Source organism: Beta vulgaris, chromosome 1 (assembly GCF_026745355.1).
Source record: "Beta vulgaris subsp. vulgaris cultivar EL10 chromosome 1, EL10.2, whole genome shotgun sequence".
NCBI classification, from domain to species: Eukaryota; Viridiplantae; Streptophyta; class Magnoliopsida; order Caryophyllales; family Amaranthaceae; genus Beta; species Beta vulgaris.
The window spans coordinates 39,670,871-39,742,959 of record NC_079202.1 but is presented as its reverse complement, the minus strand read 5'-3'; the positions used below and the strand labels follow the sequence as shown (position 1 = coordinate 39,742,959).

The 72,089-nt window shown below is 35.2% G+C and overlaps 3 protein-coding genes and 1 long non-coding RNA gene across 4 annotated transcripts; 2 read left to right on the top strand and 2 right to left on the bottom strand.

The window, feature by feature from the left end:
• Positions 1-4,579: 4,579 nt before the first annotated feature.
• On the bottom strand, positions 4,580-12,291 carry LOC130590066 (uncharacterized). Its single transcript, XM_057391958.1, has 16 exons — positions 12,194-12,291; positions 11,902-11,991; positions 11,561-11,632; positions 11,415-11,474; positions 11,269-11,328; positions 11,039-11,095; positions 10,384-10,428; positions 7,504-7,548; positions 6,973-7,035; positions 6,103-6,147; positions 5,950-5,994; positions 5,788-5,865; positions 5,621-5,668; positions 5,337-5,542; positions 5,056-5,132; positions 4,580-4,588 (listed from the first exon to the last, which is right to left on the bottom strand). The coding sequence occupies exons 1-16, from the start codon at positions 12,289-12,291 to the stop codon at positions 4,580-4,582; spliced, it is 1,098 nt and encodes a 365-aa protein (XP_057247941.1).
• A 6,075-nt stretch (positions 12,292-18,366) lies between these two features.
• Positions 18,367-44,441, bottom strand: LOC104895279 (glycolipid transfer protein 3). Its single transcript, XM_010681746.4, has 6 exons — positions 44,162-44,441; positions 41,124-41,179; positions 29,449-29,579; positions 24,626-24,761; positions 19,037-19,180; positions 18,367-18,911 (listed from the first exon to the last, which is right to left on the bottom strand). Exons 1-6 carry the CDS (start codon positions 44,409-44,411, stop codon positions 18,876-18,878), a joined length of 753 nt encoding a protein of 250 aa, XP_010680048.2. The 5' UTR covers positions 44,412-44,441; the 3' UTR covers positions 18,367-18,875.
• LOC125497094 (uncharacterized) lies at positions 25,406-26,644 on the top strand. The gene is made up of 2 exons (XR_007273741.1): positions 25,406-25,646; positions 26,355-26,644. It is a non-coding gene; the product is annotated as an uncharacterized LOC125497094 (long non-coding RNA).
• An 11,310-nt stretch (positions 44,442-55,751) lies between the features above and the next one.
• Positions 55,752-56,309, top strand: LOC104896514 (uncharacterized). The gene is made up of 2 exons (XM_048635318.1): positions 55,752-55,922; positions 56,019-56,309. The coding sequence occupies exons 1-2, from the start codon at positions 55,752-55,754 to the stop codon at positions 56,307-56,309; spliced, it is 462 nt and encodes a 153-aa protein (XP_048491275.1).
• The last annotated feature ends 15,780 nt before the right edge of the window (positions 56,310-72,089 follow it).

Here is a 72,089-nt window from a genome sequence, read left to right as displayed (position 1 = left end):
TTGAGCCAGCCATTCGATCCGAATTCCGTTGGTTTAGGATACGTGCCCATGCATCAAGGAAGCCGTTCCAAATTTCCACGTCATCCCCGAAAGAAAGGAAATGGGATCTGTTGAGGAATGTGTTACCATCATCGTAGAGCAAGTCCCTGAGGTTGAGCAAGAGGTAATTAATAATTTAGTACAAGTAAATTATACCAATTTGAATAGTAGTGGTTCACACTTGATCAGGATTAGTTTTATAGTAGTCAATGTATATCATAGACAAACTGAGTGACAATTGGATTATATTAGCTAATGTACATCATCGACAAACACAAAGTACAAGAGTATATTTGTTAATGTACATTCATGTAGAGAGAAAGTAGGGCAAGTAGTTTTAAACACAAAGTACATGAATATATTTGTTAATGTACATTCATTTAGAGACAAAGTAGGGCAAGTAGCTTATAACTTACTCATTATCTCCAGCATCAAAAGCAAAGTCTGCCAAGTAGGTGTTGTCTATTTGTCGCTTTCCTCTTTTCTCTGCTATTAGGTGGGAGTACTTGACCAAATATGGCGATCGGAAAATTGTGGGTTTGATGATTGTGCAGCGTGGCTTGCTTGTAGTAATTCCGATCGATACTTCTTCATTTCTAGATTATGCATTTTGAAACAGTAAGATGTTAACTTGGAAGTTATTTGGTACTGCACAGTAGATATAGGGGAAGATGAGTTACCGGGGTGGGGGGAATGATCTTCTGACCCTGATTCGTCATCTCTTCCAAAAGAAACAGACGTAGTACAAGTTATGATGTGGCAAGGAAAAACTTCTAATCTGGCAATAAAAAATGATAATAAATGCATACCTCATTGAACTACTCAGAAGCAAGTCAGTTGTATAATCCTCCATTTGCATTGGATCACCATACAGAACACTATGGGTTTTAAAATTAGCAATGACCAAAAGAACCCATACTAAAACATTAAGCATTGTACAATGATCAACCTTAATAAGCCAATGAACATAAAGGGAAGGTCAATGTACAACACTATATGATCATTAGATTAGCTGGACAAGATAATTGATCACAATGATCAAGTAAGAACAGGTGGATTGATCATATGGACCTTATTGAGCAATCACAATACACCAATGAACAGAAAGGGGAGTAACTAACACATTGAATAACGGAAGTAAACTACTGAACATCATGGAGTGTTCAATGTACAATACAAGATGATCATCATATGAGCTAACCAAGATGATTACATATAACTGATCACAATGATCATTAGTAAGCAACACAGGATACAATAAGTAGAGTACATTGATCAAACAAGAACAGTTGCATTGAGCATAGGGAGGTTAGTAGAGTAGAATGAACATACAGGGGAGTAGAATGTAAAACCACAATAAACCAATGAACATACAGGGGAGTAGAATGTACAATACCAAGCAAGACATCAAATGAACTAGATACAGCGTTGAAACTGGGGTAAATCCAATCATAAATATATTAAAAATCATTGGCATATGTCTACTAAGAAAACACTCACACAAAGAAAATATTTAGGGAACAAAGTAACTAGTTCATGTTAGTTAATTAGTGAAAATACTGGGGCAATGAGCCAAGAGTACAGTATGAAAGTTAGTCCACATAGGGATTACCCCTTAGGCGGATCAGTGTTAGGCTTGCTGGACTGGAAGATTTTATCAACATGTAGGTCCTCGTGATCTTTGAAAAAATCACCCAGCGACAGAGATGGGGAAAATGAGGAAGATGGTTGATCTTGTCGTGGTGGAGGCCTGCCCATACTTAACTCCAAGTCCAGGCTGAAAGTTGGGGCATCAAATCCACTTGGTGCTTCATGCGGTTTCAGATGTGATTGTACAGCTTGGTCCACCATTTCCCAAAGCTCCGAGGAGTGGAAAAATGCGGTGTCTTGACTCAGAACTGAGGGGTTGACTTGATCAGGGAGAGGGTTGGGAGTAGGATTGATTGAAGGTTGCGCGGCATTTTCATACCGAGTCCAAATGGCCTGAATAATGGATGGGGCAAAGCTGCTGACCATGGGATCCAGATTGACATGCGGGCCTTGGTTGAGTAATGCCGTCAACTCAATGAGATTAGCTGTGAACTTGGAACAAAGATTGATGAAGTTTGATTTCCAAGTCTGAAAAATAAAAAAAATCGTTATAATACTACATATGTGTGATAAATATGTAACATATAGATTTGTTTCAAAAGAAAGGGCTCACCTCAAGGTCATTGGGTGGTTTTTGTTGTTGTTTATGATGTTGCTGGTGCTGTTGCTGGAAAAAATCCCAATATACAATTTATAAGTACTCACTGTACAAACAATAACATACCAATGTACAACACCAAGCGGACAATGTACAAATGTACAGCAAGTGGACATTGCATATGTACAAAAAGGTGGTGTACATTGTTCAAACCAGAAATTATATGTGTATAAAAATAAAGTGTATAAAAAATAATTTGTACAACTAGAAGGAATTACCTGTTGTTGCTGATTTTGTTGTTGTTGATCTCATTGTTGTTGTTGTTGTTGCTAAAACAAACAAGTAAATGACTGTAAGCCCAATGTACATAGGCAATTAAGACAAGACATTGTACATCCTAATAAATAGTGTGTACATTAAAACAATAACAATGTACAACAAGATGATGTGCAATGTAGAATGTACAACACGATAAACCTGGTGTACATTAAGACAATTACAATGTACAGAACAACGGTCTACTTTGTACACCAGTATATATATTTAATGTGTACAAGCAGGAGGCATTACCTGTTGTTGTTGATCTTGTTGGTGTTGTTGGGTTGTTGGTCTTGCAAATTTCGCTGCTGAAGTAGAATATTGTTAGGACAATGTACATTATATATCGCAAAACAACACAATATGAATATATGTTAGAGAGGATGCATTACTTGTTGCTGTTGTTGATCATCTTGTTGCCCGTGCATGGGAGCAGGGATCCTTTGCAGAACAGTCCCCATCCCAACTCCGGACTTGAATTCCCAAATAATCCTGCTATTGATAATTTCCCGTTTCCATATAGAGAGTAGTGGGAATCGACGGGGAGGCTTGTGGAGTTCCTTCTGTAGACGATCGAAATAGCATACCTAGCAAATAGTAGAACAATTAAGTAAATGACAATGTACATCGCAGTGAACAAGGCAGGTGAATAATCTGTTAATGCAACGTACAACTTGACAAGGCAGGTGAACAATCTGTTAACTAATAATGTACATTAATACACATGGAACAACAGTAATGTACAATGGCAGAATCAGAGTGAACAATCAACTAACTGACAATGTACACTAATAGAGTAACATCACAAGGCAAGAGGAGAACACATGGCTGAACAGAAAATGTACAACTAACCGATGTACAACTAAACAAGAAGTATTGCATAGTGAACAAGAATTAACATGACAATCTTAGGGTAATGTACATTAAGTCATTCACATTTAGAAACACATGGTTCACAGTAATGTACAACTCAGAGAAGACAGCGAACAATCAATATAAACCAATGTACACTACTGTAGTAGCACAACAACAGGAGAGAAGAGTACATGGCTTAAAGCAATGGACATATGGACATTATCAATATAATTTTGGTGGCAATGTACAACGGGATAAGGCAAGTGAACAATCAGTTAAGTAATAATGTACAACTGGACTAAAATAGTGAACAATTAATATAATACCAAGGTACACTACAGTAGTAACATCATAAGAAGAGAGAATACAATGGCATATGGACAATATCAATGTAATATTAGGTGGCATATGTGTACCTGTAAGAAAGGCAGAGGACCAGCAAAGAATCTAGTGGTATCCTCTTGCCAAGCACGAGCTGAGTGAAGCAATGATTCAGTGGTGTACTTGCACCAGTTGTAGTTTGGGATGTTGTTGATGTCAATGGTAGCTGACAAGAAGTTTGTGAGAGGTTGGGGGATTATGGTTGATTTAATGCAGCAGTTAACAACCACCACTAGGAAGGTCCTCTTCCAGTTGTCCGTCACTGGCACTGTGGCATCAGCAAGGTGCGTCGCCATCGTAGAAACGTATGGGGAACCCCTCTGGACGCCAACATATGCCCTCCAGTCCTGGATCATATTCCTAAAGTCAGCATCACTCTCCTGCAATTCCTTGGTCTCATCAACGACCAAGCCTCCTAATGGAATCCCATACACCAAGTGGACATCGATTTCCTTGATATCGATTTTCCTGCCTCGGCGTAGCAAGAGGGAGCCACTACCCACACAATATCTGTTAAGGAGCCTAGCACATAAGATGGGGTCATTCCTTGGCATGTCTAACTCAAGTAGACCACCGAAGCCCATATCAATGATTGCTTGCCTCTTCTCAGGTTGATCAGCAATAGTAGCGAGGAAGGCTTGGAATGGCGTAGTATTTTGCCTGACCTTGATACAGGGCTCAGTAGTTTTTTTTTTCTTTTTTGGTGGAGGCTTCACATCAGGAGGTGAATCACTACAATGTACATGTAAAGAAGGTGCAATGTTCATTTTAGCCAATTATAATGTACACAGAACATAATCAGGCTGACTAGAAAAAATGTGACAACAAAGTACAGGAACAGTGTACATTCAGCATGCAATGCACATTTAAGTATACACAGTGGACGTTAAGGCTAATGCAATTCACATAGAAATTGGACATCGGGTGACAAACAGTGAACATACAGAAATAACACTAGTGTATATGTATGTTTATTGATCACAACAATGTACATTCAATTACACAAAATGTACATTCAGCAAAACACTAGTGTACATGTATGTTTATTGATCACATTACCTGGACTAAGTACATCCAATAGAATAATAGTGTACATGCATGACACTAGTAAAACAGAAGTGTACATGCAAAAAATTACTAATGTACATGCGTGGATAAATAATGTACAAACACAAATGTACTGTGACAACAAGGCATAGCAACAATGTACATTTAACTAAACATAAGTGTACAATCATCAAATTAATAGTGGACATGGAATAACACTTATGTACATTCAGGATTAGTAAGCGATCAACCTTTTCATCTCTAATGTACATGCAGAAGGAATGTAGATGCAGACTCACAGAAACTGGACATCAGGGTACAAACAATAATGTACATGCAGAAATAAGCAGAGTGTACATGCAATTGTACATTAATGTACATTCAATAAAAGAAGAGTATACATACAATTAAAGGGAATTAGTGTACATGACTAGATAAATAATGTACAAAACACGTATATTTAATTGTACATTCAATAAAACAAGAGTATGTTTATTGATCACATTACCTAGACTTAGCAGCCTTCTTTTCTTTGGGAGGTGAACTCTCAATTGTAGCTTTGCCTTGCCCTTGCCAATTTTGATTTTCAAGGCCTGCTCTGGGGCTTTCCTCTTCCCAGGCTTTGTGGGATCTGCTTCAAGTGGGGCCTTGCCCTTGGCAGCCTTGGAAGTCGTAGAAGCCTCTGTAATTTTTCTTCTCTTACTGGGGTGGGTGCTGTAAGATGTAGGTGCAAATTTAGTTAGGTGTAAACATAAACATAAAAGAAGTAAGTGTATTATACAGAGAACATACGCTTGGGCACTTTTCCTTGCCCTGGCCCTCAACACACCAATTGGAACCCTGCAGGTCAATATGCAATGTACATTATGGTCATTGAAATGAACATATATACAGTGTAGTTGAACAAATAAAAGGTTTAGATTGCACATGAAGTATATATAATATAACATATTTCTTACTCTTCATCATCTTCTGTTTCATCTTCTGCAGGTATTTTTTCAGGACTGGGAGGTGTTGATGTTGGTTGTGAAATTGGTCTGTTAGTGACAGAGTCTCAAAGTTATTAAATTTGTATGAGATAAAAATAATGCAATGTACAGTAGTAGTGTAGAACAACTTACATCTCGGTATTTGTTGGAATAGGTTCAGAGTCAGTATTAGGGAGCCTGACATTGTACAACAAATGTAACACAATGAACATCTATGTAAATAATATTGTACAACGAAGATTCCACAATGTACACTGAATATAATATTAATGTACAAGCACTTACATCTCAGGAGTGTTAGGAATTTCTTCAGTTTCAGGTATTGGGGGCCTGACAGTGTACAAGAAAGTTACAATAGTAAACATTTACGCTTATACAAATGTACAATGAACATTGAATAAACAAATAATGTACAATAAAGATTCAGTAATTTATAACATTACAGAGGCACTGTATAATTAACATTCACTACTACACAAACTAGCTTAACAAACTAAGGCAATGTACATTAGCAGTGTAGTGCAACTTACATCTCAGTATTTGTTTGAATAGGTTCAGACTCAGTACTAGGGGGCCTGGGATCGTACAACAAATGTAACATAATGAACATTTATGTAATTAAAGATTTGACAATGAACATTTATGCTAATACCAATGCCAATGAACATTTATGACATACAATGATCAGAAGTATAATGTACAACAAAGTTACCACAGTGAACACTTAAGCTATTACAAATGTACAATGAACCTTGAATAAACAAATAATGTACAATAAAGGTTCAGTAATGTACAACATGACAAAGGCATTGTACAAAGGTTCAACAATGAACATTTATGAAACTAGCTTAACAAACTACAATGAACATGTATGAGTTTCAATGTACACTCAATACTACACAAACAAACTAGCTTAATAAAGTACAATGAACATGTATGACTTTCAATGATCACAAGTATAATTTCAATGTACAACCACTTACATCTAAGTATTGGTTGGAATTGCCTCATTTTCAAGAACATGCGGTCTGGCAATGAAAAAAAAATAATGTAATTACTAAATGTACAATGAACACTGAATTTACAATAATGTACAATAAACATTCATTAATGAACAACAACACAATAAGTAGTGTACAATAAAAATATACTTACTTATCAGTAGTTCTGGTGGTGCTTGAATCAGTAGGAATCTGTTCTTTCTCAGTCGAAGGAGGGCTGTAATTTTAAGAGCAAACAGTAAACAGTGAGCAACAATTTTGTTTTGGCAGTGTGAAACTTGGTAAATGCACTGTACATTTATGTAATTAACATTGTACAAAGAAGATTTGACAATGAACATTTATGCTAATACCAATGCCAATGAACATTTATGACATACAATGATCAGAAGTATAATGTACAACAAAGTTACCACAGTGAACACTTAAGCTATTACAAATGTACAATGAACCTTGAATAAACAAATAATGTACAATAAAGGTTCAGTAATGTACAACATGACAAAGGCATTGTACGAAGGTTCAACAATGAACATTTATTGAAACTAGCTTAACAAACTACAATGAACATGTATGACTTTCAATGTACACTCAATACTACACAAACAAACTAGCTTAACAAAGTACAATGAACATGTATGACTTTCAATGATCACAAGTATAATTTCAATGTACAACCACTTACATCTCAGTATTGGTTGGAATTGCCTCATTTTCAAGAACAGGCGGTCTGGCAATGAAAAATTAAACAATGTAATTACCAAATGTACAATGAACACTGAATTTACAATAATATACAATAAAAATTCATTAATGAACAACAACACAATAAGTAGTGTACAATAAAAATATACTTGCTTATTAGTAGTTCTGGTAGTGCTTGAATCAGCAGGAATCTGTTCTTTCTCAGTCGAAGGAGGGCTGTAATTTTAAGAGCAAACTTTAACAACCCGCTCTTCCGAGCTGCTAATGAAACACATTCAACAACCATAAGCTAGAATTCAACTCCTAAATAAATTAACTTTGGAGCGGAGAAAACATCCTTAATTACACCAATACATCAACCAATAATATTCTCAAATATCATATACAACGAAACATAAATAACTATTCTCAAATCAGCTATCTATATACAAACTCAATCCTTAATCTAGGACGACACCATAATCTTGCTTCACTTCCATTCTCGAGCTCTTGATACCAAACTTGCAAATTCAGGGAGAAAATACAAAACAACACAATTCCAAAATGAGTGGAAAACTCGTAACCTTTACTTCAGCCCGTTATAAACATTTTATTTCTCAAATCATTTTCAATTTGTTACAACGCTGGCGTAGCTCACTCTCTTAAACAATCAGTGGCAAGTACATGCTTTGGACAAAGGACAAGCACTGCCTCCAAGGTTCGTTATGGAGCCCAGCAATAATACTACCCCCAAGGTTAGTTATGGAGCGTAGCCGACCGTATCAGGTCAAAAAAAAGAGTAACCATCCTCCACCCATACCTTGCCCACTTTCTATTTTCAGTTCATAAACTATGTCAGCAAAACATTTGCGTATTCATATTCAATCAACGACATTCCATCATCACATTCATATCTATGGCCATAGTACGAAGTTATTTACGAAACAGAACAAAGATCCACACACATGGGCATGAGTAAATTATTTTACTGAACATAAAAGTTACCTGAACGCAATCCAATTCCTTAGCTCCGACAATAAGAACTTTGAGAACATCACAACTCCATCAACTCTCTCGAAATTCATAACAATCCTCCAACATTAACCTCAAAATAATAACAATAATCAATTGCTTTCCAATCTCACTATATTTCGAATAAAGGAACTAATCCAAATAACTTTCAAACTAAAGACTCATTAGACTAAATCTTCTCTAATATAAATTCTTTCACTAATTGAAATATTCCAATAATAACTAACTAGCTAGCTAATTCCATAAACCAACCTCAACTACACAATTCAACTATAATTTAACACTAGCTAAACTTGGCTCACAACAACAATAACAACTCTTACAACAACCACCACCACTACGACATAACAACAACAACAACAATGCTACCACAATATAACAGCAACCACCATAAAATGACCCTAGCAACAACATGAAACGATGGTGTTTCCATAGTGCAAAATCGCACCATAACAGCCCACAAACACAAGAGATAGAATAACTGGACAACAACAATAACAACAACAAACAATCGCAACAACTCCCAAAAAAATTCAATATACCAACAGTAACAACAGCTCCACAACATAACAACAACTTGGGCATAATTTACAAATTAGAAAATCAGAAATAAGAGGAGGTTATATTATACCTCTGCTAAAATAGCAGCGAAGAACAGATGGATGAAGGGGTTTCGAGGCTTCGGTGCGCGACAGCGGAGCACCACTAAGTGTGGTGAGGCGACGCACGTCAGGCTGAGCTACAACGGCAACCACTAGGTGGCGAGATACACGGCAGCAGCGAACACAAACAACAACAACAACATCGACATCGACGAAACAGAGGAGGAGAGAGAAAACGAGACAACATCACCAGCAACCAACAACAACAACCGCGGCAGCAACACAAGTAGCAGCGGCGACGACGTCCGGCGACCTGTTCGTCGGTCGAGCACCGGTAGGACACGAGAGAGAGAAAAATTGGGGTTCGGGTTTTTTTCAATTTCAGGGGTTGGGGTTTCGGGTTTTCAGCTTTGGGAGATTAGGAAGAACAGAGGACACGAGAGATAGAGAGAGAGAAAATGGTTGGGGGTTTTGGTTTCTTATTGACCGACAATGAAGGGAAAAAAATTTGAAGTTTATCTTCTAAAACAAAGCGACAACAACAAAGGATGGGAACCCGACTTCGGTTTTCTATTTGGGCCAAATACCGCTCAACTTAGTCGCACATAAGACTCAAAATAATTTTAATAATAATAATAATAAAAGTAATCTCATATAATTAAATAAATAATTACATTACAAACACGACATATAAAAATCACATTCCACAACTCAAATAAAATAAGAATTTCCGAAACATAATTAACTTTATATATATAATTAACTTCTAAATAAACATTATTAAAAACAGGGCTATTACACAAACAGTATACAGTGAGCAACAATTTGGTTTTGGCAGTGTGAAACTTGGTAAATGCACTATACATTTATGTAATTAACATTGTACAAAGAAGATTTGACAATGAACATTTATGCTAATGCCAATGAACATTTATGACATACAATGATCAGAAGTATAATGTACAACAAAGTTACCACAGTGAACACTTAAGCTATTACAAATGTACAATGAACCTTGAATAAACAAATAATGTACAATAAAGGCTCAGTAATGTACAACATGACAAAAGCATTGTACGAAGGTTCAACAATGAACATTTATTGAAACTAGCTTAACAAACTACAATGAGCATGTATGACTTTCAATGTACACTCAATACTACACAAACAAACTAGCTTAACAAAGTACAATGAACATGTATGACTTTCAATGATCACAAGTATAATTTCAATGTACAACCACTTACATCTCATTATTGGTTGGAATTGCCTCATTTTCAAGAACAGGCGGTCTGGCAATGAAAAATTAAACAATGTAATTACCAAATGTACAATGAACACTGAATTTACAATAATATACAATAAAAATTCATTAATGAACAACAACACAATAAGTAGTGTACAATAAAAATATACTTGCTTATTAGTAGTTCTGGTGGTGCTTGAATCAGTAGGAATCTGTTCTTTCTCAGTCGAAGGAGGGCTGTAATTTTAAGAGCAAACAGTAAACAGTGAGCAACAATTTTGTTTTGGCAGTGTGAAACTTGGTAAATGCATTGTACATTTATCCCTAAGTAGTGTACAACAAAAAAACCACAATGAACATTTACCAATGTACAACGTGGCAATGATCAGTGTACAATTTACATTTGTCAATGAACAATGAGGCAATGGTCAGTGTACAATCTAAGGCAATGATTGGTGACATACAATCAACAAGTAGAATATCAATGTACAAGCGTTTACATTTCAGTACTAGGTGGAGTTGTTTCTTTTTTAGTAGTAGGTTGCCTGCCATTGTACATCAAACTTTCAACAATGATAGATTTTGCAACTAACAATCTACATTCATCTTTAAATCATCTTAAAATACAATGATATGGGGCCAACTTGTGCACTTACTTGTCAGCAGAGGTGGAACCTATGGCAGGAATCTGTTTCTTCTCAGTGGAAACAGGGCTGTAATTTTTAGACAATTTAGTGGACAAACATTAAATAGTGGACATCAAAGTTTATACAATGTACATGAACCCCAGAGCATGAGATCATATTTATAAAGTACAAAAAAGTCAAGAAGAATGTACATTGCATTTCACACAATGTACAACATTTTGATGAAATAGTGTACTTACTTCTCAGCTGTGGTGGAATCAGCAGCATTGGTAGGATTTGTTTCCTTCTCAGTAGAGGGCCTATCATTGTGTGCAAAACATTCAATTATGAACAGTAATGCTAACACAAATGTACAAGCTAGTACAAAAGGCAAAAATGTACTCACTTTTCAGCAACCACATGTGTGGGTTCTTTTTGCTTCTTAGTAGAACCTGTTGTGGTGGACCTATCATTGTGTGCAAAACATTCCAACATGAACATTAATGCCAACACAAATGTACAAGCTAGTACTAAAGACAAAAATGTACTTACTTTCCAGCAAGTACAGGTGTGGGTCCTGTTTGCTGTTCAGTAGATCCTATTGTGGTGGGACCTATTGGAGGGCTGTCATTGTACATGTCCATTTAGTTATTGAACAACGAAACAATCAAGAATGTACAAACAAGCAACATAGTTCAATTTTCCCATAGAGTACAGGTTCTACTAATGTACAACTAGCCAATAAGAGTAATAACAGGTGTGGGTTCTGTTTGCTTCTCAGTATAAAAGAATGTACATTGGACATCACATAGTGTACAACATTGTGATGAATTAGTTTTTTTTTATGCCAACACAAATGTACAAGCTAGTACTAAAGACAAAAATGTACTTACTTTCCAGCAAGTACAGGTGTGGGTCCTGTTTGCTGTTTAGTAGATCCTGTTGTGGTGAGACCTATTGGAGGGCTGTTATTATACATGTTCCTTTAGTTATTGAACAACGAAACAGTCAAGAATGTACAAACAAGCAACATAGTTCAATTGTCCCATAGAGTACAGATTCTACCAATGTACAACTAGCCAATAAGAGTAATAACAGGTGTGGGTTCTGTTTGCTTCTCAGTATAAAAGAATGTACATTGGATATCACATAGTGTACAACATTGTGATGAATTAGTGTACTTACTTCTCAGATGTGGTGGTATCAGGTGTGGGTCCTGTTGGCTGTTCAGTAGATCCTGTTATAGTGGGACCTATTGGAGGGCTGTCATTGTACATGTCCATTTAGTTATTGAACAACGAAACAATCAAGAATGTACAAACAAGCAACATAGTTCAATTTTCCCATAGTTCAATTTAAATGTACAAGAAATATATTGGCTTCCAATGTACAATCAATTTGGCATAATGTACAATAATTAAGCACATGTCCCATTGTACTTTCAATTTCAACGTACAAGAAATATATTTGCTTCCAATGTACAATCAATTTGGCATAATGTACAATAATTAAGCACATGTCCCATTGTACATAACGGCTTAAATAATGAACAACCAAGAATCAAAAAGTGTACAAGTAGGAATACTTCAGTGTACAATGATTTGATTAACATATGCCATAGAAATTGGTACCAGTTTATATCAAAATACATCATGCAACCTATCAAATTACCAATATCAAAATCCACCATGGAACAAGAACGGACATGCAAAGTACAATTCGCATCACATAATGAACATTATTATTACAATCTTTGATATGTAAAACAATCGATAGTGATAAATACTCATTTTCAGTTGTTGTGTCTTGCAACCGCCCAAAAATTGTAAAAGTAAGCAACAAAATTGTTCAATTACAAACATGCGAAGTACAATTCGCATCACACAATGAACAACCAAAATTGCGATTGAACAATCCACTGTGATCAGTTCTCAATTTCTTCACCAAAATTTAAATACCAAAATTGCAAAATTAAAGTAACGAAATTGTAGAAACTTACATAATATCTTCACCCATAGTTAATTGTGGAGATGGAGGAATGATTCTGAGAGGTGTTGGGCAAGGAAGTTTTTCGCCTGCCTTGGTTGCCTTGATTGCGGAGGTTGTCTTCGTTGTTTTGGCTTTTTTTTCTCGCCACTGTCCATAAACGCTAGAGCCCAATGTTGTGAAATGGTGCAATCGAATTTTTCTGGTGGTAATGGGAGATTTCTGGTGTGAATTGCAAGAATTATTCGGTTTTTTTGGTGAGAATTGCGGTGGTGGTGAGAGAAAATATAGAGAGAAATTGGTAGAGTGAGAAAAATGGTAGAGAGAGAAAGTGATGAATGAAATATGGAGGTTGAGTGTGAAAATTAGAAATATGATGAACAATATATGGGGCTACGTGATTTGTAGTTGACATCAAATCAGTTATTAATTGGTGAACAGTAACGGTCAAATCAGTTTCTTTTTGAATCTTTCCCATGTACATTACTCAACTGATACCATGTACATTAGTCTTCAGGCCTTTACGAAAAGCCTGCGTTTTATTCAATTTATTTTGCGTTTTGGACAAGGTGTAGGGTGCTCATCCTACATCTTGGTGCATAATCTACTAATTGGTTGAAAAGATCACCCAACAGGTCATCAGGGACATGATTATACAACACGTAATCCCAGCTATAATGAGTAAATGACTGTTGGTCTGTCCAAGGAAATATTCATCCAACAGGACAATGCAAGGCCTCACATACAAGGAAATGATGAGGCATCCAAGGTAGCAGCCACTCAGAATGGGTTCAATATCAAGCTCATTCAATATCCAGCCCAGTCCCCAGATTTAAATGTTCTTGATTTAGGGTTTTTTTAGAGCCATACAAGCTTTAATGTATCAAACTTTTCCTAAGAACATAAATGAGCTCATTCAAAATGTGCAAGATGCATATGACAAATTTGATCCTAAAGTTATGAAATACACATGGTTACAATTACAATGGGTTATGGTTGAGATTCTAAAGGTGAAAAGAAGTAATAATTACAAGAACTTGATCAAGTTATTGTGGATGAAGCTGTGTAATATTTGAATGATAAGTTATCAAATCAAATTGAAGAACTTGAGTACTTTGACAATAAGGGGGTACTTGATGAAGAGTAAAGTGAATGATATGTTTGCAATTTTTGGGAAGAAAACAATTTTTTGGAAGAAGATCAAAGAGAGTGAATTTCGTATGCAAGTTTTTGAAAAGCAATTGATGGTTATATTGTTTGAAAGATGTTTTTTTTTTTGGTAAATACATAGTCATCACATTGAAGTAGGAAGTTTTTTTAAACTGCAAACCAAACCTAAGCTTTATAAATGTAATGGAGGAATGTAGGTTTGTAAATGCAGTTTCTATGAATCATTATGCTTATTCTATTTTCAGTTATGTTTCTTATTGACATCATTTTAATTGTTTCTTTAAGTTTTAGGGATTGATGCATGTATGAAGTAGCATAGAACCACATTCACAATCAATTATGTTAAGACATCATTTGATTCTAAAATCCATCAGGAAAACTTTTAACTTATGAAGGAGATCAATTCATTCACACCTCAAGGCACAATGCCGAGCAAATCATTGACTCACTTCAAGTTATTGGTGAGTCCTTCAGCATATGGATTAGGGAGTTATTTAAAAAAGAGGGGGATTCAATATTGAACAACAACAAACCAATGAACACCAAAAGTGCTTTCTCTATTCATAACTCATCATTCATCAAATTGACATCACCCTTAAACTCTAAGTTAAGCTCAACATAAACCATACTAAACCAAAACAACCAATAGCTTCCAACAACACAAGCATCCAATCAATATATCCAACCACTTGCAACAACACAAGCATCCAACCAATGTATCGGAATCATAAGGACTCATACTTCAACATAATCCAACAGTAACCAGCAAAACCATAACCAAAAGGCTGAACATCACCAACAGAAGTAGAAAATCCATAAGCATCAAAACAGAAGCAGAATAGGCATTCAGCATCAAAACAGAAAACAGAACAGAAAAACCATCAGAAACCAGCCTAATCCAACATAATCCAAGCTTATTCAACACAAACCAGCAGCATAAAAACAATGAGAAGCCAAAATATTGCTATGCATAAAAATCGAATAAAATAAAGATAAGAAAGGGACAATAGTCAAATCTCCCTTGCAAGATTTTTTGTTAAATTCACCAACACCAATCACTACCCCCTCCTCTTTGAACCAGATTTGAGGTAGGATTTTCTCCCACTTCCACCACTTTCCATAAAAGAACCCACCTTTGCCTTTCCTTTTCGGCTATATGAATAACTAGAATTTTTTGCACGCGATGCGTGCTTGATTTTTTTTCGAAACAAAAACTCGATTTTCTTCGGCATAAGAGTCAAAATTTGAACATTAGGCATATGAATTATAATTGTTTTTATTTGCAAAATTTGATTGGTTTAGTTTCTGTCACTTAAGTTTCTCACCATTCTTTTTTTTTTTTTTTTTTTTTTACTTTTCAAAGTTAAATTCTATGAATAAAATAGAAAATTATTAAATTTATTTATGATTTCTAATATTATAATTTTTTAGTTGATTTTTGAATTAAGTACAATACTTCCTAAATTGTAAAGAAAGTGGACACTTTGATTTCAAGTCAATTTGTAGTTTGTAAGTGAATTTTTAAGTTTTTGTAAAGTTTTCTCATTTTAGTGATTTGCATAACGTAAATTTACGCAATTTTATTGGTGTTTTTGTTTGAAGCCCCCTTCGATTTGTAAGTGAATTAGTAATTTAGAATGAAAAGGGGGTAACATAGTCTCTTCATTCGGGGACACCATAACCCCCCCTTTCCTTATATAATAGAGATATGTTGTACTTTAATTCTTGAATGATATTTTACATAAACTTTTTTATCTTGATAATTAATCGCTATTATATAATAGAAAAAGATAGGTCTAAATATATGTAAAAGTTTTATTACATATATGAAACACTATAAAAAAGTAAATAATTTTTTTTCTTGTCTAACTTCTAAATTCTGATTTCACTACAAATACACCTCTATTTTTTATCATGGCCCACCATTAATTGTGAATGGTTCTTGAGAATAGTGATTTGTAAGTAAATTTTTGTAAATGTTTTTGTATGTATTGACGTTCTAGGTTATTAGTTTTAATTTGTATGTTAATTTTAAGTTTTAATAAAGTTTCCTGATTATTTGAGTGATTTGCGTGATTTTCTCAATTGTATGAGTGATTTGTAAAGTATATCTTTTTAAGTAATTTTGTGATTGAGTGTTGTAAATTAATTTTTGGTAGTTTTCTTTATTGAGTGCCGATTTTGATTTTGACATTCCTTTTGTAATTTAGAAAGAGAAGGGGGGCAAAATAGACATTTCAAAAGAGGACACCATTACTCCCCCTTCCTTTATATAATAGAGATAATTCATCTCAGACTCCATACAAGGAAGAGCACAAACAGTAATGCGTTCAGAACTAGGGTTTTTAGAGAAGATTGTGGGGGGTTTCATGGGAGTTTTGAAAACAACTTTTTCTTTTACTTCTTCATCCGAACTCACCAGATCTATCACTTCATCTTTCACACTTTCATCTTCTTCAGAGGATGAGGACTCAGTTGGTAAATCATCAGGAAACCAAGGTTCCTTCCTGTCCTTGATAGCATTAAGAACAACACCCAAAGCTTTCGGAGTAGTATATATACTAATAATTCACAGTCTCAAATCTCTAGTCACCTTAAACAAAAAAGAGTGATATCTTTTGCAACTCCTATGTCTTTCCATGCCATACTGCAGTTCTTAAAAATCTCGTTAACATATTAGTCGGAGGCTAGAACTAAGTACATACATCTTACAACGTCATAATAAGACTTATCTACATTATGTTGGATGTAGTACTTCAAAGTAGTGGGGATGTACGTGGGTCTATAACTGATGCAATTCAGTTGCTATTGTGTAGTTTAATTAGTAGTTTAGTGGGTTTGATTTGTTAGGCAAGTAGCATATTATTAAAACTTTGTTGTTAGTGAGTCAATGGTCATAGGCATTTGTATGAAGTGGGTTTATGATGCTTTGCTTAGTTTTAGGTATGTTAGTTATCTACTTTATTATTTATATTCCTCCTATACTTTAGAGTTGAGTAAGATGCAATATATCAGTTTAGTATTATAAACTCTTCCGTTGCAATCCTTTCTCATTTTATTTTTTGTTTTTCTTTCCTCATTTTAACCAACATGGTATCAGAGCTAATCCAGGTTCGATCCTAATCTAAAAAAAAATTAGTCGTGATATGAGTGTGAAAACGCAATGATTGTAAGTATGGCAGCCAATGGTGTTAACCAAAATTACCGACCAGTAATTCGAGTTTTTAAGGGTGAAAAATATCATATGTGGAGCATTAAAATGCAAACGATGTTCAAATACCAAGAGTTGTGGGATATTGTCGAGTGTGGGTATGTAGAACCGACAGTGTCACCGACGGAGCCAATCAAAATTTGTGTGAAAACCGTAAGAGAGATGCAAAAGCATTGTTTCTCATCCAATCGGCAGTGGATGAAGATATTTTCCCTTGAATCTCCGGTGCAAAGATATCAAAAGAAGCTTAGGAAATTATCAAGCATGAGTATGTTGGTGACAAATAAGGTAATAGCGGTAAAACTACAATCCTTACGTTCTAAATTTGAAACTCGTAAAATACAAAGAGCCAATGCAAGGCTATTTGTCGGAGGTGTCTGCAATTGTAAACCAAATGAAATCATATGGTGAAGTAATTAGTAGTCAAACCGTTGTTAATAAGTTATTGCGAAGTTTAAACCCTGTTTTTAATCATATTATTGTTGCAATTGAAGAGTCAAAAGATCTATCTACATACAGTTTTGACGAATTGATGTGTTCCCTATTGTCTCTTGAAGTAAGAATTAATAAGTGTGTGGATGAAGACGTAGGAAGAGAAAACCTTTCAAGTTGAGGGATACGTGTCAAATGAATGGCATTATGAGGGTGGTTGTGGTAGTTATGGTCGTGGTAGAGGTGTTCGTGGTCGTGGTAATGGTGGAGGTGATCGCGGTCGTGGTCGTAAAGGTGGAGGGCGTCGTCAATTTGAAGGACAACGTTCACCTATGAGTAGCATCCAATGCTACTACTGCAAGAGGTATGGTCACAAAGAAGATAAGTGTTGGGATAAGCAACATGACGAGAAAGAGCATACCAACTTTGCTCAAAGTGTCGGAGGAGAAAAAAGCAAGCTCTTCTAGTCATGGATGTTTATCAAGTTTGAAGTCGAGGGTAGCAAATTGTTGAAATTCATGAAGTTGTACACTCCTTTGAAGCAAGGGGGTGTGTTGGATGTAGTACTTCAAAGTAGTGGGGATGTACGTGGGTCTCTAACGGATGCAATTCAGTTGCTATTGTGTAGTTTCATTAATAGTTTAGTGGGTTTGATTTGTTAGCCAAGGGGCATATTATTAAAACTTTGTTGTTAGTTAGTCAATGGTGATAGGCATTTGTAGGATGTGGGTTTATGATGCTTTGCTTAGTTTTAGGTGTGTTAGTTATCTACTTTATTATTTATATTCCTCCGGCACTTTATACTTGAGTAAGCTGCAATATATCAGTTTGTTACTTTGTTATTATACTCTTCCGCTGCAATCCCTTCTCATTTCCTTTTTTTTTTTTTGTCTTTCATCATTTTAACCAACACATTCTACAAACACAAACGCTAAGGCAAAAACGTGAACAAACCTCACAATAAACGATCTCTAAAATGTTATAAACAATACAACATTGCATGCGGAAAACAAAATTAGTAAATATGTACAAGAAGCATTTCTACTATTTAACAATCGATGGATTTCATCAGGTAGACTTTAGCCTCTCCAGTCCATATAAGCCCTGAATTATGAAGCATGTACATGATTGTAAAATATATAAGAATTTTATAATGATTATAAAAGAAAGAACTAATGTAACTAAAAAATTTTGCTACGATTTTCTATACAATTAGATTGAACACTTACAAGAGTGGAGTGAAGATCTTGTAGCAAAGGCAGGAGTAAACTAACTAAATCTTGAATTTCATCTCTGAGAGTGTCAAAGTTTTCACCTTTGGCCATCAGCAGGCTGATAAATGTATTTGTGTCTGGCAAAAGTTTCAGAGCTACCTGCATCATGGACAATGCAATAATCATATACTCCATATCATCTCAAACTTTATTAATGCTGTAAATTTATTTTATAATTTCTTTTTGCAAAAACTCACTTCATGGTTGGATATCATTATTATCGGTTTCTATTTTGATCTTTTGATTGTATTTCTTATTGAGCTTGTCTTGGCAACCAACCGTTTGAGTCTCTTAGGGGACTCAAACGGGGGTAATTTGGTCATTTTATGCGTTGGAAGATTTCACGTGCGTGTGGCTGACATTTGCTTAGTACCAATGTTAGGTTATAATGGTACCGTTCTCCGAAAATATTGATACCTTGGTACCAGTCCTGATAACAATTTGACACCAATGTCAGGTTATAATGGTACCATTGTGTTTTATTTTAGGTGTTTGAGTCTTTTTTGGACTCAAACCGTTGGTTACCAAGCCTTTCTCTTTCTTATTCATAGTATAAGAAGTAACATATATTGCTTCTGTATGATTGTAATGAAATGCTTGTTGTTTATCAAAACTCTACTACTCTTGGATCAATAATATTAACTAACCTTTTGTTGACCTTATAAATATTCTTTCGGTCTATATTTGTTAGACGGTAATAAATGATAATAATAGTAATGAATTTAATATAATATTTCAAGAAACTTTCATGTCCATATCCATGATAAAACATTATTACAACTTAATATATACCACTTTTTCTAGAAGAAAATAGATGTTTTGGGATAAAGTAGCATTACTACATATATTGACATGATAATTCTTTTGACGAATCTACACTTATCATTACCGGTCACAATTTATAACCAGTAACCATACGAGCCTGTAGAAAACGAAAAACTTATTATGATTATGTACTTTCTTAACGACTACTCTCTTTGTTTTTCTTAACATTCTCATTGTCTTGTTCGCGTTTGCCAATGCATTTCTTTGACTTTGAGTATCTTTCATTTACATAATAGTAAAAAAAATTATAACGATTGAATATTAATGGAGTAATATTAATAAAATACTCACTGAGACGAATCAAACAAGAATTCATATGCGTATTTTTTTTCTTTTATATTTAGATGAATTGGGTTATTTTTAACTATGAATAGTACCAAGATTTCAAATGAGAAAAAAAAAACAATTTCAGTAAAGGACTATGTTTAAGACTTAACATATCTAAACGACTATGTTTAAGACTTAGAGCATGTTTGGTTCATGATTTTTGAGCTCTAAGAAATGGAATCAATTACTAATTTCCTTTCTTTTTGTTTGGTTCATCCCCTTATCAATCTATTACCATTACTTGGTGGTAATGGACTCCTCCAAATTGTTACCTTTCCCTCTCCCTCAAGTAACAAAATGCATTATTTGGTGGTAATAGTTACCATTCCATTTCCATTCCATGGTTTGAGCCAAACACCTAATAAAGATAACCATTATTGTTACCCTTCCTCTCCTCTATTTGTTTCCATTCCCTTTCTATTTCAAACCTTGAACCAAATGACCTCTTAACATGTTTAAGACTATGTTTAAGACTTAACATATCTTCGCAAAAGAAGTGATAAGCGCACCTAAACGACTATGTTTAAGACTTAACGTATCTTCGCAAAAGAAGAGATTATAGATCTATTATTAGTATCAATTGATGCGTAGTATCATTAGAAACTCCCAATACAAAGCACCATTGTAGGCACTAGGCAATATACTTCCCTTGTTTTTTTTTTTTAATTGCACCATTTTATTTTTGGTACTATTCAATAACCAATTTTACTAAACTATCTTACATTATTATATAAGAAAAACATAGTGAAGTGGGATTTTGTTAGTTTCGACTCAATGCAAGGATTCTAAATATCAAATTTTTATAATTTTGACTCATACGCAATTAGAGATATTGACATTTAAATAAGCGTCTCACTAAACGTGCAAAAAATGGTGGAAGTATATATTAAATATGCTTATTCAGAATCTCTTGACTTGTAGTATGTATACGTAACTACAACCCTCTCCCCCCCCCCCCCCTAAAAATTGGGGTTGGCTCAAGTGATGAGCCTTCCCATATTCCATAACAAAGTATAGAGTTCGATTCCTAACTCAAACATTTGTTTGGAATTTACGGGGGAGGGGGGAAGGAGGTTCCAGAATATATGGCTTGTAAAGGGCTCTTGGGTGGGACCCTGTGCGTGGACCGTACAGAGGATATCTTCTACCTATTTCAAAAAAAAAAAAAAAAACTCCTCCCCCCATCCAAAAAAGTACTGCAAACTACATGCTTTAATTTAGAGCATCCATCACCATGATATAATATTAGTTCATGAGATCAAAAACCAAAAAAAATCATCCCCATCATGAGCAACTTGTAAAAATATATTTGGTCTTATTGCAACCAATCAAGAAGTTGGTCATAGAGTGAACAAAAAAAATTATGCATTATAAAAGCGGGACCCACCAAGTGGTGGGAAATTGTGTAACAAAATGTATTAGCCAAATTAAAATTGCTATATTTCAAAAAATATAAAACAGAAAAAAATTCCAATGGTCATATATTTTTTAGATCTATATAATGATATCCATTTTGTCATATTTGAAACACTTCAAAAATATAATTATTGGAAGTAAAAAGTAGGAGAGAGAAATTGATTAACTTCTTTTTTATGTCATCTGTGAGATGATTTTGTTAATTTGGTCATGAGCCATGACATTTGTTTCAATGATGAGAAAGAAAGTTGTAGAGATAAGGGGAAGGACATTTCTTTTGTTCATGGTGATGGATGCTCTTAGTTGGCTTTTTAATTGGTTTTTCGTTTTCTGAACTTCTATTCATCGGCCTGAAATTACTTAAAATAGCCCTAACTATCACGTAAATGTACTATTATACCTTGGCTGCTTTTACAACTCTATCTCCACCACCACCTAAAATCACTAACCACCAATCGCTACTTCCAACCCACCGACGATCACCACCGACGACAACAATGTCTTCCGACGAGTTAATTTTTTTTTTAAACGAATTCCATGAGCCTAATGTGTGGCCTGCAAGTTGGGCCCATGGACACAACATCGAGGCCAGATGTTGTGTCCATGGGGCTAACGTGCAAGCTTGAAGCCACACGTTAGGCCCATGGAATTCGTAAAAAAAATTGTACGTCGTCGGAACTTTGTTCTCGTCGGTGGTGATCGTAGATAATGATTGTCAATGGTGATGGTGAAGATGAGAGAGAATATGAATTAGAGGAGGACTTAAGTTGAAGTAAAAATAAAAAAATATAATAAAGATATAATGATACTTTTAGAGGGGAGTTGGAGCGATTTTAAGTAATTTGAGGATAACATTTAACAACCCCTTTGGTTTTTTTTGCTATCTCATGTGGTCAAAGAATAATAAAAAAAAAAGTGTTTGATATGCCTTTTTGGTTAGTTCAAAAGCCAATATTTCAGCCAAAGCTTTTTTTAGTAGTTTTTCTATTGACTTTTGGTACCATTTTGCATTAAATAAACAAAACTAACAACTGAGTCTACCAAATACTGTAAACTAACAATAGTGAAAAAACTAGGATAAACGAATAGTAAAATAACCAACTGTCAATTGCTAAATACCTCTTCCAAGAACAAAGAAACCTATCAATATTCAATAGTGAGGGTATAAATGATATGACTCCAGCTAAATATGAACTCTGTTTTATGAATTTTATGTAAGGAAAATATAGTCTTGTTAGGCTCGATTCGACATATATTATCATAATATCAAAATTGAATAATTTTTGCTTATAAAAAGTTTAGAGTTATCAATAGTTAAATATGTGCATTAATGAGCTTATCAAAAGAAAAATGTGTCAAATATTTGCAATAGAGAAAATATATTATTGGCTGGGCATTTAATAGGTCCCCTAATGGACTTTAATAGATCTATGGAGAGACAATTGGCTGGGCATAGGTCCCCTAATGGACTTTATTCAGGGGCCGTTCAAACAAAATGAAGCCAACCTCAAAGTCCATGACATCATCAAGAACAACTCCTGGGATTTGAGTGGCTTGTCCTTCTCACTCCCGGATTTCCTTTCAGAAAGAATTAAGACCACTCCTATATACTTCCACAGTATTGATACAAGCAAATCCACCCTCGTTGTCAAAGATAAATTCTCCCTAACTAGTGCATATCAGGCCCTTGTGAAAAATAGGGCACCCCACATAGAGTGTGATTGGATATGGAAGTGTAGCACTATCCCGAAGTTAAAATTTTTTATCTGGCTACTATGGTGGGATCGCATTCCCCATAAAGCCCTTTTGAGCACGCGTAAGATCATCCCTACTCCTTGGTGTACCTTCTGCCCCAATCGAGAGGAAGACTCTATGCACGCTATCCGTGACTGTAGCTTTGCAGCCTCGGTTTGGGAGGTACTGCACCCACCGACACCTTTCTGGGGTGCCATGAATATTGGCGACTGGCTTCAGGAAAACCTTCGTTGTTCACGTGTGGAGAGGGGGCTGAGTTGGAGCGTGATCTTCCCCTTTGTATGCTTCGAGATATGGAAGACCCGAAACAAATACATTTTCGAAAGTCAACCCCTTAGATCCCCGAATCACATAATGAAGAGTGCCTTTATACACGCCCAGAAATTTGCAAACATCCCTCCAACACCCCAAACAGTGACCTCTAGTCCAATATATAGTTGGGAGAATATTAAGCCTCCCTTTGTCCATGTGAATGTTGATGCCTCGTTTGTAAAAATTGAGATTAAAACACATGTTGCAGGGTTAATTAGAAATGATAAAGGTGTTTGGATAATGGGTTTTCATAGCTGTATCTATGCCTCTAACGCTTTGCATGCAGAACTTCTAGCTATCCGCACTGGTTTGAGAGTTGCAAGTGAGGCTAACATTCCTTACATTGTCTTGCACTCGGATTGCAAGCAAGCGGTCGACAGGATCAATTCTGATCGCTTATTTTTGGATGATCTGAGTGATATTGTACATGATTGCAGGGAACTCAGAAACTACTTCAAGCAGGTGCACATCACGTTTATTAGGAGACAAGATAACCAAGTTGCGGATGTAATAGCTAAGAAGCATTGTATTGGGACAGAAACCTCTAATGTAGTTAGGCTAATTCCCCTTATCCCTAACTATTGTAGCGAACTTTTGTTTTCGGATTGTACTAGCCTATTTGGCCAGACAAACTAAGTAATTAATGTTTTCCCATATTTCACCAAAAAAAAAAAAGAGAAAATATATTATATTTCAAAATTTTAGTAGATGATTGTATTGTTTAGTTTTGCGTAAATTTTTAAGTACCTCAACTATGTTCGTCAATTTTTGATGTCAAGCTTGAGTAACACCTCATTTATACCCCTAATTACAAGTGTATATATATAACGAAGGACATTGTATAACCAAGAAAAGTAACACACAATGACAAAGAGAAGGCAGAATGGAGGGCAAAACCTGTAGACTTACTTTATAAGCGGTTGCAGAAATCCATCCATGCCAAGGTTTTAAGGTAATCTCATAGGAGTTCTCCACTATTTGCTCCATGTTTTCCCTTGGATCAATTGCAATATGCTGGAGCAATGCCGACATGAAGTCCAAGGACCTATTTAAATCAATCATATGAGCGTAAAGAGATTGATGTATTTATCCACTGAATATACTGTCTATTAAAATAGACAATTATAGGAAATTCCATTTGAAAATCAATTGCCTATAAGAGATTAGAGTAGAGTAATTTCTCAAACTAATTAAGTGAAAATAAGTGTCTTATATTTTATTACACAATATGTTCGGGTTTGATACTTTTGTACTCCCTTCGTCTTTGAACAATTGTGCAACATGATTCATATAGTTACAATGTACTCCTTTTACTTTTTTTTTTTTAATTTACACATTTTCTTTTTTAGTCCATTTTTAAAATTTATACACTGTTGTTTTTTCTATTTTAGGTAGGCCTGGCAAAAGTCGACCCAACCCGACAACCCGACCCGAACCCGACCCGAAATTAGCGGGTTTGGGTTGAGATTTTCAACCCGAATAATTAAATGGGTCGACCTGAACCCGACCTGAAAGTTAAATGGGTTAGGTTCAGGTCGAATTTTCTGACCTGAAAATGACCCGCTTGACCTGATTTTTAAATGGGTCAAAATCAGATCGGGTCAACCCGTATAACTTAACCCGAAATCCCGAATAATTGAATTAAAAAGAAATTTTTCCAGCCCAAAGATTTTGGGCCCATAAATTAATATCAGCCAAATAAAAAAAAGAACCTCCTGTTCTCAGCCACTCACTAAACCTAACCCTAAATTTCTCTCTCACTCTCTCACTCTCTCACTCTCTGTCTCTCTCACTGCTCTCAGCCTCTCACTCTCTCACTTTCTCACTCTTTTTCTTCGTTGGTCTTCTGAGCTCCGCCGCTACAACTCGCCGGTCTTCATCACTGCGCAACAACTCGCTGGTCTTCTTCGTCTTCTTCAACAACTCGCCGGTATTTTTTTCTTTTTTTCTTTTCTGTTATTTCGTCTTCTTTTTTTCTTTCTTTTCTTTTCTGCTATTTCTTATGCTATTTTTTTTTCGTTTTTTTTCAGCTATCTCCTTTTGTTTTTTTATGTTATTTTTATTTCATTTTTTTTCTGCCATTTTATTTTATTACGTTTTGTTTTTTTTTCTGCTATTTCATTTCGTTTTTTATGCTATTTTATTTCGTTTTTATTTCTTCTATTTCATTTCGTTTTTTCTGCTATTTCATTTCGTTTTTTTTATGCTATTTTTATTTCATTTTTGTTCAGTTATTTCATTTCGTTTTTTATGCTATTTTTTTTCGTTTTTTTTTCTTCTATTTTATTTCGTTTTTATGCTATTTTATTTCATTTTTTTAATGCTATTTTATTTCATTTTTCTTTCTGCTTTTTCATTTCGTTTTTTATGTTATTTTTCTTATTTTTTCCTGCTATTTCATTTCGTTTTTTTATGCTATTTTATTTCATTTTTTCTGCCACTTTATTTTGTTTTTTGTGCTATGTTAAATGTTCTGTTTTTTTATTTGTTAAATGTTCTGTTTTTTTTATTCTTCTGTTTTCCTATTTATTTGTTAAATGTTCTGTTTTTTTATTGTTCTGTTTTCCTATTCTTCTGCTATGTTTCTGTTTTCTGTTTTTCTACTCTTTATTTAGTAGTTAAATGTTCTGGTTTCCAGCTTAATATGGCTGATGAAGACTTCAAGGAGCAAATTGAGCTCTCATCAGAGGCAGAGGAGGATATTGACTCCGCTCCTACAAATGCAGGCCAGAAATTTGATACTAAGAAGCCTAGAGTGCTACTGACTGGTTTGTAATATTAAGGATCAGAGGCAGAGGAGCAAATTGAACTCTAAAACATTAAGGATTTGGTTTGTAATATTTGGTTTGTTATATTTTTAAGTATGAACTTGGTACTTAGTAGTTAGTATTATATATGTTATTGCCAAGTATGAACTTGGTTGGCTAAGTTTATTGAAATTTCATTGAATTATGCAATTGTTTTGAATGTAAAAAAAAATCAGGTTATATGGGTTGGGTCAACCTGAAAAAATCAGGTCAAACAGGTTCAGGTTGACCCATTTACAACCCGTTTAAAAAAAAATCAGGTCAAACAGATCAGGTCAGGTTGACCCGATAACTTTCAGATCAGGTTAGGGTTAGTGATATTGACCCGAAAATATAAACAGATCAGGTTCAGGTTGGGGGTTTTCAACCCGAATTAACTTGACCCGAACACGAACCCGACCCAACCCGACCTGATTGACAGGCCTAATTTTAGGTAACATATCACATTTATTTTGTCCTTTTTTTTCCATCCTTCCCTTTTTAATATTTTAATCCACTTTTTTGTTTATCTCTCTCACTTTTTAGTTACTATCTCCACTTTTTCAATTTCTCTCTCTTATATTTTTGTACTTTCTCCTTGATTCTCCTCAAAATGAAGTGAGTAAATTTCAAAGAAACGGAGGGAATACTATTTTCACCATCAATGGATTACTTACATTTTCCTAGTAAAAGTTATATAGTGCAAGTAAAACTAAACCATAAATTTTATTAGTTAATCACGTCCTTTTTTTAGTTGCCTTTTTCATTAATTATGCACGTTTGTCAATGGAATACTTTAAACCATAATATCTATAATCATTAATAATCAAGAATTGTAAAAGTTGATATTTTAAAAGTATATATTACGATGTATATAACAAGATTCCACATGCTATTTTTTTTATAAGTAGTATAAATTACAAAAAAAATTATCAATATATATATATATATATATATATATATATATATATATATATATATATATAGTCAAAATTAAAACACGTTGACAAAAAACCGAGGAAGTGTATCGTAGTCTTAGGAATTTTACTACTTCCTCCGTTTTTTTACTTGCAACACTTTTTTTTCATCAACTTCAATGCAAAATTTGGATAGGAGCGAGGCAGAGAAAAAAAAAAAGAGAAAGGATCTCATGTGATTGGAGAGAGATAGAGAAAAAAGAAAAGCAAAAGTAGAAAGTGGCTCTGTTTGGGGAAGGATTTTAGCCAAATTTTAGGCACCTAAAGTGATAAGGTGCTGAAATATTTCAGGTATGCTTAGGAGTGTTTGGGAAGTTGCTTAAATGAAATTTCAGGTGTTTTAAATGACTGAAATGATAAGGTAATTTTTTTTTTTGTCAAAAATGATAAGGTAATTTTTTTAACGTTTAACAATCAGTCGCCTGAAATTTCTGTATACTCTCCTATTTTTCTCTCACTTCACGTTCTCTCTCTTTGGAAAAACAAAACTCCTCACTACAGCAATCGAGGACTCCAAGGTTTTTAAATTTGAAATAAATAATTTATCAATGAAGAAGACCTCCTCTAAATTTATCCAACACTGAACTTAATATGTCAGTCTATTATCAGGATTATAACCAAGAAGATGATGATGGAAATCAAAGTCTTTTCAATTAAGGAGATTGTGATGATGATGATTTCGTGTATTAATAGCGAATGGCTACACTATTCTTTTTGATTGGATTTTTTATGGACTTTATTAAATAGAATTTTCGGTCCACCATTTATAACTTTAGCCATGTTTTGTTTTGTTAAGGTCCTTCTTTCTTGAGGTAAGGTAGAAGCAACCATAAAAAGTCTATATATTGGTAGTCTATTGATTATAATATTAATACATTAAAAAAAGAATTTAGTGTTGGACCATAATTTATTTTTCCTTTTCTTCTTTTCTTTTAAGCTTTGGGATGAAATTTTTTGGTTGGTTGTTTTAATACACATGGGGTGGCATATGTATGTATTTTGGTGTATTTAGAGCGTTAGTAGGAAAAAATAGGGGGCAATTAGCAACTCAAAATAAATTTAGAGAAATTCGTTTAATAATTGCTTATGGAGAAGTAGCCAAATATTTTTGTTCAAGTGAGCTACAATTTCAAATATTTATATAGTTATTTTATTATTTAAGTACATTGAAATAAATTAGTTTTGGAATATATATATTAAAAAAATACAAAATTTAAAGAATTAACCAACTTATGCAACTAGCTTTGGCAAACAATTAAATTAATCAGATACCTTATCAGTTTCAGTACCTTATCAGTTTCAGCTATATCGTATCATTTCAGTTACTTTATCAGTTTCAGCTACATTTCAGGTAGTATTGCCAAACAGAGCCAATATTGTAAATAATTAATTATTTTCCTTTTAAAAAAGTGTTGCAAGTAAAAAAATATATACTTCCTCCGTTTTTTTTTAGATGTTACACTTTCTGTTTTACGAAATTTTGAATTAGATGTTACACTTTTGTTTTGAAAATTAACTTCTCTCTATCTCTCTCCTATCACATGTTCACATGGGACCATTTTGTTTTCTTTCTATCTATCTCTCTCCTCTCCAAAAATTATCTAGGAGTTCGTGATTTGAAAAGTGTAACATCTAAAAAACAGAGGAAATATATAAGTTTGTGGCAAACTTGACACCCTGACAATTATTATCCCTAAGCATACAAGTCCTAAAGTCCAGGAAATTAGGAGCATTTCACTGATATGAGTATAATATGTATAGGTGTCAGAAGATAAAATTTCACATGTTGCCAACAATTATTATCGCTAAGCATACAAGTACATGAACTAGCTTATGGATTGAAGAAGTAGCCTTTGTGATGTTAAGTCCTACAATCATGCGCTGAATGGATATATTATGCTTTCTTATACTGTAGCAGGATATATAGTGATGTAAGAGAGAGACTGAGAAAAAGTATTAAAGAAAATACCTAGTGAGCCAAAGCAAAGCTTTGCTACAACTGTTACTCCTTTTGGCATTTCCTTCAACTGCTTCTTTGTTTAATATCTCAACCAAATTTGAATATGTCACTGGATCAGAATCACTGAGCATCTCCAATCTCTATGCTCATGGATCATGAATATAATGAAATAAGATATCCTCATATTAAAAACAAAAAAAAATAAGGGATATAATCTCATATGACTAAATATATAGGCTTTTTTTTTCAAATAATTTCGATATTTTCACTCTTATCTTGAATAATCTTAAATTTGTAATTTGTCATTAAACTTAACAGAATATCTAACGATGTAAACTTTTTCGAAACAAAAATAATAAGTACATTCCCCAAAAAAAAAAAAACTAAAACACGTAATCTCTCATTCTCTCTTGTTCTTCATCTTTTTCCCTCTCTTGTTCTTCATCTCCAAACTACCATCACCACCAATACCACAGTAGTCTACATCTTCTCTCCTAATTTTGTAAATGAATATTATGTAATAGACATGTGAGTTACGCATGTTATAGTCTGCTTAGGTGTCTAAATGGCACATGCTATTTGTTAAAGTCATGTGCGTATTTTTCTAGGGATTGCTACCCTAATTATTGCCTTGTATATAAAGGCTGCTATGCTCAGTTTGTACAAGGCAACAAACACAATCAATACAAAAGGGGGAGCCGCCATTCGAGCTACCTACCATATCCATTCTTTCAGTTTCTACACTGCAGTAGGCTTAGCTGATTTTATCTCTTTTCACTCTATTATTGTCTACATGGTATTAGAGCTACGAGAGGTAAGTGGAATATGCTAAAGTTCATTGCTTTAATATTGTGTAGAAAATACTTAAATCTGGTTTCCTAGCATTCAGCTAAGTTACCTATGTTAGGAGTGATCTCTTTACTTGCTAAAGATTAAAGCTTTCGTTAGTTTAGCTTGTCTTCTTGCATCATGCCTGATAAAGAGCCTTTAAAAACGACCATAGATTCTAATAGCCCTCTGTATCTGCACCCTTCTGATGGTCCAAACACCTTGAAGGTGGATTGTCAGTTGACAGGGGCGACAGATTATAGGCCATGGAAGAGATCCATGGAGATATCTCTTGCTACTAAGAGAAAACTAGGTTTTGTTACTGGGGTATTAACAAAGTCTAGCTCAGACCCTGTGCTGAAAGAAGCATGGGAAGCTTGTAACAGTATGGTTACAGCTTGGCTTCTTAACAACATGACAGAGTCTATAAGGAGGTCTATGATGTACATAAAATCTTCCAAGGAAATATGGCTGAGTCTCAAACATAGATTCATTGTAAGCAATGGGAGTAAAAAGTATAGACTACACAAACTCACTTATGAAGTGAAACAAAATGAGAGACCTGTGTCTGAGTATTATACAGATCTAAGAGTGCTTTGGGAAGAAATAGAGTCTATGAATGACTATCGTGCAATTACAAGTGTAACTTCTGAAGTTACAGCATACATAGATGCTATTGATCAGCAAAAGGAAGAACATAAACTGTTTCAGTTTCTTAACGGTCTAGATCTCGTGTATCGATCTTTGAAGAGTCACCAACTGCTTATGAGCACTCTACCCACTGTGGAAGGTGTTGTCTCTATGGTTCAACAAGAAGAATCTCAAAATGAGACTACAGGAAATGAAATTGAAGAAAGCTAGTATATCTCTCTAGAGTAAGAATGAAAACAAAACTTATTATACTGTGTGCAAGAAGAACAACCACACCGCTGATAAGTGTTGGTTTAATATAGGTTTTCCTATCAATCACAACAAGAACAAGCAAGGAAACAGGCAATCTGATGGTACTCAGGAGAGTAGAAGTAATTATGGTAAAGGAAAGAATCAAAGTCATAATGCAGGTGGCCAACACTACAAGAAGAAAAGTGGTTATAGTGCCCAGATGAGTGGTGATGATGCTGACCTTGCTACTGCCATTGCCCAACAACTAAAAGAAATGATGAAGTTGGGTCCCAGCTCAAGTAAGTACAAGAATGATGACACTGATGATGAAATAGATGATCACTTTGCAGGTTTGATCTATTGTCATTTTGTAAAAAATATGAGTGATGTCTGGATCATAGATCCAGGGGCATCAGATCATATGGTTGCAAAACTAGAAAAGCTGCATAATATGAGACAACTGCTACATAAACCAAAGATAAATCTCCCAAATGGAGGAGTTGCCTATGTGACACACATAGGAAAAGTCTTGCTTGAGAATGGAATTGAACTTAAAGAAGTTTTATTTGTGCCTGAATTTAAACAAAATCTTCTATCTGTGAAAAATATTGTGTGAACAAGAAAAGTGCTTTGTGGTATATCATAAAGATTTTGTGTGTTGCAGGACTGCGCAACACAGAGAATTAAGGACATAGGAACTGCCACTGGGGGGCTCTATTATCTACAAAATCAACCCTTCACCAGCCAAGATTCAAGAACCAGTTTGAAATCAACCTACATTCAACCAACCTATGCTTCTAAGATACCTAAGGCAAATAATAGCCATTGTAGTAATGTGAATGTAACTCACAGTTGTGAGAAACCTGTTTTTGATCCAAAATGTACTTTGTTTAACAAAGTGTGTAATGTTTTTAATGCCTGCAATGCAAAAACTTTTGATTACTCCTTATGGCATGTTAGACTTGGTCATGCTCCTTCAAGTAAACGGAAGCATATACCATGTCTGAAAGAACATCTAAAGGAATCACAAAATGAGATTTGTCTTTCTTGTCCTATGGCTAAATTCACAAAACTTCCATTTTCCTTGAGTAATACCTCAGTGGAAGACCCTTTTGATCTAATTCATATTGATATATGGGGACCTTATAGGGTTCCTTATAAAGAGAAGTACATGTTCTTCTTAACCATAGTAGATGATTTTACAAGAGCTACTTGGGTTCAGTTGCTAAAGAACAAGTCTAACTCTTTAGCCACTATTAAAAACTTCTCTGTGTATGCTAAAACTCAGTTTGACAGGAGTATAAAGATTATTAGATCTGATAATGCCTTGGAGTTCAAGGGTCAAGGTTGTATATCTTGGTTTACAGATCAACATATAGTTCACCAAACCAGCTGTGTTGACAGACCACAACAAAATGATGTGGTGGAAAGATATCATAAGCACCTACTTGAAATAAGTAGAGCCATGAGGTTTGGAGCAGGTTTGTCCCTAGCTTACTGGGGTGATTATGTGATCAAAGCAGCTCACATCATAAACATAATACTTTCATCTGTTTTGAAACACAAAACATCATATGAGAAAATGTTGGACAAGAGCCAAATTATTCTCACCTGAAGAGCTTTGGTTGCTTTGCTATGTCTTATAATCCTGACAGGAAGAGAGGCAAATTTGACAGAAAAGCTGTTCCATGTCTATCTCTTGGGTACCTTGCCACTCAAAAAGGGTACAAGCTTGAAAATCTCCTCACTAGGAAGCAATTTGTGTCAAGAGATGTGCAGTTCTATGAACACATCTTTCCTATGCTAAGCTCACAGCCTACAAAGTTCATGAACCTTATGCCTAGCAACCTTCCTAACCACCCACCAGTTGATGTAGAATCTGGTGTGACAAGCACATAGTACTCTTATCCTATCACTTATGATGAATCTAATGAACCCATCTCTCCTTTACCTCAACCAACACCTATACCTACACAGCCTCAAATAACCACCCCAGAACAACAACCTCTTTCACTTAAAGCTCTAAGAAAGTCTACAAGAGTCTCTAAGCCGCCTGTTTGGCTTGATGACTTTGTTACTAACCCACAAAACAAACCTACCAATGAACAAGCCATAGAAGCATCACCAGTTGTAACAACTAGTGTTGGAGAACACTTTGCAAATATGGTCAGTACAATAGTTGACACAAAAGAGCCAAAAACCTATCATGAAGCAATTACACAACCTGGTTGGGTAGTAGCAATGGAACAAGAACTTGAAGCTTTGGAGAGGAATGAAACATGGGAGATTACTACTCTTCCACCTGGCAGGAAGGATATAGGACGTAGATGGGTGTATAAAGCTAAGTACAATGCTTATGGAACAGTAGAGAGAAAGAAAGCAAGGCTGGTTATACAAGGCTGTAACCAAAAGAAAGGTGTAGAATACACTGAAACTTATGCTCCTGTAGCCAAAATGAGCACAATTAGAGCTCTTCTAGCTGTGGCAGCCATGAACAAGTGGGATACTTTTCAAATGGATGTGCAAAATGCCTTCCTTCATGGAGATCTACAAGAAGAGATTTTCATGCATTTCTCACTTGGTTACAACCTATCTAATGAGTATAACAAACAGAGGGAGCAAGCAACACAAGTGTGCAGACTTAAGAAAGCATTGTATGGCTTGAAACAAGCACCTAGACAGTGGTTTGCTAAATTGTCTAGTGTGCTGCTATCCTTTGGCTATGTTCAATCTCATGCAGATCACTCCTCATTTGTGCAAGAGCAGAATCAAAACTTCACAGCTATTTTGATATATGTTGATGACTTGATCATTACTGGCAACAGTAAGAATGATATTGACAAGCTTAAGAAGTTCCTTAGCATCTCCTTTCATATGAAGGACCTGGGAAACTTAAGCGATTTTCTAGGCATGGAGTTCACAACCACTTCTCAAGGTATTTTCATCTCACAAAGAAAATATTCTCTTGATCTTCTAAGAGAATATGGTGTTGACAAGCAAAAGGTTCTAAAATTGCCATTAGACACTCATCTTAAGTTGGAGCCTAAGAAGGGCACTACTCTACCTAATCTTGAGGGATACAGAAGATTAGTAGGTCAACTAAGCTACTTAACTCTTTCAAGGCCTGACATCACCTTCTCTGTTCAGTTGCTTAGCCAATTTATGCAAGCTCCCACTTCTGTCCATATGTAAGCAGCTCGCAGGGTTCTCAGATACATCAAACAAGCTCCTGCTCAAGGTATCTTACTAGCTAGAAACACAACACCCAGGCTCACTGCCTACTGTGACTCAGATTGGGCATCCTGTCCCTATTCCAGGAGATCCCTTACTGGTTATTGTATTCTCCTAGGTACTTCACCTATATCTTGGAAAAGTAAGAAGCAAAGGGTGGTTGCAAGATCTTCAGTAGAAGCTGAATATAGAGCCATGGCTATTACAACCGGTGAAGTGACTTGGATTATTTCCTTACTTAAGGATCTAAGGCTCAAGAAACTACATGCTGCAGCATTGAAATGTGACAATCAGGCAGCACTTTCTATAGCAGCTAACCCTGTTTATCATGAAAGAACAAAGCACATCGAAACAGATGGCCATTTCATTAAAGAGAAGATAAATCAAGGCATCATACAACCTTCTTATGTGCCCTCTTCAGAACAAATAGCAGATGTTCTCACCAAAGCTTTACTTGTCACTCAACACAGGCGCCTCTTAGGCAAGATGGGAGTGCAAGCTTCTTCACACTCTCATCTTGAGAGGGAGTGTAAATGAATATAATGTAATAGACATGTGTGCTGCACATGTTATAGTAAGCTTAGGTGTCTAAATGGCACATGCTATTTGTTAAAGTCATGTTCGTATCTTTCTAGGGATCGCTATCCTAATTATTGCCTTGTATATAAAGGCTGCTATGCTCAGTTTGTACAAGGCAACAAACACAATCAATACAAAAGGGGGAGCCACCATTTGAGTACCTACCATATCTATTCTTTCAGTTTCTACACTGCAGCAGGCTTAGCTGATTTCATCTCTTTTCACTCTATTATTGTCTACAAACTTCTTTCTCAAGCTGGAAAGTGGGCAAGGGATTGGATTTACCCTTCTCTTCTTGCTAATAACTTGCTAATTGCATCTAGTTGTCTTTGAGAACCACACTGCATAATGTGGATTATTATCAAGGAAGTAATGTTATGCTCAAAATGTGGATTCTCATTCTCAAAACATGGATTTTAGTCAGAACATCACAAATTTATTATAAATTCAGTGTTATGGATAAAACTAGATCTGTTGTTCCTTTTATCTTCATCTCTTCAGTTTTGGAAGTTCACACTATAATTGGCTACCCAAAAATTCTTGCTGTAAAATACTCCTTTAAAATTCGAGTGCCCAAAATTGCAGACCTCAAGTGTCCTATCTTAAAAGTTTGCTGAAATATAAACTCAAGAACTGTAGAAAAATTCGAACCCTAAACACCCCCAAATTCTAACACAAATGGCCCCAAATTCAAACCCAAAATCAACAGAAGATTCAAAACCATATTCACTATTTTTCTTTTTCGAAATTCTGTTGAAAAACTGGGTAAATTTGACCAAAAATCTAGGCATATTCGACCCAAAATCTGGGTAACATCGAGCAAAATTTAAACCCCAATTTGTAGATTTTTTTAAGGAAAGACAAGAATTTTGAGTGTGCGAGAGACTGAAAAACTGCAGAAAATGGGTAAGAATTCGACGGAAAAGCCATTAGGGGCTAGGCTGGTGGTTTCGGGGCTGGGGTTCTGGCAAGTCAGATTGTGGTGGTGATGGTGGTGCGAAGATGATAAAACAAGAGAGAGTTTTTTTTTTCTTTGTTAAAACATTAATTATGTTTGTTTTAGGAAAAATTAAACATCATTAGACATTTTTTTGATAATTGACACCCTTAGAGATTCCATTAAGTTTAATGACAAATTACAATTTAGGATTATTCGCGATAGGGGTAAAAATGTTAGGGGTTATTCGAGAAAAAGGTCTATATGTCAGGGTCTGATATAATATTCCAAAATTGTCAAAAATAAATTATTTTGTCAAACAATAATTATATATGCATGTAATATATTAAGAAAAAGTTTGTAGTTAAGTAGTGAAGTATTTTATAAGTAGAGTTTTTTGTGAAAAACAACCTTTTAAAAGTATCATTTAAACAAATTGTCAGATCAGTGCCCTCAACCATTTTTCGGCATTGACTTTATTTTTCCGGCAAAGACTTTTTTTTTTTTTTACCCCATTTCCCTCTCTTTTTCCCTCCAATTTCTTCCTCCCAACCTCACCCCAACCTCCAGCCTCACCCCCATCCTCCATCCCCTTTCCCTCTCTCCTCCTAGCCCCACCCTAACCTGCAGCCTCACCCCTCATTCTCTCCTCCACCCTCGTTGAACGCTACCATTGAACGCTAATAGTGCTGGCCGTTTAGACAGTTTATATGTATGAAAGACGGGTGGATGAGGAAGTCTTCTGACATATGCGAAGCCAAGTTGAAGATTGAGTTGAAGGATAACAAGTGGGTTGTGACTAAATTTGTGAAGGAGCACAACCACACCTTAGAGAGTTCTAATAAAGTACACAGTATTCAGCCACGCAGGCAGTTTGCTGGCGTTGTGAGCGTTCAGCGAGGAAAGAAAATGAGGGGTGAGGCTGGAGTTTGGGTGGGGCTGGGAGGAGAGAGGAAGATATATATTGTGTGAGAGAATGAGGGGTGAGGTTAGGAAAGGCAGCAACAAGGATGGCTTTGCCCTCGACTTCCAGCCGGGTGCTGATACGGTGGCTTCTTGTGCGAAGTAGAAGGCGAGAGGGTGAGGGTGGAGGATGGAGAATTGGAGGTGAGGCTGGAGGTTGGGGTGGGGTTGGGAGGAAAAAATTGGAGGGAAAATGAGAGGAAAGGGGGTAAAAAAAAAGTCTTCGTCGGAAAATCAAGTCAATGTCGGAAAATAATTGAGGGGTCTGATTTGACAAGAAAATAAAGTTTAAAGGTTGTTTCTCATAAAAAAATATATATATAAGGTTGTTTCTCACAAAATGACACTTTTAAAAAGTTGTTTCTGACAAAAACTCTTATAAGTAAGTACAGTTTGTAAACTATAAATTAAGTGTTCGAATTATTTTCAGGTAAAAGTGTCTATAGCTTGTCTACTTGGCCATATTATCAAACATATGTCGTACTCAATGTATATTATATCTTGTCCCCATGTTTATATCAGTTTAATGCTAGATTAATGAACTTATAGAAAAAAGTTGTCATTATTGTTCAATTCATAATAACAAGTTATAATAAGGGTTTATAAATTCAAATAATAGCTACCTCCCGACCAACCTAAAACTAAAGTAACATAGTATTGCATATTTAGACAATTTTCTAAAGAAAATATTTTTTTTGTTTATAATCAGGGTATGGTCAGATGGACAAAAGATTGTTATGATATATTGAGTTTTAGAAAAAAGAATAATTTCCACGACTAAGAGCGTGTACACGTAGGGTAATTCTTCTTCAAAATAAAATGTTTTAATAAGTTCCGATGAATGCTAATAATTTCAAGTATAATATTAATAAGTTTCAAGAAGTTTAGATAAGTTAGTTGGTTCTCATAATTTCCAATGAATTTAAATAAGTGTAGGTATACTTAAATTGGAGTATTGTATTAAGAAAGCCATGGGAAAAAAAATATATAAAGAATGTCTATATTTAATAGATTCTAGATTGACAAGATATTGGTAAAAAATCATTACCATCAATACGGGGATAATATTTAATCCCTAATAATATATTATCTTAAAATGAGAATGATAATTGATACTCGTACTTCTTACTTTTATTTCGCTCATTGTGCAACCTATTTCATATTATCTCTTCCAGTATCACTTGAAATCAACTTTCATTTTCTTCATTTTCATATCCTCATTACCCTGGTAATACATGTAACCTTCAATTTAACGTAACCATGCGTTTAGCTTTTTATCTAATCTGATGAGAACAATGCAAATCATATTGAGAATCTCTTAAATCATTGGACAGTTGCTGCTTAATGTTGCTATTTTGTCATTACCAAGAGTTGATAATCTATTATATTGTATTTAGGTGACAATAAACTTTTCCACATGCAGACATGTTGGTAGTGGTGAAGTATCCTATCATCCATACACACATGAAGATCATTGGCAGACGTTCTCCATCTCCGGGAGCATGTCTCAGTATTAATTAACTCCAACACTAGAATCTACATCACCAATTAAAATACACTTGGTAAATTTTCTAACTTAGATTTTAGCTACTCACTATATTTCTAATCATTATACAAGTCACATCACACTAATTATTACTACAGTACGTGTTAAGGGGTGATTTGCCTTGCAAGCGTGAGTGTGGTCCAATGTCGTTAGAGCGCGCAAGTACAACCAAGATTTATCCTCAGGGTGTTCCTCTCTCCTTCATTCCTTCCCTCTAAAACTATGTTTAGTTCACCTGAATTTTTTTAATCTGAACTTATCTGATCTGATCTGATTTGATCTAGATTTATTTTTTCTGATCTGATCTAATTTGATCTGAACTAATCTGATCTGATTACAAGATCTTATCTTTCAGATTTTTCTCAATATATAAGAAAAAACATAGTCATGTGGAGTCTTGTTTGATTCGTCTCAATGAGTACTATTAATATTCAATTATCATAATTTTTTACTAATATGTAATGAAAGATATTTAATAGTAATAATGATTCTTAAATATAAGCATGATCTGAACTAATCTGATTTGATCTGAACTTTTTTTTTCTGATCTTGATCTGATTAGATCTGAAATAAGCAAAAATAAGGTGAATTGAACATAGCCTTATATATCACTTTCTCTTTCTCTCTCCTTCTTACCTTTTTTTTAAGGATTTTCTCATCTTTTTCCTCATTTATGAGAATCCTCACTACTCTTTCGTTGTAAATATACCTCACGACAAATGAAGATAAATTAGATTTTTCTCCACATGAGCACACAACTAATAGGTATTTTTGCACAAAGGCTGAGTAAAACCAATTCCCAAAAATAGAGGATCCTCTTCCTTCTCTCCTCCATCCTCATTTCATGAGGATCCTTACCACCTTTCCCCATCCACGGAAAACTCCTCATAGAGGAGAGAGTGTCGTGAGAACGCTAAATCCTATGGCAGGGCATGTTCTAAAGCATCATCCCCGATTTCAAGAAATTATTAGATGTAGTATAACAGATAGGTGTCACTTTTTTCTCATCTTGTTAAAAATCATTTTAATTTAACCCTAAAAAAGGACTAACTTCGATAACAGAGTTTACTACGGAAAACTCAAATGATATTGAGTTCTAGTATCATTACACAATGAAGAAAATAGAGGTATTTGCAAAATCCAATTTGACAACGTTTTTTCTATTATATATAAGACAAATATCATCATGTAGAATGTTATTGGATTTGTCTGAATATCTATTCTCATTATATCAACCTTTTATTAATTTTAGTGATTGATAATTACAAATATTAATGATCAGAATTATGTATCAGCAAGTGTAAAAGAAAAAATAGAACTGCAACTACTAATAAAAAATAGAGGGAGTATAATACATCTTGAATAAATATATATAATTGACGAGTACTAGAAGTTTAGTTACTTTCATATGCATCATCTGGCAAGATTATACAAGTTCAGTATAATTTTCTTCGTTGCTGAGAATGATAATGTGAAAATGTATTTGTACAATATATATTTCATATAAAAGGATATTACCTAGCTCACTTGGTAATTTTTTTTTTGAGAAGAATTCCCTTATAAGAAAGAGAAGAAATTGAGAAACCTTTCTTATAAGAGATGAAAATCAAACCCCTACTACAAGAGTGGAAGAAGAGCTACAAAACCACTACATGTAACCTTAGCTTGATCCTCTCGTTCACTTGGTAATACCAACTTTCTAGTAAAATGATGTAATTATAATAAAATTATATAATTTTGTGAGTCTTATGCTAGTGCTATATATAATCATATGTGTTTGGATCCTCTAGAGTTGTAAAATAACTCTACAAGGTAGAGTTTGAACAATATCAACCATTGAATAAAAAAATCAATGGCTCATATATTCTCTTTTCAAAATCCCCCTATTTTTTCTCATCAAAATTCACCCCCTAATTTTCCTCTTCCACTAATATGAGCCCTTAATTTTAAAATGTATGATTCAAATACAACTTTATCTTGTAGAGTTTCAAGAAAATTCTAGAAAATCCGGACTTATAGTAATGCATGTTTTTTCAACTGCAAATACTCTTCCTAACAAGAACTTCGCCATCATAATATACTTGAAAACTTACACACAAATCCATTTACTACTTTCATGTATTATCTACTGCCTACTAATTAGTACTCCATCCGTTTCCTAAAGATCTTCCCTCTTTCCGTTTAAGGGTGTTTCCAAAAGATCTTCCCTCTTTTGCTTTATTCCTTATTTGGCAAAACAAATTTTCCTATTTACCCTCTCATGTCACTATCATATGGTCCACTATTACATTATTAATTCAATTTTACTCCCTTTCTCTCTCCTACTTTAACCCCTTTTTATTTATTTATTTATCTTAACCCCTTTCTCTCCCCTACTTTACTCACACCATGTCCCACACAACTTGATTTTCCTTGGTATCTGTAGGAACAGTAAGTAGGAAGATCTTTAGGAAACGGAGGGAGTATTTGATATATCGATACCTATTTGAGAAAAGAGCATTCTGAAACAAAACACACATAGGATTTCATCAATGAAAAGTTTTCATATATACAAACTAAATAAAAATTTATTCTAAAATTATTAATAATATATAAGATTATTCCACTAATCTTATTTATGATGTGATATTCCCTCTTCAGTTTTAATGCAGTACAACTGATCACATATAATAACATTTCCGCAAACAAACATTATATTAAAGCTAAAGCAATAAGTACCTGAATATTCTTGTAAATATCTTGTCTCAGCACTACCATTGTCGGTCCAATCTTATCTGCCAATAATTGGCACAAAACGATGATATTTCCCATTTATTTGAGGTTGTTTATATCATTATCACATAAATATAAAATCATAGAGTAGAATAATGATCAAAATTAACAAAGTTTGACTAAAGTATACGGAATTATTCCCTTCATTTCATTCTTTGTTTTATTTTCATGAGAATGATGAGCTTTCTTTATTATTATATCTTTCTAATTAAAGGAGGTGAAAATAATCTTTATTATATAAGGGAATAGAAAGAAAGATGGTGTCCTCTTATGAAGATAATAGATTAATTATCTATCTAATGGATTATCTTTGATGAAAAATTAAGAATTTTTCTCATTTCAAGTCACCATTCTAAACAAGTGAAAAATGATATATGCATCAAATATTTCTATCAAAAAATTAAATGAACAAAACATGCTGACTTTTTTTTTTACTAGAGAGGATGCTATATATAACGAACTGAAAAGTTTGAAACACTCATTACATTTTATATTCTTTAATTCGGTCAAACCAACTCATTGATTACTCTCACAACCTTTGTTATTTTCTTAAATCAGCGAATTAATTAATTAATATATCTAAATTCATTTAACTATTAATCTTTTACATTTCAAGTAAATCATAACTATAATACAAATGGAGTATATAATAAAATAACAAGTTTTGAGATCAACGCACATATCGTATGCATATAATATTAGCTAGTATGATAATATTCGAACATATATGAGCTATATTTTCTCGATACTCTATATGTTTTGCTTGTAATAAGCAAGTGAGTTCGCTCAAAAAATAAGACATATATATAGAGACGATAAATATGTGAGAGGAGAGAATGTAGGTTACTATAGGCGACATTCTACTACCAAACTACTATGTATGGCTTGATTGCATGTATCATCACAACTTCATTCAAGGGAAGTAGTACAAGTACTGAGAAAGAGATCATTGTACTCCCATTTTTTTGTTATTAGAAGTATATGGTCCCTCTCTCTTTAATTAGTTTCTTTACTTTGACTTTTAAGTTATTTGGGTACCTTGCATTGACCATATTTTATTAAGTATATAAAAATAAATATTTCTTTTGTTTTAAAATAAATGAAACACTTATCATTTTAGGCTGTTTCATAATAAATGAAACATTACTATATTTAGTACTTACTTCTCTCTATCTCTCTATTCAACACATGAGTTCTTCTTTTTTCTTTCTCTTATCTCTCTCTTCGCCTAAATTCTCGTGCCAAAGCCCTAAGTTTCATTTAAATAGAACGAATGAAGTATTATTATATACATTTTTCTTGAATTTTGTTTAATTTATATTTTAAAATTATTAACTTTTTATAGTTTTTACTAATAGATGTATAAAGAACATTAATAATGAACATTATGCGTTGAAAAACTTCGAAATATGTATATTACATTCCTTAAATGTATTGAGAAATATTGAGAACTATGTACACATAGGCACAAAATGAAACAACATACTCTATCATCCTATTACATGAGGAAAGGAAGATGCATTATATCATATAGGAGACGTGTTAGACGTCTCATAGTAAGATGTCAAAACGGCATCGCACACAAAAAGATAAAATGTTTTGGTACCAAAGTTAAGTGAAAGTGGTACCAAAATAAAGTCACAGTACCAAAATGTAGCCTCGGTGCCAAATCAAAAGTTGGTACCATAATAGAGTTGGTACCATAATAAAGTCACTTTAACTTAACTTTGATACTAAAAAATTTTGTCTCTTTGTATGAGATGCCATTTTGGCATCTCACTATGAGACGCCAACACTTTCTCATCCTATGAACGTACTAATTATTGAAGAGAGTGTCTTGGATGTAACATGTTACTCCCTCCCTTTCCTAAAGATCTTCCCTCTTTCTGTTTAAGGGTCTTTCCAAAAGATCTTCCCTCTTTTGCTTTATTCCTTATTTGGCAAAACAAATTTCCCTATTAACCCTCTCATGTCACTATCATATGGTCCACCATTACATTATTAATTCAATTTTACTCCCTTTCTCTCTCCTACTTTAACCCCTTTTTATTTGTTTATTTATCTTAACCCCTTTCTTTCTCATACTTTACTCACACCATGCCCCACACAACTTGATTTTCCTTGGTATCTGTAGGAACAGTAAGTGGTAAGATCTTTAGGAAACAGAGGGAGTAGACCATAATTTATTTTGTAACACGGTCTCATATGTACATAATGACACATAGTCCAGCAAAAATGGCATGGACAACGTTAATAATGACCTGTATTTGATGTCATTTTGTCATTTATTTCATGTCATCAGTTGAATATTTTTACAAACAAAGTGCAATCATTTCAGCCAAGAATTTATGATTATTGAAAGAGAATTCGATCCACATACAAGCTTAAAGGAGGTTATCTAATATAATAAATTGACTATAGTAGTAGTTACTCTAGTTTATATTGTAGTACTTTCTCTCCTCGTTCTCCAATGTGGGACAATTCACATTTACACAATATATTTGGAATTTAACAATATTAGAAAAGTGAGGTATGTAGCATAACACATTACCCATAAAATCAAATTTTACTATAACCCTCATATTTTGTCGTAATAAAATACCTATTTATTCGTTATTGTCAACACCAATTATGAACATCTTATTGGTCAATCAACCTCCACGTTTTAAGCATATTGTACTAAAGTGGAAATTTCAGATCTATCCAAATAAAGCAAAAATCAGAAGAGTATCTGAATATGTATACCGAATGGCTAATCATTGTTGGTTTATTATACCTTATAAATAATAACAATAATAATATAGTATATACTTGTAACAACGATAACAACCATATGTATGAGCATGATTCATGAAACTATCATTTGAATTAATGCAAAGGGCCAAAAAACCCAAAAAAAAAAAGAAACGAAAAAATATGAGAGAGAAACAACTATTTCTGTGAATTAATGCTAAAAAAAATGAGAAAGAGAGATATATGTTTACCAAGAACTTGAACAGTTAATGTGCAGAGAGACAGAAAAGGAGTGGTGGGTATGTAGGAAACAGCACGTTTTTGTTGATCAGAAGCAGCAGCAGCAGCAGAAGCAGAAGATGGAAGGTTAGAATTGTCATTTTCATTGTTACTAAGTTTGGTAAGAAGATTAAGCTCTTGAATAGCAGATTTAATCTCAGTTTGTTTCGCCATAATCTCTCTCTTTCTTTTCATTTGTAATCTAATAATCTCTCTCGTCATCTTACCAAAAGTCTTCTCTTGTTGTCTTCTATATTTATAGTCTTCAACAGTAACCCTAAACTCCTTAGAAAAATAATATTTTAATTAACTTACATAAAGATACTACATCTATATATTTTTTAATTTCGAAGTTCACTGTATCTATAAAGAATAAGATTTGTTTGTAACATGGTAAATGGGATTAAATCTATATGTAAACAATTTCTAGTTTTAACTTATCTCCTTAGATCCATTTTTTTTTAACTTACGATGAAGTGATGTTACTATTATTTTAACACAAAATAGGAATTAGATTAGATTAACTGATTACAACCATAGTTCGAAGTTCTCCAGATTCAGACAACACATTATACAAAAGAGAGGTTAATTCCCATGGTCCTGCAATAAACCAGTCTAGACAATAGGGTTTACTAATTCCTGCATATAGTCTTGCACAACACATTGCGGTGGGGCTGTATGAGTGATCTTGTCTCCTTCCATCTCCATTCCTAGTTTTGCCAGTTTATGTGCCACTATGTTTGCATCGCGGCATGAAGGAAGATAACCACCCAATTTGTCTTGATAAGTTTGACTATGTCACAGATGACTGCACTGAGCTGATGATGAGGGTATTGTTCAGCTCTATCTAACATGATTTTGAGGGCCTGAGCATCCGTTTCGACCTCCAGTCTTGAGATGTTATGATCTTTAGCAATCGACAAACCTTCCCTGATAGTGATTAGCTCCGCAGCCGCCGGATTGGCCGTAACAAACTTGATGGAGAAATCCATAAACCAAGATCCATTTGTTCTCCTAATTACACCACCTCCACTTGCTTTATCATTTGCCTTCCATGAACCATCATTATTTAACTTTAGATAGCCATGTACCGGCGGCTTCCAAACAATAGCTTAATGAGGCTTGATGGTGTTCTTTGCTTGATTCTGAAAAGCATCATTATTATAATTGTAGTCTGAAAGAAAATGATTAAATTGAGTTGACGATCTTGCCATGGCACCTTCAAACACCCTTTTGTTTCTATTTTTCCAAATGTGCCATAAAGCTATTACAAAGAGCTCCAGCCATTTCAAAGATTGGGATATGTTAAGCTGAATCCAGTCCTCCCAGTTCGCATTAAAAAAGATATGGACATTCACTAATTTAGCAATATGACTAGTTTCTAAGATTCTTTTCCAAAGTATGCTTGCATGAAAACAGTTTCGAAAAAGGTGAATATGAGACTCATTATACATGTAACATCATTGACATTGAGGATCAAATTTTTTTATCCTTTTCTGTAAAATGGTAGCTGTTGGGAGAATCTCATGCACAACATTCCAGAGCAACATTTTATATTTAAAGGGAGCATCGATCTTCCATAATTTTGCCCAGGAGATAGGCTGAGAATGTAAATTTCCAAGCTCTTGATTTTTAATTCTATAAGCAGATTTAATGGTGAAAGCACCATCATTAGTATAGGTCCAACTTAAACCATCATTAACCAGAGCGAATTTGGGTAAGGGGATTGAAAGGATCATGGCAATAACATCATGAGGGAGAATAGAAGCTATATGATTAAGATGCCATTTTCCATCATGAATAATATGGGAAACCCTCCAGTGAGCAATTGCTTCCGGAACAGTAATGAAATGGTTTTTATAAAGAGGTTCCATTCCCACCCAGTGATGATACCAAAGAGAAATATCCTCCCCATTCCCTACGTTTAAAATCATACCTTTTTTGAGTAAATCTCTTCCCTTGAGCAGGTCGCGCCATATGGAAGAATTCGAAGAGTTTGGAATAGCATCCATTAAGTTCGTCCCTTTACAATATTTATTTTTTAGGATTTTGACCCACAATTTTGAAGGCTGCGTTAAAAATTTCCAACCTAGTTTAGCCATAAAACACAAATTCCAATGGTGAAGATTTCTGATCCCTAAGCCTCCCTCCAAGATAGGTTTGCATACTTGATCCCAAGAAGTGCGGGCAATGTAATGCCTTTGCCCTACCTTATTCCATAAAAATCGTTTAACATTTCTTTCAAGATATTCTAGGACCCCCTTAGGAATAATATTGGTTTGCATGACGTGCAGAGGGTAAGTGTTAAGGACAGATTTAATTAAAGTGCATCTACTCGCCATATTAAGAAGTTTTGCCTGCCACCCCCTTATCCTATCTTTTGTTTTGTCTAATAAATTGAAATAATATGCTTTCTTAAGCTTATTGGGTGTTATATGGATGCCCAAATATTTCCCAAAATCCGAAGTAACCCGCAAGCCTGAAAGGGACGCAACAGATTGTCTAACATTATGATCCATCTTTTTTGGAACAATAATTGTTGATTTTGACTTGTTGAGAAAGAGACCAGACATCTGACTAAATTGATTAAGCACATCTAGGATAAGCTCTATGTTAGCCCATGAAGCCTTCCCAAAAAGAAAGACATCATCAGCATAAAAGAGATGAGAGAGGTCTATATCCTTTGTAATCATGAGAGGTTTCCAAAGTTTCAAGCCAATTTTCTGCGCAATAATAGATAACCGCTCCATGCATAAAACAAAAATATAAGGGGATAAATGATCCCCTTGACAAATACCTCTTGAGGGGAGAAAATCCATGGTAATAATTTCACCATTCCATATGGCTAAAATGGTTGGGGAAGAAATAACACTCATGATAACTTTCACCAATTTCATAGGAAAATTGAAGCCAATTAGAGTTTCCCTAATGAAAGACCATTCTAGGCTATCAAAAGCTTTTGTAAGATCAATTTTTAAAGCTATTACATTTTCGTTCCTCCTAGCTTTGTTAAACATGTGAGCTACCTCTTTTATGATAATGATATTTTCGTCAATAGTTCGATCCATTATGAAGCTTGATTGGAGAGGGTTAACTAACTTAACCATAAGAGGTTTCAATCTAGTGGTGATGGTTTTAGTAATAATTTTCAAGATTGTGTTACAAAGTCCAATGGGCCTAAAATCATGAACTGTACATGGCACATCTTTTTTAGGAATTAGGCAAAGATAGGACTTGTTAATGATATCCGGAATTGACTCATTTTTAAAGCAACTGTTCACAAAGGAAGCAATTGTTGATAAAGAATGGGCTGAATGCCATCTGGGCTAGGGCATTTAAGAGGGGCCATGGATTTGACAATTGAACCCAGTTCTTTAATAGAGACAGGGTTAAGCAGATCCTGGGACTCTATGGAAGACAAGGAGACTGGGGGGGGGGGGAAGGAGGGTAGAGAATTACAGGAAGTATGATTTGAAGTGAAAATATTGATGAAAAAGGTGCGAACCATTCCTTGAAGGACCGAATCATCATGAATCCAATCACCCACAACATTCTGAAGAGCATGAATTTTCCCTTTTGACTTTTTAATTTTTGCCAAAACATGAAAATACCGAGTATTATAATCACCATGGCGCCGCCAATAATATCCCGCTTTTTGAGCCCAGATTCTACGCTCAATAAGATGAATATTATTGAGGTCCAGAAGAAGAAATTTTTCGAGATTTATTAAAAAACCGGAATCACGAAAAGTAAGAGAGATTTGGATGCCATTAAATCGAGCATAAATTCTTTTTTTCTGCATATTTAGGTTTCCAAAAATATGATTATCCCAAGAATGGATGCTCCTTAAAAAATTTTCCCTACCTTCTAGGATTCCCACTCTTGGATTAAACCAATTGTTAACAAAGAACTCTTTAAAATCCGGGTGACCCAACCAAGCCTCTTTACATCGGAAAAGAAATTTTCTATTTGGAGAACCATGTAAATTAAGGTTAATGCTAATAGGACAATGATCCGAATAAGATCGCGGAAGATGACTAACCTGAGTTCCCGAAAATTCAGAAATCCAGGTATGATTTGCAAGTGCTCTGTCTATATCGACGTTCTCGAATCAAAGCAACACCTTCTCTAGCATTCGTCCAAGTAAAGGGGTTTCCATCAAACCCTAAGTCTACAAGGCAAGAGAGCTTTACATTGAGAGCTCCTGAAGGCCCTACCACCAGATTTTTCATTTTGATTCCTGACCTCATTTAGGTCACCCACCACCATCCAAGGAGTTTGGTCAGGAGGCAGATTTTGCTCCATGTTTTTCCATATTTCGTGCCTTTCTTTAGCAGTACATGGCGCATGCATGCCTGTCAAGAGCACTTCCGGGTGCTTAGGACTGAACTTGAACAAGGAATGAAAGTAGTAGGGAGATACCTCACTCCAACTGACAAGTTCAATGGATTTCTTCCACATTACCCATATTCCACCCTTCAAGCCATGAGGCGGGATGGCTTTGAAATCATCAAAGCCTAGTAATCTAGTGACTTGCTTAGCACGACACTCATCTGCTTTGGCCTCAAAAATAATGAAAATAGAGGGTTTATTCAGTCGAACAACATCCCAAGCACGAGGGACAAAGGCATTGTTGGAGGCACCTCTAACATTCCAGACTATAATTTTCATTTTTAAATTCGGGAGATTTTTTTGAATATTGGGACAATCAGACATTAGACCCTTCCCTTTCCTTGTCATCTATTGCATGTATGGTTCCCAATCCTTCCAAATTTGGGACATGCCTAGGCTCCATGTGTCCATCAAGCTGATTGGGCTTATCATCGCATTTATTTCCATTTTCTCCTTCACAAACATTGAGTGACAGGTTTCGAGTTGAATTCCCCCTACTTCTTTTTGAATTTGGAACATGACAATGTTGAATTTGTTCGATTCTAAATCTAGTCCGTGGCTTTTTAATAGCAAGGGAAAGGTGGGAATGTTTAAGGGTGGGGTTTGAATGCTTCCCTGAGATTGCATGTGAGGAGTTGGGTTTTCGGCCAGAGATAGGAAAGAAGGGTTCATTGGAGAGAATTTCTTCAAGGATTCTATCGTCGTTTCCATTTTTAAAATGGTCGGAGGAGAATTGAGAGAGGCCCACAGAAGGGGTTGAGGTTGGGAGGGGAATAGATTTAGAAGTTTTGGAGGATGCGGTTGGGGAGTCGACGCAATTTTGGGTGGAGATATTAGAGGGTAAGGGGAGAAGGGTTGACGGTGAGATAGTACACGAGATAGGTTCATCGATGGATGAGGAATCAATGGTGACAGAGGTGAGGATATTATCATTGGGGGTTGAAGCAATGGTGGCAAAGGTGGCAAAAGCGAAGGTATTGTCATTAGGGATTGAGTTGAGGGATTGGTTGATACTGGTAGAGGGTTTGTTACATGGCTGTGGAGGGGTTCTTTCTCGGATGAATTCATCTTTTTGAGAGGGAGAGAGATAATTGAAGTTAAGCAAGGAGAATTAGCTTTAGAGAGTGGCATGCAAGAGGGTGGGATAAGATGGGTCACAGGAAGAGACGAAAGGCATATAGGCGCCAAGTGTGTAGGATTAACAGGGGGATCAGGAGGAGCTGTTGAACAAGTTTGAGGAGGAAGATAAATAGACAAAGAATAAGCATAAGTATTTTCGTTATCTACACGATCAGCTTCGATAATGCTACTATCCATCTAGGTATCTGTGCTACTTTTCTCTAAAACCTTCCAAACTTTATTTGTGATATTACCATTGGAATATGAAGAGTTAAATGGTTTTCTTCGATTTTCGGGAGATGAGAGAAGAGAATTTTGTTCAGGGATTTTATTTTTATTGGTTTTTTGTGATCTGGGATGGTTGAGAAGGTTATTGGGTCTTTTTTTATGCGTCAGTGTTGTCCAGGGCCCAAATTCATCTAAAGAATCCGCAGATTTATCCGATTCTAATGGGCCCACAGTTGCGATATTGTCAATTTGCTTCTTCTGACTTGTGCCTCCATTTGCCATGTGCATGTCAGTTGGATCTGAGACACTTGGATCACTTACACCTCCATGCAACAAATGGTTGCCAAGTGGGCCTGCAATCCTGCCAGAATCAGATGGATTTGGATGTTGGGCTACAACTTTTCCTTTAGAGTCCACGCATTGACTTTTTTGGTGCCCAACTCACCAATAGTGAAAACATAAGGAATGGAGGTTTTCATATAGAATTGCTTGCTAGTGATTACCAACCCAAACCTTGGATAAGATTGGCTTTGATAGATCAATGTCAACGCACACCCTCGCATGTCGAGCTCTGGTAAGATGATTTGTAGCATAGTCCACGCGAATTGGTTTACCCAATTTACTTGCAATTAGGAACAAAGCTTCTTTGTCATAATATTCTACTGGAAGTTCAGGGAGATGAATCCAAACGACAAGTTTATTAAAAGGATTTTGATTTGGCCTGAAGTTTGGTTGCCATTGGTTAAGCATTAAGTAATGATCGATGATATACCAAGGTCCCCCAAACAACGCCTTTTCAAGATCATTTTTGAGACTGAACCGAAAAAGGAATACATCCTTACCAAGATCAATTACTTCCAAAGAACCACGAGGCTTTCTCATAGATCTTACTCGTTGTGTGATAACGGATGACCTGACCGAGATACCCAGACATTTACCCATGAGTGTTAAACTCCATGGTTGACGAAGTTGAGTTAATTTGTCCTTTGAAAAAAGAACAACATTAGCACCGATAGGTGGTTCTTGATCTGATTCCTCCCAATCCATAGAATTGAGATAGATTGCCTTTGTTTCTGGAAACCATCGAGAAGAACTGGACACAATCTCTTTAAAGGATATTTTTTGTGGCATAGGGACAGATGAAACAAGCGCCTTAATGCCTTCCATATCTTGAGGGCCAAAGTTACTACCCAGGCCATCCGGGGGGGTGGGTTTTGGATGCTGCTTGAATGCATGAGAAGAGAAGTCTTCAAAATGACTCCCAGAGACCCTAGATCAAAGATCTAGAGGTAATCCCTAGTGATCAGTTGGAAGCGACAAAGAACTGCTTTGGAGAGAAAATCTAGAGAGAGAAACTGAGAATTTTTAGTGTTTGTAAGTGACTCTTTTTTCTTTGAAGTGATGTTACTAAGGAAGTAACATAATGTTGTTCGAGTAAGGTTACATTTTTTTTAACTAGCCAATGGTGTTGCACAAAGTCTTAAAAAAGACGGTCTCACGTTAGTCTTACCGTGAGACCAGCCTAAGCTAAGAGATTTTTTTTTTAGAAATCAGAGCGCATCTCACAAATTCTCACGATAATATTTTGGCGAATCAGTTAATATTTTTGGCGAATTAGTTAAATATTTTAGCACAATAGTTTAGAGCCGGTAATCTTTATGTAGACAGCTCAATTCTTGTTCTAGTGAGAGAAACTCCCACTTCTCTCTAGAACTTCAATGGAACAGTTAAATCCATTGATTGAGACGATTTTACCTGCTTTCTCTCGGTGCTTTAGCATCATTGCCATGGCAAGAATAAATGGTGAAAAATCTCAAGGAAAAGTATCTGTAAAAGCTAGAGGTCCATCTTCTGATTCATAAGCATTGCGTACGAAATCGATGGATGAGATTATGGGTATTGAAGCCCTGGATTTTAGAATGGGTGTTGGGGAGATTCTTACTCCTAAGACCTCCATTAATACATTGAAGCAGCAATCTGAAATAAGGCACACCTTTAATGAATGGTTATAAACTATCCATAACTCCTCGAGCAAGAGAAATCAAATGGCAACTCCAGGTAATCCTCCTCCCATTTTTCAGCAATTTGATGATTGTGATAAATGCGATGACATTGAGGATCTAGAAGCTGTTCATGATAATGAGGAATTAGCTGATGATGATCATGATAATCTGGAGAATATTAATATTAATGATGATGAATATGGTGAAAAACAGGGAGTGTTGGGCAATAATGAACTTGAACCTGTTCATATTGAGATTGAGGATATTCAGGAGGAATTAGATTACTGGAGTTCTTCAATTATATGTTATGTTGTGGAGGCAAATCCTCCTGTACAGGTGATTGAAGGTTTTCTTAGGAGAATTTGGAGGAATTACAAGGTGGATAAAGTGGCCATGATTAAGAAGGGTATCTTCTTGGTGAGGTTCCAAGCCATGGAATCTAGGGATAAGGTATTGGAGGGCTACTACTTTTTTGATAAGAAACCGGTGATTGTGAAACCTTGGACTCCAGATATTGATTTTGAGAAGGATGAGTTGAAGACTATTCTTATCTGGGTTCAATTCAGGTTGCACATTAAGTATTGGGGAGAGATATCACTACATAAGATTGCTTCACAAGTAGGTGATCCAATCAAAAGAGATGATGCCACTCGCAATCGAGACAAATTGCAATATGCATGAGTCTTAATTGAAGTGAAGTTAAGGCAATCCCTCCCAGAGAGGGTCCAATTCTGGAATGAAAATGGTGTATTGACTGAGGTTCCAATTCTCTTTGAGTAAAGACCTAATATTTGTAAACAATGTCAGGGCATTGGACATTTGGAAGAAGACTGTAGGAAGCAGAAGAAGAAGCATGTTTGGGTTCCTAAGCCAAAACCTATGGTGAATCCAGTGCCACCATCTGAGAAGATAGAAGTTGAGCAGCAGCCTGTCATATCTGTAGATGACCCTGATGGATTTCAAAAAGCCTTGAAACCAATAAGGGTCAGAACATCCAATGTGAGGAAGACCCCCACTCAGAAAAACTTTCATGCTCTTGAGTTGCTTTGATCAGGTAAAGAAAAGGAAGTGGAAGAAGATCTAGGTACCACTGCCATGGTAAATTTAGGAGGGGGAGATCCTCCTGTTGGTAATGGATAAGTTATTGTGCTGGAATGTAAGAGGTATTAACAATACTAAGAAACAGTTAGATGTGAAAAACTATATTCACAAACTTTCTGTAGGTATTGTTAGCCTCTTAGAGACAAAAGTAAAGGCTGTCAACCTTGGTAGCCTTTATCAAAGGGTGTTTAGCAGATGGTGTTTTACTGCAAATGCTAGTTATCATGATGGAGCGAGGTAGAATTATCTTGGCTTGGAAGGCTGGAAGCTTTCAGGTCTCTATTCTGAAGGTGTCTAATCAATTAATACATTGCCTGATACAACCTATTTCTGGTAAGCCACAATTTCATTGCACTTTCATATATGCTTTTAATGAAAGAGCTAGAAGAGAGGAGTTAGTGGAGACTTTAACTGTGTGATGAACACCACAGAAAGAATTGGTTCCCATGTTAGAGAATCTGAAATGAGGGATATGCAGGTCTGTATGGCTGTTTGTGGGATGAATGATATTCAGAGTACAGGGAACTTCTACACCTGGAACAATAAACATCAAGGGGCTTCAAGAGTATTCTCCAAATTGGATAGAATTATGGCAAAGTAGTCCTGGCAGGATGTGTTTGATACTGCTGAAGTCTCATTTCAATGTGAAGGGGAATTTGATCACTCCCCTGCAGTTCTGGCTGTTTATCCTGAAGTTAGAGAAGGCAGATACCCCTTCAAGTATTATAGAATGTGGAGATTGGCTCCTCAATTTGCAAAAGTTATGAGAACTGCATGGCATACTGAGGTATATGGGACTAAAATGTTTCAAGTACTGAAAAAATTGAAGCATGTGAAAGCTGCTTTAAAAATTCTGAATAGAGAAGGTTTCTCTGAGGTTCAAGCTGGTGAACTTAAAGCATATGAAAAGATGATTGATGCTCAAAAACAATTGCACCAGAATCCAAGGAACCTAGAGCTAGCTGATGTGAAAAATGGAGATGAGAATACTAAAAATTTTCACCAGAGTATCAAGGCAAGGAGATTGCAGAACCAGGTACATAGTATCTATGATACTAAAAGAGTTTGGCATGATACACCTTCTGGTGTCTCTTCTGCATTCTTATAGTATTATGAGAAATTGCTCACTAGAGATTCCTCTGCCAGGAGATCAGTTAATGTCCAGCTTGTTCAGGAAGGCCAAGTAATTACAGAAGCCCACAGGAACATATTGAATGCTCCATATACTACTGATGAAGTTAAGAAGGCTCTCCTTTCTATCCCTGGCTGTAAGGCACCAGGAGTAGATGGATTTGGAACTTACTTCTATGCAGATACATGGCAATTAGTAGGAGATGAAGTAGTTGCAGCTGTACTGGATGCACTGCAGGAGGGAAGAATCCTAAAAGAGTTAAACTACACTATCATCACTCTTGTCCCTAAAACTAAATGTCCTCACAATGTGAGTGAATTTAGACCTATCTCCTATTGTAATACTATATATAAATGTATCACAAAGGTGCTATGTGGGAGACTTAGATAGATTCTTCCTGATTTGATAATGGAGAATCAGAGTGGATTTGTTCATGGAAGGTACATTATAAACAATATTATGGTGTTACAGGATCTAGTTAAGCATTATGGTCGGAAGAAGGTCAAGCCTAGTTTCTTAATATAAAATTGATCTTCAAAAGGCCTATGATACTATTAGTTGGGATTTTTTGGAGGAAATGTTAACTGCACTGGGTTTCCCTACAACATTTAAGAGAATGATAATGGAATGCATATCTACACCAATGTTTTCTATAATGCTCAATGGCACTATGAGAGGGTTTTTTTTTAATCTTCCAGAGGTTTAATGCAAGGTGATCCCATTTCACCTCTGCTATTTGTACTCTGTATGCAATATTTGTCAAGAATATTGACAAAATTGACTGAACTAGAACAATTCCAGTTTCACCCTAGGTGTAAGGAGATGAAGCTTACACATTTGTGCTTTGTTGATGACTTGATCATGTGCTGTAATGGTGACTTTGTGTCTGCATATTTGATGCTAAGAGCTTTTAAGTTATTTTCAGAGACTTCTGGTTTGAAGGCCAATGTGGGTAAATCTGCAATGTATAATTGTGGCATGTCAAGCCATGATTTACAAAGAATTTCAGAAGCTTCTGGATTTACTCAACAGAATCACCCCTTCACATATCTTGGTGTGCCTATTTGTGCAAAGAAAATAACTGATGCTTAGTGTGAAAAGCTTATTGAGAAGATGACAACTAGAATTAGAGTGTGGAGTTCAAGGAACCTCTTTTACACAGCAAGAGTTTAGTTGATAAATTTTGTCTTGCTTAGTCTTCATATGTATTGGGCACAAGTCTTTCTTATTCCTAAGAAAGTACTGCAGGATATATGCAAGGTATGTAGAGCATTTCTGTGGAGTGGTAACTATTTCTGTAATAAGCCTGGTGCAGTTGCTTGGGGAGATTTATGCAAACCTAAAACAGCAGGGGGCCTGAGTTTTAGAAATGTTTTGACATGGAATGTGGCTTTTCTGGGGAAATATGTGTGGGCTGCCTCTAATAAGCATGACAGTGTGTGGTTGAGATGGATAACGTCAGTATATCTTAAGGATGCTGACTGGTGGAGCTATGTTCCCAAATCAAGTGCAAGCTGGTATTGGAGAAGCATTTGTTTAGTTAAAGAACAACTGAAGAACATTTACTCATAGGAAGATTCATGCAACATGAGTTACTATTCTGTCAAGAAGGTGTATGAAGCACGTAATGGGGATCAGATTAATGTCAACTGGGATAGGGTTGTATGGGATAGACTCCGTATCCCAAAGCACAGATTTATTGCATGGTTGGCTGTCCAAGCAAAGCTGCAGACTACAGAGAAGCCGGCATTATATGGTGTTAGCTTGACAGATTTGTGCCTAATATGTGGTGAATGTTGTTAATCACATCAGCATTTATTTTTTAAATGCCATTACAGTGCAAGATGCCTACAGGAGTTGAAGGACTGGCTTAATATCATAATTCAGACTGATGATTTACAACACCTAATTGCTAAGATACAGCATAGTTACAGGTCTAAATTCCGGAAACAAGTGGTCTTTGCTGGATTAATTACTATGATCTACTTCATCTGGCAGAATAGGAATTCAGCATATTGGAAACACTGTGTAAGAAGTGCTAGAGCAGATATGAAGCAGCTGAAGCACATAGTTAAAAGCAGAATTTTAGTTGTTTTGCCTAAGAAGATTTCTAGAGCTGATTATGAATGGTTGATGAAACTGTAGTATTGTAATGTTTTAGCTGCCTTGGCAGTTTTCCATCCTTTGGCAGGGGTCCAACCTAGTTGGTTCTCTTCCTTAGGCTTGGTTTTGGTTGTAAACTTTGGTTTAATTATTAATCAATCTTTCTTACTTAGCAAAAAAAAAAAAATCTTTATGTAGACTCCATTGTTTTTTAGTTGACATATTCAATACATTAGTTAGTGTTTTTCTATAATTAGTTAAGATTAATTAAGCATTATTTTGGTTTCTAATATAAAAGATGAAACAACTTTTTTACAAATCTAAAATGTCAAATACAAAAGACAACCTGAAAAAATAACTTAAAACAACCTAGCATTTGGAGTAATTATTGTATCAATTTCTGTTTGGTTCTTGGAATTTATTTTTGTAGTCTTCTCAAAATGACTTTTCTTTCTTGCACTTCCTCTCTTTGTTTTTGAACCATGGGTGTAAAATAACCAATGTAGTTGCACTTGATGAGCATCATTCTTCTACGATTGGTTTTATAGTTAAGACTTTGTTTGTAATTGTAGTAGTATTTTCGTAGACTTCTTGGAGTGCCTTTCTTGCATCTTCATTATCTTGACTTTTGAGAATGAGATTGTAGAACTAATTTTCTCGCGGTTTCATATCGCCATGGGGTTACATTGGTCTATTCATTTATCTTTTCCATATTTTCCTCTTTACATATCTAATCCACCTTTTGCACATATACTTATGTATTATTTTTGTGATTGAACGCATGTGCATGATTCTCAATGCATAAAAATATAACAATCCTAGCAGCATATGACTATTACTTCATATTATTTAACTATTACGAATAAATTAATAACTAATAACATTTAGGTATTAGTTATGTTTTTCAAATAAAAAGTTAAACTTTCAAATGCAAAAGTTAAGTTTTTGGTACCAAAAGTAATTTGATATATTTCTTTAATGTTTTTGCAAGTGCAAGTTATCATCTAACAATGGGCATTGTATATTACCCTTTGTGATGAATATGTGTCAAACTCTTCTTTCATTTCAAACGTGATAAACATCTTACACTAGTACAAAAACGTCGATTTGCATCGGACCCTGGAGCCTTATTTGCGTTGGACTTGGGTCCGACGACACAGGTTACGACGCAGATGACCTGAAATTGATCTGCGTCGTATGCGAAAACGACGCAGATTAGTTAGCTATTTGCGTCACACGTTGTATACGGTGCGACGCAGATGGCTCTCCCTAGCCCAACACCAAGCTTCAAAGGGTAATGTGCGTCGCACATCGCTAGGGTGCGACGCAGATGTGTGATTTTCGTCGGACCTTGGGCTACGTGCGACGCAAACTGTATTTTTTTTTTAATTTTTTTTTATTAAAAAAAAACTAACGATTGCAGGACTTAGTCACCAATTGTTTCACATACTAGTTGTTCTAGGGACGTTGGTGTATCTCCAATGGAGAGACTTGGAAGGTTGTTAGACTAAATTAAAGGAATATTTTACTGATTACAGATATTCTTGATCATGTTTAGTGAATTAAGGGAAGATGGTAGATTTGTAATAATAAATTATAGAAAATAAAGAAAAAGAGATAATTACATGAAAAAGAATACATAAATTACAGAAAATCAATTAATAAAATTACAGAAAAATAGAGAATTACTGAAAATCAAAATCATAAAAGAAAGAATATCATGTAATCTTCATAGCAACTACAGTCGAAATTTCAGATGGCGGTGCAAATCCAGATCTTCACCTAAAACACAACTACAAGACTTCGAGAAGAACCAGATCTGAAAACAAGAAAAGATTAAGAATCAAAATTCAACGTCGGTGCAAAGAAGAAAAGATTAAGAATCAAAATCAAAGTTCATTAGACTAGGAAAATACCATCCTTTTACTGAAAATTTCAAATCCGAAAACGAGAGAAGAAATTTCAGATCTGAAAACGAGAGAAGGTAAATGCAATAAAAATAAACAAAAAAATCAGATATAAAAATATAAAATGATGTTAAAACAGATAATAAAACTAAATTCCATAGAACTTAGATCTGAATTGAAATCCATGAATCACATGCAAAACACGAAATGAAACGAATAAACGAAGAAAAATAAAGAAAAAGAAAGAATACCTTCACAACGACCAATAGTTCGGCTCCCTTGATCTGTAACGACGCCCTTCACAACGCCCAAAGAAAAAATGAAGTTAGTTGATGTTTACTTCAAAGTGAAACGAACGAACTTGAAGTTTTGCCTGATGGGAGAGAGACTTAAATAAAGGAATAAAAGAATAAATGAACGAACGAACTTCAAAGTTTCGACACCGTCGATGATGAATTTCGACGAGTGAAAGAGAGAGAGAGAGAGAGAGAGAGAGAGGGAAAGAGAGAAAGAGAGAGTGAAGACGCGGCTGGGTACTTGTTAAGAGGGATTTGAAGTTTTAGGTTAAGAGGGGTACTTGTTAGGGCGGCCCAACTGATGTGCGTCGCATGGGCTTGGGGTCCGACGCATATTAATAATTTGCAACGCACCTCAACGACGTGCGACGCAGATAGTTGTCAACAATGTGCGTCGGATGGGCCTCAGGGTCCGACGCACATGAGCGATATGTGTCGCACATCGTCTGGATCCGACGCATATGGCTCATATCTGTTGGTTGTGAGCAGTTGTTTTGCGTCGCACTCTGGCTCCCATGCAACGCAAATTCACTTTTTGCGTCGTTTCCATTTTAGTGCGACGCACATGGGGGGACGCAAATCGTCTTTTTCTACTAGTGTTATCAGGTGAAAAAACAAAGTAAGTGTTTGTGGACATTATCATTGCAAAATCGTGCTCAAATATTGTCCTTACATCCAAATTAAACATCTAATGCAAGTTGTATGTAGAGAATGGAGGAGGAAAACAATACAGGTTTTAGGGCGTATCGATGGATTAGAGAAGAAAGAGAGAATGTGTTTATGTGTGATACCGAAGTTAGGATCAACAAAAAACATTATAATCTGAAATATATGATATAACTAATATATACTCCAGCACTTAACTAATATACTCCAACGCTTAACTAATATACTTCAGCGCTTAACTAATTCATCCAGGAGTAATTTAAGGCTAGTATAACTAATAGGTGCAAGCGCTTAACTAATTCTACTGTTGATTGGATGCACGTGCGTGATGTCAGCATGACATCAGCGGTCTCACGCGTGAGACCGTCTCTCCAAAAACGGACTCGTGTTATTGTACTAATAATAGAATTTTAATACGGCTGTAATAAGTTGTTTATAATTATTTGTAGAATTGTGTAATTCTCCCCATTTGAGATGTTCTCATTAATCAAATACACATCTATAAGAACGAAATATACATACCTAATAATAAGTAAACTCTAAATGCATAAAATTACAAAATATATATCATGACAGAATATAGGGAGAATATTTTCATATTCTCTACCACACCCCTGAAGTTATGATGGAAGGAGGAGAGACGCTCAAACTAAATATAAAGTCTAGGAATAGTTATCGTGGAAGACCCTAGGTGAAGATGCCTGCCTAGTGCCTACTAGTAGGAAGAAGGGACTTGCAAGACATTATCCTATCATAAAGCTTTCTTTTCTTGAATAAAATGAATATACAACTCTATATGTTTAGTCCTCTTATTTTGAATAAGATTGCAACACAGATATATAAATAGTAGAAACATTGCCATTATGGAGAGGGCAATGAAGCTCTATCAGAAGGTTGCTAATCCAATAAGTTTGAGCAACTACATCAATGTCCAGTGGCGGATCTAGGAATCTAGGAATAGTTGGTCACACTTTAGGTATCACGGAAACGAATATAGGGACGGTCGGACAGGTGCTGGGATGGAAAATGTCAAATTTTAAATTTTAAAAATGGGCACGATATGAATTCAGCCAAAAGAAAAAAAAAAAACTTAACTAAATTAAAATCATTACATAAGTATTTCAAATACAAAAAAGAACAACGTATAACAACTAAGTTTAATGTTTCTAAAAACAAAAAACAGAACTCATTGCATCTAAAAAAAAAAGAAGGTAAAAAAGCACATTCAATTAACACTACAACAATTCATCGAACAAAAATAAACCTTCAAATTCGATATTTTGCCTTGCTCGGTGGAGTACCTCTCTAGTCTCTACTACAGTCAGTCTTAAGTCTACCCCCATTTTTTTGCTGCATTTTATTCCCTTCAAAATCGATACTCTGTACGAACGTCAAGCTTTCTCTATTCTGAACTTCTTTTTTGTTATTAAATCCATTTCTTCATTTTATAAACTAAAATTAATGTACTAAACCAGTAAAAAATAATATAAAAAAAGTATTCATGATATTTCATGACTCATGTATGTAGCAACCTAGAGCCAAAAAAAAAAACTATAATTATTCCTTTTTTTTAATTCAAGATTCTTACAAGTTCATTTCTAACAAAACTACATGCAATACTTCTTTCATAAGTTCTAACTGAAAATTAAAATGTTAAATAAATAAATAAACAAACAAAAATTAAAAGATAGAGAATGATTCATACAACATGAGAGTTCTTAAGCCCTGGCTGAACAGCCTCAAACAAAAAACTCAAGAGCTTCTCTATCATCTTCCTTCACTAAACAACGATAAGCAAGTACCGGAGTCAAATGATCGGAGAAAATACAACGATATAACGGAATTGAATTCCCATTTTTTGCTGCTTCAACGAACTCAGACGAATTTTTCACGGTAAATTTTCATAAATTTACTCAAAATCAATCAAACTTATCACAAACATTGGCAACACACGAGTTTTTCCCCAAATTCTAGGGTTTTGAATGATAATTTTTTATCTCTGAAAAATGTAAAACGGGTATCAATCGGTAGATCAAGGCGAGATGATAATTTTAGTTGAAGATTTGAAATAAAAAGGATATTCATATAAACAAAATTCAAGAATTTTAGGTAATGACTTGAGGTTGAAGGAGAAAGGAAGAGGAAGAGACGTAATAGAGAGAAAGGGACGGTGTTTCAGTTTTTTTGGTCAGTCAAAAAGGAGAGAGAGAGTTTTAATTTTTTTTCCCCAAATTACTAGTTGGTCACGTGACCAACTGTGACCCTACATACTTCCGCCACTGGCTGCGGTTTTTTCCAAAAACCGCGCAGCAATATGTACAAATATTACTGCGGTTTAAAACCGCAGCAATATATTAATAACCTATTGCTGCCCCCTTAATTGCTGCGCGGTCAAAACCGCCGCAATAAGCCACTTTTTGACCGCAGCAATAAGCGTTTATTCTACTAAGTGACCCTAAACCCTAAATGATAGCCCAAAGCCCTTATCCTAGACCCAAATCTTAGACCCAAACCCTAGCCCTAACCCTTAAATTATAAAGCCCTAAACAGAAATTTTGGGTTTCGTTTAGTTGTTCTATGTCCTTTTGCTTAATAAATTAATGTGACTTGTGCAAAGATCATTGGGGTTTGACTTGTTAGCGACTTTTTTTGCTTGCATTTGACTTCACACACATGTTTTGCCCTTAGTGTCACGATGCATATCTACATTTCTTTTGCTGGCTTGATTGAACATGATACGTACTTGATTGGTATTGTTGATGCTTGTGTCACTTTTTACTGGCTTTCTTGTGGTGTTAAGTTGTGTTGTCAATTGGAGTCGAGTGCTCGATGATGAGGTGAAATTTTTACCTGAGAGCTATAGTTGTTCTTTCTCTTGTCTTCCACCTTTGCCCCCGACTAAATTGATTTAATTATGTTTTGTAATGATGAGATTTGGTTGGGAGTAGAGGCTGGAAGAAAAGAGTGGGATGGCTAATTGTGGTTGTTTGGTTTGTTTTGGTTTATAAAACTTCCCTTGTGCAAAGATGATTGGTTGTTTGCGACTGTTTTTGGCTATATTATACTTTACACACATGTTTTGCTCTAAGTGCCACGATGTGGAACTACCTTTCTTTTGTCTTTATTGGAGTATTGGACATGATATTCACTTGATTGTTAAAATTGGTTTTGGTATTTTTAAAGAGACAGACAATTGTGGATGCCCGTGTCACTTTTGCTGGCTTTTTTGTGTTGTGAAGTTGTGTTGTCAAGTACAGTCGAGTGCTCGATGATGAGGTTAGCTTGTGAACCTGAGAGCCATTACTTATGTTTAAAGAAAATTTATTTTTGGCACTTAAATATTTTATGTTTATTTTTGGAAGTTCTCTCTTTTGCTTTTTTATACCAATTATTTTAGATAATTTATTCTTTGGCTGCCTTATTTCATTCAAAAACAGTTTTTGGTTTTTAATATTTCCTTTTATTTAGAATTTTTTTGAGTTGATAATTTCTGGTTCATGATGGTATGTTTACTTCTGCTGCAAGGTTTCAAACATTTTTCAAATGTATCAGGCTTAGAGGTAAATGAACATAAGTCTGAAGTATATGCTGCTGGAATGAAAACTGAGGAGGTGCAAAGGATTCTGAATGCTTCTGGTTTCCAACAAGGCAAACTCCCTTTTAGATACCTAAGTGTCCCAATCAGCCATAAAAGGATGGGAGTGAAGGATTGTATGCTTCTGGTGGAGAAGATGACATTAAGAGTGAGATGCTAGAGTAGTCGAAACCTCTCTTATCAAGGTATTAGATTGGTTCTGGCCAACTCAGTACTTCTTAGCATACATGTGTACTGGTCCCAGGTTTTTGTTTTACCTAAGAAGATTCTTCATGAAATCCAGATGATATGTAGAGCTTATCTATGGTCTGGAAGCTATTATAGTTGCAGAGGGGGCTATGTAGTATGGAATAAGGTATGTATCCCTAAAAATGCAGGAGGATTGGGAATAAGAAACCTAGTGACCTGGAACATGGCTACATTGGGCAGATATACATGGGCTTTGGCAAACAAGAAAGATAATATATCGATAAAGTGGGTGAGTGAGTTATATGTCAAGAACACTGACTGGGTGGGGATACCAACTAGCTCAAGGATGTAGCTAGTACTAGAAGAAGCTCTGTGAAGTAAAGGAGGCCATAAAGAGCAGGATAAATATATCCATGCTACTAGCAATGCCTAAATACTCAGTCCATCTACAACATAATGGCTGGAGATTTTGTGAGGATTCACTGGGACAAATATTTGTGGAATAGACTGGTCAGTCCAAAACATAGGTTCTTCCTATGGTTGATGATGATGGGTAGACTACAAACTACAAAAAGATTACATGATATGGGCATAGCATCTAATAACCTATGCTTGATTTGTGGAACAAGGGAGGAAAGTCAGGGCCACTTGTTTTTTGAGTGCTTATATAGCAATGCAGTGTTCAGGAGGATTAAGATGTGGATGGGAATACAGAACAACCAACTGAATGAGAAGAGTTACATTCCTTGGATAAGCAGGAGCAGGGAGTCCAAATTTAAGAAAGAAGTATATGCAGTAGTGTAGGGAGCTTTGGTGTACCACATTTGGAGAATTTGAAATGATGTGTACTGGAATCAGGTTGTGCATTATGTAGATAATACAATGTATAGAGTGCAAAAAGATGTGATTGATACATGTTATAGTGTTATTCCCAAAAAGATTTCAAGAGCTAATAGAACATGACTTAGAGATTTAGCTCTTCAGGTGTGTATGTAGAGTGGGATAGAGGTCCCTAGGTTAGGGAGTCCAACCTAGTTGGTTTGCCTTCCCTTGGCTTCTCTTTAGTCTGTAATTATGAAAAGTTTGGTAATAGATTTCTTTGATTTAGCAAAAAAAAAAAAAAAATGCAAAAATGGACAAAGGAAAGGGTAAGGTTATTTGTGAGACAGTGGGTTGTAGAGGACTTGGTGTTAAAATTCATGACAAACCTAGTGAGAAAGGAAAAAATAAAAAAAGGAAAATGTGTTTACAAAGGTGATTGTATGTGGGTTAGAGCCTTCTAGTGGTGGGTTAGAGGCTGGTGGTGGTGGTGAAATGGCTAGTGGTGGTGTTGTTCACATGGTTGGGTTCGAGATACCTAAGGAGATTTTTGTGGAGGGTGATGATGGGGCTTTCACTCGATTCATGGTTCAAGAAGAATGGGATCACACTCTCATTGGTGATGGCTATGAGATACCCATGAGCCTGTGCGTCACTGGGGAGTTGGACCCTGAAGAACAATGTTTTCTGATCGTTCGAGGAGCATATTAGTTGCTGCCTTGCTGGGCCACTGGATGTGATGTAATTTTTTTGTGTACTTTTTTGCTACCTTATAATCAGTAGACTCATGTAATTTTTTGTTAATGTTAGTAATGACTAACCTAACTTGCTAAGTATTAGGTAATGCTGTAATGTCTTACTTTTTATTAGCTTTGTAATGAATGTTAGAAACTTGGAAAGGGGTTATGAAACGAAATTTTTTGGCATTTCTATTGTCCAATTCTGTTTTTATTTTCTTTTTGTTTGTCTAATACTCTGTTGACCCTTGAGTTTTGAAGATGACTTAACCATAAAAGACATATTGTACTTTATTTATGTTAATGCTAGGTAATTCATTCTCGAGCAAAGAGAATACTTGATTGAAGATTAAAATGGAGAATTAATCAAAGATCGAAGTGAAGATGTTCGAATGATGAAGTATCAAGCTTGGAGAGAAGATTAGAATACATTAGGGTGTATTTATTATCTTCTTGTTAAGGTTGAGTGAAAGCTCAATTTAGTTTGTGGTGAATTCTCAAACGGAACTTGGTTATGTTCCTATGAAAGGAACAAACAATGGCACAGTTAGGAACAAGGTTAAGGAACACACTTATAAACAGCTTTAGGAACACCTAAATAACTTCTATGTGGTGCGCCTAACAATACTTGTGCGCTCAACATGTTAGTTAGAAGTTCTAGGATAGTTTTGACTAGATCCACTATTTTAGGGAGTTTGTTATTAGTTTGTTAGGAAAAGATTTAAATTGATTTTCTGATTTAATTAGGATAAATATCAAACTGTTTTAAATCTTATCTTTTATATTTTAATTAAACTAAAAGATTTTGTTTTCAAAATTAAATATAGTTTCCGATTTTAAAAAAGATTTTCTTTTTAAATATAAAAATGATTTTCGTTTTAATCAACTTATTTTTAAAGATATTTTCCTAAAAACTATTTAAAGTAAATATTTTATTTACTCCCCTAGATATCAGTTATCACGCCTAAACACTACTACTACACGTTTGTAGTTAGTGGTTAGTGGGCTTAGTTTATTATTTCCCAAGTCTTAATTAATTTAAATAGTTTAATTATTCCCCAAGTATCTAAAATCACATAATACTTATTGCTTCTTAGATTTAAGTTAAGTAGTGGGGGAAGTAGATTAATTACTTCTCAAGGAATATTTAATATAAACTAATTAATTAATTAGAGTCATGGACATCATGGGATAATGGATTAAGTAGTGGATAAATTTATGTCTTGCCTAAATTGTCTATAAATAGGTGCCTAAACCTTAGAGCATTTTGTGTCTGACTTTTACTAGTTACACCAATGTGTGTATAGCTTAGCTAAATATTCTTAGTTGTATAGAGAGTCAGTCTCGTTCCTAAGAGAATTCATACTTACTTTATTCGAGTTATTACTCTCCCATTGTCTTACAAATTGTATTTTTGAGTTAAGGGTTTGAGTGAACTCTTGTAAGTGTGAGAAGCTTTGAGTGAAGCAAGAGAAAGAGAAAGTAACTTCTAGTGAAGTTTGAGAGGAACGACAGTTGTGGGAACTGTCGTTGGGAACTTGAGTTTAGTAACTTAAGTTGTGGCTCGAGAGAAAAGTAATAGGATTATAAACAGAGTTGTTTTGGCCTATTATAGTGGAAAGTTTGAGTTAAAATCCCTTGTGATCAAGGTTGTTTCTTCCTATTGGGCCTAGGAAGTTTTTCCTCGCTAAAATCTCTTGTGTTCCTATTCTGTGTTCCCAAGTTAACTTTTAATTCCGCAAAAAGTATAGCTTATTTTCTCACTACAATTCACCCCCCCCCTTATAGTGCTCATATTATACAACATAATTAGGCCAAACAACTTTGTTACAACCTAATTCTATTCTCGAGCCACACCTTGAGTTCCTAAACTCAAGTTCCTGAGCCATTGTTCCCTTAACAGTAGTTCCTCTCAACTTCACTCGAAGTTTTCTCACTCTTACACGCTTTACTCAAAGCTTCTCTCTTACAGACTTTCACTCAAAGTTCCCCTACCCCAAAAACCAAAATACAATTGATCAAAATAAGCTTAGTGGAATTAGAGTAAGAAAGCAAAGAACAAATGGCTATTATGAGAGAATGAAGGCACTGACACTTAATTAGTTAAACTCACTTAATTACTTAGTCAGACACCTTTGGAACTTATTTAGACTTCAATATTTATAGTGACTAACACATAGAACGTGGGAGCTAAAATCGAGTTCATGTTAAATCCACTAACCCATGATGTTCCTTCCCCTAAGGAACATGTTCCTTATCATGTCCCATGATCCCATGATCTTATTTTGAACGTGGATATGTTTTAGCCACAACTCCTAAAGATTAGGAGTTTCTTGAGCTTTATCCGAAAATCAGTTAAATATCAAAACAGTTTTATTATTAAAAATGAATTTTAATATTTAAGAAAATATTATCTTTTAAATAAACTCTTCATAAAAACCGGATAAATATTTTCTTATCTTTTTCGAAAAACAAAATCTTTTCTTTAAAAAGATTTTCTATTAAAACTGATTTTCACTTAGGAAAAACTGATTTCCTATTATTTAGGCATGACTTACTCAAATACATAATTGTACCGTTATATTACTGCACGCCTAAGTCTAGTTCCTTTGATATATCAAGTTCCTTTAACAGATTCGTTTAGTGCCACTTAGTTTGTTCCTTAGAAAGGAACAAACTCTCATTCTCAAATAAAACTGCCAATGTTCCTTACCATCCTTACTTTGTTCCTTTACAATGGAACTAGAAAATAAAACGTCTTACTTTTATTCTTCTTGATCCAATGCTGCTCTAGTATCAACTTCTAGAAACTTCTTTACTTAGCCTTTGAAATCCTCTCTTGACTTCTTCCTTGACTTCGTATTCTCCTAGTTCCTTTCATTGATACCTTAAAAATCATACACTTAAATAACTCATTAGTTCATACTTAGTTTGCATCTTTGTTTCTTTGTCATCATCAAAACTAGGGTTCAACAATTTCCCCTTTTTGATGATGACAACAAAGGTACAAACTAAGGCAATAACAAATAATATAAGTGAATGAAGACATAAACAATAAAGAAGAAAACGAAAAATAAAACACAATTAAGTAAGTTACTTAATGTTTGAATTTTGATTTTTCATTTACCTTAACCTATTTTTAATTTTTTGATTTTTCAGATTTTTTTCAGATTTTTTTTCTTCACCTTCACTTTTATTATGTACAGTTTGTTCCTTAAATCCTTTTCCCCCTTTGTCATCCTCAAAAAGAGTAGACTCTGCGTGTATTGATGAATTGGTTATAACACCTTAAGACCATAAGCAAACACCAATTTTAGGTTAGGTTAGAATTGCAAAGGATAAACTTGCTCAAACATCAATCACATAATACTAGCCATTCCAAGGAAGAAATTATGCATAATCAAATTTAAATAAGGTGGTTATAAATTATAGAGATCTTAATTATGTATTTATGTCTTGATAAATAATATTTGTCAATTACATTGATAAAAAAATTAGTTACGAAATATTTTCTGTTCAAAAAAAGCACTCATTACCGGGTTGTATTGGGTCGGAATGGTGTTGGGTCGGGTTTAGTTGGGTCGGGTGGTAACTGGGTTGGGTCGAAATGGGGTTGGGTCATAACTAGGTTGGGTCAGAACTGGGTCGGTGATAGTTGGGTTGGGTCACAATTGGGGTGGGTGGTATCTGGGTTGGGTGCTAGCTGGGTTAGGTGGTAACTGGTTTGGGTGATAATTAGGTGGGTTTAACTGGGTCATTGGCGGGTGAAGATGGGTGCAGGTTATTTTGGGTCGAAAACAATCTGGGTCGTTGTTCATGGGTGCAACTGGGCACGGGTCAAACTGGGTCGGCCCAACTCAGGTTGGGTTACCAATTGCACGGGTTAAACTGGGCACGGGTGGACACTGGGTCGGAGTTGGTCAGCTTTCCAACCGACCACTCTCGGCTCAGAACAGGTTGGGTCTGGGTCGCATACGTGTTCACCCGTGGGTAGGCCCCAGTTTTTGACACCTCTACCTAAGAGGTTAACCGTTCTTTCGATATGGTTTTTCGGTAAACCATTAACCGTTATTTAATTTATAACATTATGTTTTGCTTAATGTACATATATATTTTAAATTTTTTTACGCATTTATTTTAATATTATATATATACTCTAATATAAAATGTATTATGAAGTGTATAACTAATCTATTGGAAAACATAACTAATGCTAATAATTTACTCCATTTTCTAATTATAATATTTATATTAGTACTAGAGTTTCCAAATAATTACTTACTTTCTCTAATTGTTGTAACTTAGCAACAAACATTATAATTACTGTAATTGTTTGAAAATATTTCACAACAATTAAGTATAGAAAAAAATATTTCGGTATTTCGGTTAAGTGTTCATTCAAAAATCATAATTGTAGTAGTATTGTTTAACCGTTAATTTATCGGTTCGGTAACCGTACCGTTAAATTTTTTTTGTCGGTATGGTAACCACTCATTTAGACCGATTTTTCTATATTTGGGTACGATTTTTCGGTTTCGGTTTTTTATGAACACCCCTAGCCAATGCTATGAGGATCGGGACCCTATTTGGATCGTTGGGGTTAGTAGGATCGAATGAATGGGATCAGATCGTAGGTCGTAGGATCCTACAATTCCATAAAATAAAGATAGTTATGCTAGAACATGGTGAGAAACTTATGTTAAAAGTTTACACAAATTAATCATGACTTATTGCAATAACAAATGATGATAGTTTTTTAATACTATACGATTAAGTAACATGCAACCAAAATCTAATAGGAGAAATATAATATGTGAAATTAATTTATGATTTTTTACGACAGGGTCGGACCATAGAGTCATAAGATTGTATAATCATATTAAGATCCTATCATGTGATTTTTTGTGGTTGGGTAAGATCGAGCGATCCTACAAATTAAGATCCTATGTCGGATCGGGATAGGTGAGGTTTTTCTGGATTGTAGAATCGTAACACCCGGATCGGAATTTTAACAACAATGGTAGTAGTTGTTAATTAGCGGTTGGAGCAGCTATTAGCGATTAACTAGTAGCGGTTAGCGATTAGCTGTTAAAGCAGTTAATCCATACATAATTATTTGATAATAGTAGCGGTAAAAATATAAAAGACAACAAAGTACATATATTTACTTACAAATTTAACTATATATAAATATTTGATTTATTACTTTAATGGTTAGAATCGATTTTTATTTAAAAGTCATACCTTATTTTTTATAAGAACAATGATGTGCGAAGTCCTTATGACTTTATATAAGACACTGAGAGTGAAAATATTAGACAATAACTAAACCACAACAGCATGAGCACATGATTTTGTCTTTTTAGAAAATATATATTGATTTTTAGTATAATTCCGTAGGGTTTATTATATATCAATCGGTTTTCAAAAAGATACATATGAAAAAGAAGTATACAACCTCAAATAAATTATATGCATTACAAATATTAACATATTCCATAAAAGGAGAAATACAAAATTATTCTCTCTCAAACAAATTTATAAACATGACACTACGAAGTACTCCAAACTCTAGTATGAAAAGGCGAGAAGATTGGCACAGAAGATCAATTACTACATTTTGAAGCAAATGCAACGGTGTAATGCAACGGTTGACCATAATGCAACGGTTAATTGTAATGCGACGGTTTTTTGCAACCGTTCTAATGAACTGTTGCACTAGAGTGTCAAATGCAACGACCTTTCAAGCTATGCAACGATTTCTAAATAAACGTTGCAATAGGGTACTCTACCAGCTATATGCATTACATATAAGGGTATGAAATGAAATATCATACTTAATTCCCTTTTTCCCTTCTTGTGTGAGATTATAATAATTTATACCCAAGAAATCCAAACCCTTGTTTCACCCAATCACCTCTCTCTCTTTGCCTCGTCACTCTCTTTCTCCCCCTCCTGCGATACTACCTCGCTGGAGCCATCTCGATGCTCCTGTTACTTGTCCCTAGAGATGGCAACGGGTCGGATCTGGGTAGGGTCCTCTAGGATCCGTACCCGGATCCGTTTTTTAAGACAGGATCCAGATCCTACCAGGATCCGTCGGATCCTAATTTTTAAGATCCATATCCGGATCCGTATGGATCCCACGGATCCGGGTCCTAAACGGGTCCAAAACGGATCCTATCTATTTTATCAAATTTTTCAAAAACAAATGATAAGAGATCCTATACAAACACTAAAATTGCATTGCAAATCTAAACCAAAGAAAAATTAACCTGACAAATGACAATTCTAATTTGTTTCCAAATAATTGGTGGGACTTGACGAACATAGCTAAAAAAAAGAGGCCAACATAGATTCACTGCCAAAGAAATTCCATGAAAGAAGTCTTTCCAGATGAATTAAACTATGTTATTAGAGAGTAATTATTAGATGGCTATAAGCCACATAAGAAAGTAGCCTACGGAAAAACAAAAGGTTCAAAAGTTCCATTGTAAAATATTGTGATATTCATTTCTTCTAATGCTACAAATTACAACATCAATCCAACAATACATGATGATGAAGATGATAATCAGAAAATCAAAAAAAAAAAATCTGGCAAAAGACCTCTCTATAACCTTTATCAGAAGAGTGAGATAGGAGATGCGAGATGCAAGAGAGAGGAATAAAGTCTAAGTTTTTCAGTTGTGAAAGAAAGAGGAAGGATAAGCGACAAGCGACTGAGTGATAACTTTGGGAGAAATAGGGTTTTGAATTTTGATATAACATTGTATATATATATTATTTTAAAAAACGGGTAAACGGATCCGGGTCCGGGTTCTAAGCAAAGACCCGGTCCAGATTCGTTTTTAGAAAATAAGACCCGTATCCTACCCGGATCCGTCGGGTCCAAATTTCAAGGATCCAGATCCGTCAAAAACGGATTCGGATCCACGGATCCGGGTAGGGTCCATTGCCCATTGCCATCTCTACTTGTCCCTCTCCTCCAACGTATTGATTTCGTTTGTTAAGGGATTCAATTAGTTTTTCCCAAATTACAGAAACCCTAAGTTTACATATTAAAATTTAGATTAAAATTGTGTAATTGTTACATAATTAAGATGATTTTAGCCCCAAACATGGCTGGGTGGATACGCCAACTTCGATCGGTGGTCGCCTATGGCTGATTCCCGACGAAATTGCGCTAAAAATCGCGGGGGATGGAGTTTGGCGGCTGGGCTTCGCCTGTGGCTGATTACTGTGGTGTTTAATTGTGTGGAGAATCGGACTGGGCATCCCTACACTACGTCGGTTGCCTGTCGCGGCTGGCTGGGCTCGTGCTAATCGGTTGCACGACAGTGGTTCATTGGTGGGTTTCTTGTCACTCTCATATTTGTTTTCTGTCGTGCAATGTTGCTGTTCTGCATCTCTTCTTTGCTTGTGCTACTTGTCACCGTCGCCACCTCAATAGATGTTGCTGCCTCGCCCATCGTTGTGTTGATTACAGGAGATTTTTAGGTTTGATTCTTTATTCCTCCAATTCTTTTGCTTCTCACTTTGAGAAAAACCGAAAAAAGAAGGGTAAATCCTAAAATCCCTCCCCTCTTCTCTTTGATTCTCGTATCTATTTG

Excerpts from the sequence above, each read along its gene's own strand:
- LOC104895279 (XM_010681746.4), bottom strand. The coding sequence starts at position 44,411 with ATGACGAGAGAGATTATTAGATTACAAATGAAAAGAAAGAGAGAGATT. Across the intron at positions 24,762-29,448 it reads GCTTTGCTTTGGCTCACTAG|GTCCTTGGACTTCATGTCGG; the intron begins GTATTTTCTTTA and ends TGATTTAAATAG. Across the intron at positions 18,912-19,036 it reads AAGATCTTCACTCCACTCTT|GGCTTATATGGACTGGAGAG; the intron begins GTAAGTGTTCAA and ends TTCATAATTCAG.
- LOC104896514 (XM_048635318.1), top strand. The coding sequence starts at position 55,752 with ATGAGTTACTATTCTGTCAAGAAGGTGTATGAAGCACGTAATGGGGAT. Across the intron at positions 55,923-56,018 it reads AGAAGCCGGCATTATATGGT|GAGTTGAAGGACTGGCTTAA; the intron begins GTTAGCTTGACA and ends AGATGCCTACAG.
- LOC130590066 (XM_057391958.1), bottom strand. The coding sequence starts at position 12,291 with ATGGACATGTACAATGACAGCCCTCCAATAGGTCCCACTATAACAGGA. Across the intron at positions 11,329-11,414 it reads ACACATGTGGTTGCTGAAAA|GCCCTCTACTGAGAAGGAAA; the intron begins GTGAGTACATTT and ends ACACAATGATAG. Across the intron at positions 5,995-6,102 it reads ATTCCTAACACTCCTGAGAT|GCTCCCTAATACTGACTCTG; the intron begins GTAAGTGCTTGT and ends GTACAATGTCAG.